The 69,656-nt window shown below is 41.3% G+C and overlaps 7 protein-coding genes across 9 annotated transcripts; 1 reads left to right on the forward strand and 6 right to left on the reverse strand.

Moving 5' to 3' along the window:
• Nucleotides 1-571: 571 nt before the first annotated feature.
• Nucleotides 572-2,600, reverse strand: LOC134082937 (trypsin-2-like). The gene is made up of 6 exons (XM_062538993.1): nt 2,549-2,600; nt 2,255-2,402; nt 1,749-1,999; nt 1,275-1,408; nt 1,004-1,105; nt 572-698 (listed from the first exon to the last, which is right to left on the reverse strand). The coding sequence occupies exons 1-6, from the start codon at nt 2,586-2,588 to the stop codon at nt 651-653; spliced, it is 723 nt and encodes a 240-aa protein (XP_062394977.1). The 5' UTR covers nt 2,589-2,600; the 3' UTR covers nt 572-650.
• A 3,268-nt stretch (nt 2,601-5,868) lies between these two features.
• On the reverse strand, nt 5,869-7,622 carry LOC134082936 (trypsin-1-like). The gene is made up of 6 exons (XM_062538992.1): nt 7,573-7,622; nt 7,290-7,437; nt 6,934-7,184; nt 6,511-6,644; nt 6,258-6,359; nt 5,869-5,971 (listed from the first exon to the last, which is right to left on the reverse strand). Exons 1-6 carry the CDS (start codon nt 7,610-7,612, stop codon nt 5,924-5,926), a joined length of 723 nt encoding a protein of 240 aa, XP_062394976.1. The 5' UTR covers nt 7,613-7,622; the 3' UTR covers nt 5,869-5,923.
• Nucleotides 7,623-19,702: 12,080 nt separating this feature from the next.
• LOC134082938 (trypsin-1-like) lies at nt 19,703-21,515 on the reverse strand. Its single transcript, XM_062538994.1, has 6 exons — nt 21,466-21,515; nt 21,183-21,330; nt 20,827-21,077; nt 20,460-20,593; nt 20,191-20,292; nt 19,703-19,820 (listed from the first exon to the last, which is right to left on the reverse strand). The coding sequence occupies exons 1-6, from the start codon at nt 21,503-21,505 to the stop codon at nt 19,773-19,775; spliced, it is 723 nt and encodes a 240-aa protein (XP_062394978.1). The 5' UTR covers nt 21,506-21,515; the 3' UTR covers nt 19,703-19,772.
• A 2,224-nt stretch (nt 21,516-23,739) lies between these two features.
• On the reverse strand, nt 23,740-25,660 carry LOC134082939 (trypsin-1-like). Its single transcript, XM_062538996.1, has 6 exons — nt 25,604-25,660; nt 25,225-25,372; nt 24,869-25,119; nt 24,502-24,635; nt 24,231-24,332; nt 23,740-23,857 (listed from the first exon to the last, which is right to left on the reverse strand). The coding sequence occupies exons 1-6, from the start codon at nt 25,641-25,643 to the stop codon at nt 23,810-23,812; spliced, it is 723 nt and encodes a 240-aa protein (XP_062394980.1). The 5' UTR covers nt 25,644-25,660; the 3' UTR covers nt 23,740-23,809.
• Nucleotides 25,661-43,533: 17,873 nt separating this feature from the next.
• Nucleotides 43,534-45,381, reverse strand: LOC134082941 (trypsin-1-like). 2 transcript variants are annotated; one of them, XM_062538999.1, is made up of 6 exons: nt 45,342-45,381; nt 45,058-45,208; nt 44,379-44,629; nt 44,101-44,237; nt 43,712-43,813; nt 43,534-43,581 (listed from the first exon to the last, which is right to left on the reverse strand). In XM_062538999.1, exons 1-6 carry the CDS (start codon nt 45,379-45,381, stop codon nt 43,534-43,536), a joined length of 729 nt encoding a protein of 242 aa, XP_062394983.1. The 2 variants fall into 2 exon arrangements, with proteins under 2 accessions (XP_062394983.1, XP_062394984.1); XM_062539000.1 differs by having other exon boundaries at nt 44,101-44,227; nt 44,375-44,629.
• An 8,535-nt stretch (nt 45,382-53,916) lies between these two features.
• LOC134082943 (trypsin-2-like) lies at nt 53,917-57,875 on the reverse strand. Its single transcript, XM_062539002.1, has 6 exons — nt 57,743-57,875; nt 55,282-55,432; nt 54,817-55,067; nt 54,539-54,675; nt 54,150-54,251; nt 53,917-54,019 (listed from the first exon to the last, which is right to left on the reverse strand). Exons 1-6 carry the CDS (start codon nt 57,852-57,854, stop codon nt 53,972-53,974), a joined length of 801 nt encoding a protein of 266 aa, XP_062394986.1. The 5' UTR covers nt 57,855-57,875; the 3' UTR covers nt 53,917-53,971.
• Nucleotides 57,876-62,552: 4,677 nt separating this feature from the next.
• On the forward strand, nt 62,553-64,099 carry LOC134082940 (trypsin-1). 2 transcript variants are annotated; one of them, XM_062538998.1, is made up of 6 exons: nt 62,553-62,592; nt 62,725-62,875; nt 63,073-63,327; nt 63,475-63,601; nt 63,745-63,846; nt 63,963-64,099. In XM_062538998.1, the coding sequence occupies exons 1-6, from the start codon at nt 62,553-62,555 to the stop codon at nt 64,008-64,010; spliced, it is 723 nt and encodes a 240-aa protein (XP_062394982.1). In that variant the 3' UTR covers nt 64,011-64,099. The 2 variants fall into 2 exon arrangements, with proteins under 2 accessions (XP_062394982.1, XP_062394981.1); XM_062538997.1 differs by having other exon boundaries at nt 63,073-63,323; nt 63,465-63,601.
• The last annotated feature ends 5,557 nt before the right edge of the window (nt 64,100-69,656 follow it).

Below are 69,656 nucleotides of genomic sequence, written 5' to 3' on the forward strand. Positions count from 1 at the left end.
TGGAAGCTATGTCCCAGAGTGCCGGCTAGCTAGATCGTTTTTGACTATTTTTGTAGAGCCACAGCGTATTCTATGTTATAGTTATGGACATATACTATGGCTCATTTGAAAGGTAAGACTCTGAGCTCTCAGTGAGTGAAAACCGTTTATCTCTACGTGTCTCCATTCCTGAGAAATCTCAAGCTAAACAGTGGCTAGTTTTCATCAAAATCCCTGTTGTTCCTCTAGAAACGGAGATATTAAGCCACTTAATACAGACGTACATTTCCGGATTGTAGGATTTCATGAGTTTTTAATCGTCATCTACTTCAGTTCTCTTCATGATAGACTTCCAAAAATCACACATAAGGTGAGTTAGAGTGTCTAGTTTCGTAATTAAAAAAAAAAGCGAAAAACGCAATATTGCGTTGTTGGCACTGTATGCATGGGAGCTAAAAACGCAATATTACGTTGTTGGCACTCAATGAGTTAAAGACTTCCCTTACTGTAACACAGACTTTAACAGTTAATATATGTACTGTATCTTGAACAAAACAAATACTAGCCTACATAAAACACAACAGAAAGAAGGTGTTTTTGAATTAATTTTATTCAGTTAACACGATCTTTTCCATCAGAGCTGAACTCAGATTGAGATACAGAAGTCTGATTTAGTAGCTAGCCATGGTCTGGGTGAGCCAGTCGTTGAAGAGGCAGACCTGTAAAAAGAAGCTCTAGTTAGCAATAGTGATCACAAGATGGACTCATCAGCTAAATTAAGTTCATTTGATATGTGTGAGTGATAATTGATCGTCGATACAAGAGAGCAGAGGAGAGTAAAATGGGAATTCTGAGACTGATATCAGCTATGATATGGTTCTGTGTCAGTAGGAGGTGCCATAAAATATAAGACAAACACTACTGTGTACACAAAATATGTACTACAGTAGCAATATGTAGTATATGTAGTGTATGTATCTGTAGGTCTGTATTTCTTTTGTAAATTATATGCACTCAATCTCACCTTGGCGTAGACACCAGGGTGGTCGCGCTCAGCACAGCCGTAGCCCCAGGACACAACACCCTGCAGCTCACCGTTGCACACCACGGGGCCACCAGAGTCACCCTGAGACGGACACAGAGGGAGAGGATGGTCACTCTTTTATACACACTATTTAAAACACATGTTGTTTAAAACACGTGCCTGACAGAAAGCAACTCTATTACTGAAGGTGTGCAACAGGTATATCCACATTTGCAATGTGCTTAAAATGTTGTGAACAAATGTGTCTCACCTGGCAAGAGTCCTTGCCTCCCTCCAGGTATCCAGCGCAGAACATGGCGTCGGTGATCATGCCGGGGTAGGAGTTGTTGCAGTCGCGGTCAGAGAGGATGGGGATCTCCAGGCACTGGAGCCTGTCACCGCTCACTGCATGAAGTAAAGAAGGGGGTGCATGTTAGGAAGCCATGGGAATCAAGAAGTGAGGAATCATGAACACAGATGATGGCTAGGCTGAAGCTGGTTCCTGTCAGTGGCTTAACAGGTGAAATGGGAGAGTGTTGTCTTAAAGGGGATCAAAGGCAAATTGCCCTTAGCAAAAGGAAGTTTATGGAAGTGTGCTGTTGGTCTATTTTTTTAACTAAATATACATATTGTTTAATGTTGGTGTACAGAAATGCACTGCATTGACTTATAGTGGGCTTGTTGTATTAACATAATTGATGATGACTAGGCCTAAATTAGGTCAGCTGCAGGGTGGCATACTAACCGGAGCTCATGGTGTTGCCCCATCCGGACACGGTGCACATGGTGCCAGCAGGGGCACAGCTGGTGGGCAGAGCCACGGCCTGCACGTGCTGGTTCAGTTTGGCGGGTGTGCTCAGCTTGATCAGCATGATGTCGTTGTCGATGTTGTAAGAGCTGTAGTTGGGGTGGCGGATGACGCGGGAGGAGGAGATGAACTGCTCAGGTCCCTCGCTGTAAGTAATGTCATGCTCGCCCATGCGAACCTGCACACGACTGGAGAGGGAGAGAGAGAGAGACAGAGTGACAGACAGACAGAATCAGATCACTATAACTCAATATTTCACTCATCAGTTGACGTGAACCCCTTCAACCTTTCTTTTCACTCTTTAAAACAGGCATAACTTCTCCAGGACATTATATGTCTCAACTCATCAGAAAAATATGTAGTGGTCTTTTCATTTTTTCCAGAAGTGTCTGTTTGTTTATATATAAAAACATAGATAGACAGATTGATTGATTCAGTCTCACGATTTGTAGCAGTGAGCAGCAGACACAACCCAGTTCTCGTTGACCAGGGAACCACCGCAGAAGTGGTAGCCGGAGTTCAGAGACACCGTCCAGGGCTTGGAGTAGGCCTGGCACTCATACCCTCCAACAATCTTATCATCCTCTGCGACTGCACACAAGAAATCATGTACCACAATAAAACACTATACATGTAGCACATAGGATGCCCCACAAGTATAGGTGAAACCAATTATTGTAGTATTGAGTTGAGCTAAAAACACAGCAGACAAGAACTGGTTTAGCAGTTGTACTCACAAACAGCTCCGAGGAGCACAAGGAAGACCAGAGACCTCATTATTGCTGATTGATCCTGTCGATGTAAGTCTGACTAAAACACCCCTGTATTTATACAGGCCGAACAAGGCTCAGGTCACCACCCCAGACCATAACTGACCAATTAGATCCCAGCCTGAAGAGCTGACAAATGTTACATGTTACAAGTTATCAATGTTGTTGAGATTTCTGTCCTATTAATTATTCACTGTCCTCAAGGTCACAAAGACGAAGTTGAAGTTAAAAATGGAAATGGAAAAGGGTGTGAGAATGTCCAAAAACCAAGTCAACTGGAACAGTATAATACGAATTAGAATTTGAGGCCTGAGATTGTGTCATGGCTTGTGGAGACTGCACAATTTCAGCCTGATTTTTCCACAATTGTGTCATGGCAGACACATTTTCAGTGTTGTGTCTGAACATGAAAAGTCTGACTTAAAAAAAAAAAAAATGCCGGATTTCTCCTTTAAGTTTGATGAAAATACACTAGGTGTATTTTTACACCTTACACCTGTTACATGCTCAATAAAATATATTTTTAACAATATATAGTATGTTCATTTTTGTTTCATTGAATGGTCAATATAAAAAAATTGACCAATAAGTATATCTAAAATATGCATGTTGTTTTAAAATATATTATGCAATAATATAATATATATTGCATTCTGCATGTTGTTATTTGCAAGATGCAAGAATCTATATCTCATGATGCCTGCGGTGACCTCAAATAGCCGATTACCTTGAGGTGAAGGTGTTTTGCTTCCAAAACTTTTCCAGCAGTTGGTGTTTTCTCACCACACTTCTATTTTAAGGCTCTTCTCTGCCAGTATTCAACATGGTTCCAAGAAAAATGCTATGGATCTTTTGAATACTGCCAATATTTTAGGGTTTACAAAGGCATGGTTAAGTGGTAAATGCTATGCATCTTAATTTGCAGAGACACATATTTGGCACTGGAGCCAAACACTGTAAGCCTAATGAGTCTCTGCGCGATCTTTACTTTTTTTGTTGATCATGTCCATTGAACAAACAGGAAGGGACCGGATCAGTGCCAGCCTCTTGTGATTTGGGAGCTCCTTCTTCAGGTTGTTAATCAGGATGACACCAGCAACACTTTGGGGATCCTACTTTTTCAGATTCATTGTGCAGTCATCTGTCATTTTGTCGAGAACCTCTTTGTTGATCAGGTGTCTCTCTGAATGTGTGTCGATCTTTGAGCGCACAAAATAGAACAGCTCCTGCTGCTCCTGAGCTCTTTGGTCAGCATGATGCCGTTTCTCCTTAAATTGCTCAAAGGTGATGATTGAGAAGTGGAGGTGTAGAAATCTGCCTTCAGAAAATAAAAGTCCTATCATGTATTGGTTCTACCTAGGCACTTCACTAATTTAGCTCATATACCTGACTGAGGAGTTGGGCCAATAAGAATCAGCTTTTTAAAATTAAGCAAATATATGTGACAGGACTTTTACATGTTGAAGCCATACACATCTGTAAAGAAGTCATAGATTTTGAATTTGACATCCCTGAGATACTTTGGGTGTTAGTGTTGATATTGGTGATGCTTGATGATGAGGAAAACTGTGAGGAAGATGATTATTTTTGGTTGAAGTTGGTTTTGCCAGTTCACAGAGGGACACACCCATGGCTTACCTATGTGATTTTATTAGCCTAATTCAATGTCAATTCAGTCTCATAAGATGGGAGGGGGTGACAAGGATACAAGGATGTTTACTTGTCATATGCATAGGATTGCTAATGAAAAGAATGCAGTGACATTGTCAGAGCCTACTGTAGGTTCTGAGAGAGTGAGATATCGATTTGAATTTGAATTTGAAAAAATAAAAACAATAGCATTATTATTAATTTTATGACAATAGTAGGGTTGTTATCAGTAATATCTACTTGGTACTTTCTTCCATAATGTGAGTTCAGATGTGAGATAATGTCCATGTGAATTGATGAAATTGGTGATGACATATCAACGGCACTAGTATGCTACAGAAAAAGGAAGGAGATCCAGGACATAATTCCCTAAAATCCTGAGAGATCAACATGACTAGAGTCACATACTGTAACTGTATGCCCCTCTTTCAAAAATTCAAATAAACAAAGTAGAATAAGAAGATTTTGTTTTTTTAATACTGATCAAATCAATAATGACATGACATTTATGTGATTTATCATTTATCATTTACTGTTCTTCAAGAAGCTATGTCATCTTACATCAGTGATGAATACGAAGACCAATTGTGCTCTACAATTTCTGTATAGCCAGGAACAACGAGTTTAGCAGTTTGTAAATAAACACGGTCATTTGTTTCTTTCAACATCAACACTGACTATGAATATAAATATCTTGGCATCTGGCCAGATGAGAAACTTGCATTTAATGCCAATAGTAACCTCGTACTTTTGTTTGGATTTGTTTCGTCTACAGAAACAAATCCAGCCTCCCTATGTATAGTAAGAAAGGAAATAAAATGTTAGAACTGTTTTCATGTATAATGTATGTAAGTGTATAGAGTCGTGCAAAACATGTTTTAAGCTACTGTAGGAATTCACAAATCTACTGGATATGGATTTGTTCTGATTCTTCCTCATTAACGTTCATTCTGGAGCAAAACCCAGAAGACCCATCTTACAAAATCAGCCTTGTTTTCAGATGTATTCACCTTTTAACACAGACCTTATTAGATGGTTAAGGTAGATAGATAGATAGATAGATAGATAGATAGATACTTTATTGATCCCCAAGGGGAAATTCAAGGTCCCAGCAGCTTAAGACACCACACACAACATACAGTAGAATGTAAACAATGTAAACAGGAAAATTAAAAAGCAAATCAACAATCAACATGACTAAAGGAGCAGTAGAATACTATAGGTAAGGTATGCATGAATGTACTGAGGATTGGTACTGTGATCCAGTCTGAGGTGTGTGTCAAGTTGGTAGTGCAAATAAGTCCAACAGTGCAACAGTGCAAGATTAAATTCTAGTGACCAGTAATAAATATGTACAGTACAAAATGTAAGCATAGTAATAATAATAACAGTACTAATATAAATATATGGACAATTAAAATAAACTTAACATAGTAATAATATAAGAGTTAGACATGAGGGTAGACATGTAAGCCATGCCATGTAAGTGTATAAGAGGGTGGAGGTGCAGATATACTATGCATAGAAGTCCAACTCTCCTTTTCCCTTCAGTGAAGCATTGTACAGTTGTATGGCTGTATGGCCCTTTCTTGAACAAAACTTAATATTAATGCCACATAAAAGCACAGCAGACCAAGTGTGTTTTGATTGATTTTATTCAGCTTAACTCAGATTGAGATACAGAGGTCTTATTTAGTAGCTGGCCATGGTCTGGGTGAGCCAGTCGTTGAAGAGGCAGACCTGTAAAAAAAAAGTTCTGGTTAGCAATAGTGATCACAAGATGGACTCATCAGAGTTCATTTGATGTGTGGAAGTGACCAAAGGTAATGATATACTGTAAAACAGAGGAGAGGAGAGTAGAATGGGAATTCTGAGTCTGATATCAGCTATGATGTGGTTTTGTGTCAGTAAGAGTGGGGCCTCAAAATATAAGACAAGCACTACTGTGTACACAAAAATGTAGTACTACAGTAGCAATCTTTAGAGGACAGTAGTTCTTTTGTAAATTATATGCACTGAATCTCACCTTGGCGTAGACACCAGGGTGGTCGCGCTCAGCACAGCCGTAGCCCCAGGACACAACACCCTGCAGCTCACCGTTGCACACCACGGGGCCACCAGAGTCACCCTGAGATGGACACAGAGAGAGGATGGTTACTCTTTTATACACACTATTTAAAACACGTGCCTGACAGAAAGCAGCTCTATTACTGAAGTTGTGCAACAGTTATATCCACATTTGCAATGTGCTTGAAATGGTGTGAATGAATGTGTCTCACCTGGCAAGAGTCCTTGCCTCCCTCCAGGTATCCAGCGCAGAACATGGCGTCGGTGATCATGCCGGGGTAGGAGTTGTTGCAGTCGCGGTCAGAGAGGATGGGGATCTCCAGGCACTGGAGCCTGTCACCGCTCACTGCATGAAGTAAAGAAGGGGGTGCATGTTAGGAAGCCATGGGAATCAAGAAGTGAGGAATCATGAACACAGATGATGACTAGACTGCAGCTGGTTCCTGTCAGTGGCTTAACAGGTGAAATGGGAGAGCGCTTGTCTTAAAGGGGATCAAAGGCAAATTGCGTTTAGCAAAAGGATTTTGGTGTACTGATCAGAAATGCACTGCATTGACTTATAGTGGGCTTGTTCATTTAACATAATTGATGATGACTAGGCCTAGTTGAGGTCAGCTGCGGGGTGGCATACTAACCGGAGCTCATGGTGTTGCCCCAGCCGGACACGGTGCACATGGTGCCAGCGGCGGCACAGCTGGTGGGCAGAGCCACGGCCTGCACGTACTGGTTCAGTTTGGCGGGTGTGCTCAGCTTGATCAGCATGATGTCGTTGTTGATGTTGTAGGAGCTGTAGTTGGGGTGGCGGATGACGCGGGAGGAGGAGATGAACTGCTCATTTCCCTCGCTGTAAGTAATGTCATGCTCGCCCATGCGAACCTGCACACGACTGGAGAGGGAGAGAGAAAGACACAGTGACAGAATCAGATAAATTCTAGAAACACGCATAACTTTTCCAGGACATATTATATTGCAAAAAGTAATGATGTCTCACGATTTGTAGCAGTGAGCAGCAGACACAACCCAGTTCTCGTTGACCAGGGAACCACCGCAGAAGTGGTAGCCGGAGTTCAGAGACACCGTCCAGGGCTTGGAGTAGGCCTGGCACTCATACCCTCCAACAATCTTATCATCCTCTGCGACTGCAAACAAGAAATCATGTACCACAATAAAACACTATATAACACATAAGATACCTCACAGGTATAGGTGAGACCAATTATCGTGGTGTGGAGTTGAGTTAAAACATAGCAGACTGGTTTAGCAGTTGTACTCACAAACAGCTCCGAGGAGCACAAGGAAGACCAGAGACCTCATTGTTGCTGATTGATCTTGTCGATGTAGGTCTGACCAAAACCCTTCTGTATTTATACAGGCCGAACAAGGCTCAGGTCCCCACCCCAGACCTTAACTGACCAATTAGATAACAGCCTGAAGAGCTAGGAAATGTTACATGGCACAATTTATCAATGCTGTGATCGTTCTTGAGATATACTATTAATTATTCACTGGACTCAAGGTCACAAAAAAGAAGTTTAAAAAGTTATAAATTAAAATGGAAAAAAGGGAGGGGGGGGGGGGGGGGGGGTTGAAGCTGCAGTGCCAGTGGTATTGCATCATGAAAATAGGGCATTCAAGTAAACGCATACAATTGTGATTTCCTCATCTTAAGTAATTTATTGAAACAAAGGCCAACAAATGTCAGCCGAAAGCCAAATATCTCAGATTTTTTTAGAAGTGTATGTTAATTGCTCAAAAAATATATTTTAACAATATGTTTTTTTTGTGTAATGAAGTGTTGCCAATTTAATTTTGTTTAGACCCATTGTTTTTACATCCTCATGATTATATTACATATCAGCAGAGTTGAAGAACAGGAATCCAGGACTTTTGTCTTAGAAAAATCATGCAGCAGTCACAGATCAAATTATTTCTATAAATGACACACAATTTTGTATATGCAGATATGCTGAATGCATGTGTACAAATATGTTATATTTTAGAAAAATCATGTTGTTGAGTGTAATCATTTATGTGGGTGCTTAAAGTAGTGTTTCAATAATGACATACTGTAGGCCTATTCTGTATTCTAGGGCTGTCCGCAAATAATCGATCAATCGATGGTCGACCAAAAAAAAATTTATTCGACCGAATTCCGTTGGTCGATTGGTCGTAGGAAAAAAAATGCGTCAACTTTTAATTTGAAGGGCGTGAGTCGTTGTGACAAGGAAGACGTGACACGACAAGAACAGAAGGCATCCACTTATTTGACCATGTCTGGAAGACTATCTAAAATATGGGAACATTTCCAAAAGGACAAAGATGACCCAAAGAGGATTATTTGCAAACTTTGCAGTAAATCATTTGCCTATCACTCGTCCACGACGAACATGCATTACCACCTCAATACTGTAAGTAGCGTTGCCTGCTAGCCTAGCTATGTTGCATTGCATCATCATGAACAGGAGGCGTGTGGCACGTAGGCCTACTTTAAATAAATATTCAGAATGTTCAAAGTTCGTCTGTCTTTTCTGATTATTTTTGTGACACATTCAGAATTTCAAAATCTGAAATCATTTGCCCGTGTAAAGGGGACAGGTTTAGGATTATGGTCCTGCTGTGCGCTTGTCTGCTGTGCGCTTGTCATAATGTCACTGACGTCGGGTTTTTTCACTCTCCGTCTGAGAGAAGAACTAAGCTGTCAATTGACCTTTCGCCAGGAGCGTTCTAATTACGCCCCCCTGTATTGTGGGAGAATTCTGCTGTCAAGTCCGACATTCTGTCCGACATCAGCTGATTTTTGTCGATAGTCTTACTAGCGGATAGCTAACTCTTAACGGCCTAGCAGCATATTTGTTTACATTGTCAGATAATGTATTTCTATTGAAATATAAAAAATCTAAAGTGTCAGAATAAATGTGTGTATCATGATTGAAGCAGAACCTTTCTGACAATGTATGTGGGCACAACATTAACGTTACATGCACAATCAGCGTTAGGGGAGAAGTTTATCCCAGCCAAAGAAAATCTGACGCTCGTCTAGTTAGCGGATTTGCACTAAAAGTGTCAACAAGGGTAGTAGCCTACATACATACGTTGATATTAGCTTAAACTAACTGTAGGCGTCTGCTGACTATCCTGTCATAAGTATCGCAGGCGTCACGCATAGCCTAATGACCGTCAATGCATAACGATTTTGCTATATCAGATATGTATGCTAGATCAGAATCAGAAAACATTTTATCAGTCAGTCACGAGGTTAGTGGTAAATGCGCATAGATAGGCTACTGGCAGCCGGGCATTAAAAATAATAATAATACAAAAAAAAAAAAAAAAAAAAAGCTGGGCATTAAAAAAAAAAAAATTTTTTTTTTTTTTTTTTTTGGGGGGGGGGGCGATTAATCGATTAGTCGGAGTAAATGACAGCCTCTGGTCGACCAACGAAATCCTTGGTCGTGGACAGCCCTACTGTATTCATTCTTGTTGTCAACAATTTTCTCTCATTATTAAGAAAAATGATATTGTAATTAGGGCCCGAGCACCGAGGTGCGGCCACTGAAAGTGGCTGCACCGTAGGTGCAAGGCCCTATTGTTTTTGCTCAGATTATTAGGGCCCGAGCACCGAGGTGCGGCCACTGAAAGTGGCTGCACCGTAGGTGCAAGGCCCTATTGTTTTTGCTCAGATTATTATTATTATTATTATTATTATTATACTTCTATTCCTCTTACCCTTAACTTTTTTGCCCTTTTTCACCAACTTGGCATGCTCTAAAACTCTTGAAATTTTGCAGCTACCTGTAGAATTGATGCCTCTACTGAGAGACAGACCTCTGGCCTAGGGTGTGGCTCAGGGACTCTATAGCGCCACCTAGCGCGCCGTCTACTGTGGTTGACACATACATTCACGGAAATGAACCAAATTTGGTGGACATGTGTGTTGTATTATTCTGAACAAGTTTCACATTCAAACTATATAGTGAATCTTAGAAGAATTTGAATTATGTGAGATTTTCTGATTTTTGCACATCATGTATTTTGAAATACTTCTCCTAGACGGTTTATCGAAATTATGTCATTTAAGCACTAAAATGATCTTGAGGGGTTGCCTGAGAGGAATTGCGACCAGATTTTTGAATTTCAAAAGTATATTGAAATGGCGAAGGTTTGAATCTAGGTGTCTTATAAAAGAAACAAAAAGTTGGTGTTATAGGCAGAAAACAGTGACTAATGTGGATGAAATTTGATGGAGTATTAGTTAGTGTGTTTGTAGTGACAGTCATATACAAAGTTTTGAATTTGGTGTAGTTTGTGTTTTTTAAAAGCGTATTAATGATTGTGGTGGACACAGTTTTAGCTAAAATATTTTGAAGCGAGTTGATGAATAATTATAATCATATCAACCTATGCTGCCATTTTGATTTCAACCATGTTAACAGAAAGTGAGATATTTAGGTTTATTAGGTTTTTATAGGTCTGTGTGCCTAGCCGCGCACGGTCTGGCTCCCTCACTGTTTCCCTCCCCCCACAGTTCTTTCCACCCCTCCCCTCTCTCCCAGCTGGATGTCTCTCTAACCTCCCCCGCTTTCCACATAGAGACTCAGACACAGACACAGACACACACACACACACACACACACACACACACACACACACACACACACACACACACACACACACAGGTTTGAACCTAGGTGTCTTATAAAAGGAACAATAAGTTGGTGTTATAGGCAGAAAGCAGTGACTAATTTGGATGAAATTTAATGGAGTATTAGATAGTGTGGTTGTAGTGACAGTCACATTCAAGTTTTGATGTTGTTTGGTGTGGTTGTGATTTTGTCACTTATAATAGCATATTAATGATTGTGGTTGACACATAGTTTTACCTAAAGTATGAGATGAGTTTACAAATACTAATAGTCATATTAACCTATGCTGCAATTTTGACTTTAAACACATTAACAGAAAGTGAGTTATTTAGGGTTATTTGTTTGATGCCCTAGGGAATGAAACTCAATTGTCTGTAAAAGTCTCTCACTCATTTGACTTTCTGTGGTCGAGAGCACTGTCCCCGCCCACTACACCATGTGATTTGTTAGTCAGTGCAGATCCAGGCGACCCCATAGAAGTCTCAGTCAATGTAGCTCTATACTGAGTGTTTTCGTGGATTTATATCGTGGAAACAGTGCAATCATTTTGACTTTTTGTCTACGGAGTTATTCTTGAAAGTAAGGTAACAGTTTTGTTGAAACGCAACTTTGCAAGCTATTTGATGCGGTTCAATAAGTTGGCTAAAGCGCTCGTTTCCTCCATCTAGCTAACTCCAAGTGATGTACGTTAGTGATATGGTGTTTACTAGCTAGTTTATCTCAGCTTACAAATAGAGCCTTGATAGCCTAGGTGACAGCCTAACTGGGCCTACTGAAACATAATCCAAACTTTTGACAGTTGTAAAATGTAACGTAAAGTTCAAATGTGTCACTGTTTGGGAGTAGCCTGCCGTTTGGGAGCTAACGTTATAGCAAGGCAGGTTTTTGTCACGTTCGGTAATTAACAAGTCCCAGTGCGATAACGAACGTCAAATAGCCTACTGTAGTTGGTCTTGTTTGAAAAGGTCTAGCGGAAAACACAACAGGCACCTAGGGCCAGCCGTAGTAAATTCGACCTGGTTTTAAATCTTGGCCTAAGCTAGCTAGCTAACTCCAATTGATGCACGTTAGCGATATGGTGTTTACTAGTTTATTTTAGCTTACAAATAGAGCATTGATAGCCTAGGTCTCAGTTTAACTCCTGAAACATAATCCAAACTTTCCACAGATGTAAAACGTAATGAGAAGTTCAAATGTGTCACATTTTGGGAGTAGCCTACCGTTTGTGAGTGGAAGCTAGCTAATGTCTTAATTAGTGGAGGACGTAAGTTTGAAACCACAACGAACTTACTCTGCCTAACTGAAGGAGGACGTTTCTCCATGGACATCTAGAAAGCAGGAGAGAAGATGACAGAACTAGAACTGGCCGTCTGCTTAGCTTTCAATCAAGGTAAGAACATTTCCCTGCAGTGCAAGGCAGGTTAATGTTATTCAGTTGTGGTGATTAATTGCCTTTAAATTGAGTGAACCATCTATCTATTCAAAATAATCTAAACGTTTCCCCTATCTGGAAATACGTTAGTTTGGTGCCACCGATTCATATGAGCAGTCGTGCAATGTGTGTGTGATCCAAGTGAAACCATACGAGGCTAGAAACAACCATATTTTTCAAACGATTGATTCCTGCAACTAATACATGCAAACAGCATAGGCAGACTGCCTAATCCTAGTTTTTGAAACGATTGAAGATGGTATGAACATAGTTTATCCCTTTGCATGCGTTTGCAAACATGCTCTGGGTAGACTTCAAAACGTTTTTTTATTATTTGATCTGCCATCACTAAGCCTAGTTAAATTAGGCTATAGGCCTATGCATTAATAACCTTGCCTATGATGGACTGAGAAATTTGCTGTCGACGTTAGGCATGAAACGGTAGGCTCAAATTATTTATTTAAAATACGTAATTTATGAAGTTGTTGTTGGCTTTGCCACGCGTTCGCATCCAGTTCGACGTGTCCGGATTTTCCGATAATGACGGCAATCTCGTGATGGCAATATTGACTTTTAATTTCTGCGCGTGTAAACTAGTCTAGGCTACAGTGCCTGAAGTTAGCTGTGACAGACTAGCCTACTGGTTTTCATAGTTTTAGCCACAAAGCCTGTCTAACCTAGGTCAACTGAATTGTTTAGTTATCACCTTGTCATTTCGCGTTTTTCCAGCCTTATCTCCGTGCGCCCCATTCAAGACGTCATTCAAAACATATTTCGGGATAGCCATCTCACTATGAGAAAACGTATGACGACAGTGCTAAGAAATTAACACATTGGCATGCTTGGTAAACTTGTCTTGCACATAATATTGAGCTGATTTTTTTTAGTGAAAATGGCCTGTAGCATTGTGCTGATAGATGAAAAAAAGTCGCCTATTTAAAGGCACAGTTTGAATTTTAATCCTAGCTCTCCATTTAGTGTGTGCACTTGAACAAATGATGTAGCTTATAACAGTAGGGCCAGACATTTGTTTTTAGGAGGAAAGGTGATGGACATATTACTTTGGAAGGATAGGGAGTGGTGCAATTTGATTTTCTTTGGAACTTAAATATCATCAAGCAACCTCTTCAAACAGCATCAATATATCAATAGGCCTATTCACTATTATATTGTACAGGACTAGAGCTAGAGGACTAAGGGGGTAGGCTATGTTATCAAGTAGGTCTATATTAAAACATGTAGTCAACATTATAACTTTATGTTGGTTTAAGTGAAAACAAAGCATGTCATGAACTAGGAAAATCCATGGTTCTACATCATTGTTGGCAAAATGATCATGATAGCTGCCCTACATATTTCAGCCATATCTGGTTTAGTCTTGAGTAGGCCTAGGCTACTTTGCTATAAATTAGTCGTAGACTTATTACAATATAGTCTATGTATATATATCGAGGGCTGAGAACCACAGGGGCGTAAGTGACATTTCACCAACTTTACAATAGAGCCAAAACAAATCTAACTGCTTATGTTCACAGTTAAAGACCTTTGGTTTTTGTTTTTGTCAATCATTTAATATTTATAAATATTTTACTTCTATAATTGTGTCAGCTAAAAAGAGCTCATCAAGAGCTTTCAGGTGATATATATAACTCAATTTTGACCAAAATGTCACTTACGCAACTGCCCCTTTGGTTCTCAGCCCTCGATATATGTTATAATGTTTATATGTATCACAGTTTATAAACAGTTCTCATAAAAGTCATCTGATGTTATCATTTAAGGGGTCATTTTTGAAAACTTTCTCCTGAGGGTGCTGGGTATATTTTCCTCTTTTTTGTCCTTTGCCAATCACACCCCTGAAATATGGTGTGAATCAATCTCATCGAGTGCTGTCATTAAGAAAAAGAACAAGGAAACTTGATATGACAGAGCAGGAAAGACTCATTTTCTATGCCCCATTCAGTTAACCTAATGATAGTTGCTGGTTCAGTATTCGGCTAAGGTTGTATCAAATTTCCTGGTTCTTTATCCTACAGTGACCTCAAACAACAGGGCTTTGAATTTGTTCACACACAATTTCAATACTGGAAAACTGGTCTTGAAAGTCCTTAAAAAGTGCTTGAATTTGGCCATGACAATGGTGTACAAAACCTGTGCATGTAAATTTAACGGTCTATCGTAGCAATAACAGCAACATTTTCTTTTATTTGGACTTCGAAAATACTTTTTATGAGGAACATTTAAAACCCTTGAACTAATAAAGTAAATTAAGTGAGAGGAAGTGTGCGGACCTTTTACTCTTTTTTTGAACATTTAAAACCCTACAATTTATCTTCGTGGCAGAAGGCGTACTTTAGAAATTTCACAGACAAAATTGTTTTTGCTACCCCTAGTCAGAGACAGAGCTCTGGTCTAGGGTGTGGCTTAGGGACTCTATAGTGCCACCTAGCAGATTGTGTTGTGGTTGACGTGTACATTCACGAAAATGAAGCAAATTTGGTGGTTTTACGTGTTATTGGTGTCGCTACTGAAAGATAGAGCTCTGGCCTAGGGTGTGGCTTAAGGACTAAGCGCCACCTAGTTTGTTGTCTGTTGTGGTTGACGTGTACATTCATGAAAATGAACCAAATTTATTGGACTTCTTTCGTATTGCTATCGCTAGTCAGAAAAGGAGCTCAGGCCTAGGGTGTGGCTTAGGGACTCTATACCACCACCTAGCGTGTTGTCTGTTGTGGTTGACACATATATTCACGAAAATTAGTCACATTTGGTGGGCATGTGTGTTATTGCTACAGCTAGTCAGGGACAGAGCTCTGGCCTAGGGTTTGGCATAGGGACTCTATAGTGCCACTTAGCACGTTGTCTTTTATGGTTGACACATACATTGACACAATTAGGTAGGCTTGTGTGTTATTGCTACCGCTAGTCAGGGACAGAGCTCTGGCCTAGGGTGTCGCTTAGGTACTCTATAGTGCCACCTAGCATGTTGTCTTTTGTGGTTGACACATATATTCACAAAAATGAACCAAATTTAGTGGGCATGTATGTTGCTCATGCACAGGCACACCAACCCACACATGTTGCTTTGTTAGATTCCGAAATGTCACAGGTCTCCGCACCGCAGGTGCTCGGGCCCGCCATCGCCGCTTGCGGCTATATTTATTATTATTATTATACTTCTATTCCTCTTACTCTTAACTTTTTCGCCCTTTTTCACCAACTTGACATGCACTAAAACTCTTGTAATTTGGCATCTAGATGTGGAATTGTTAACTGTACTTAGAGACAAAGGTTTGGCCTAGGGTGTGGCTCAGGGACTGTATAGCGCCACCTAGCGTGCCGTCTACTGTGGTTGACGCATACATTCACGGAAATGAACCAAATTTGGTGGACATGTGTGTTGTATTATTCTGAATAAGTTTTACATTTAAACTATATAGTGAATATTAAAAGAATTTGAATTATGTGAGATTTTCTGATTTTTGCACATCATGTATTTTGAAATACTTCTCCTAGACGGTTTATCGAAACTATGTCATTTCAGCAGTAAAATGATCTTGAGGGGTTGCCCAAGAGAAATTGCGACCAGATTTTTGAATTTCAAAAGTATATTGAAATGGCGAAGGTTTGAATCCAGGCGTCTTGTAAAAGAAACAGGAAGTTGGCGTTATAGGCAGAAAACAGTGACTAATTTGGATCAAATTAAGTGGAGTATTAGTTAGTGTGTTTGTAGTCACAGTCATATACAAGTTTTGATGTGGCATTAATTCTGTCACTCAATAGTGTATTAATGATCGTGGTTGACACATAGTTTTACCTAAAATATTATGAAGTGAGTTTACAAATATTAATACTCATATGAACCTATGCTGAAATTTTGGCGTTAGCCACATTAACAGAAAGTGAGTTATTCAGGTTTTCATATGACTATGGTCTCTCCTATCCGCTCCTTTCTGCCCGCGCGTGTTACACACAGAACTACTGTCTTAGCCCCATGACCCCCCTCTCTCCCAGCTGGATGTCTCTCTAACCTCCCCCGCTTGCTACACAGAGACTCAGACACAGACACAGACACAGACACAGACACACACACACACACACACACACACACACAGAGTCAAGAATGACAGTGTGATGCAAAGTAAAAGGTAAAGAAAAGATCATGTGTATGAAGATTTTACTCAGGTTAAGTCATTTTTGTGATTGAATTGGGGAGTGACTAAGTCAGACCCAAGTTCTAATCCTCGTAAAAATGCTTGGTTGGAATGGCATGTAATAACCAGAATACAGTAAAGTCATGTATTTTGAAACACTTAGACGGTTTATCGAATCAAACCAAGGGTTTATCGAATCATATCATATCAGCAGTAAAATGATCTTGAGGGGTTGCCCAAGAGGAATTGTGAAGTATATTGAAATGGTGAATGTTTGAATTGGGGTGTCTTTTAAGACACAAAAAGGCCGCAAGGGGCATTGATGGGCCCAAGCACCTGCGGTCCGTGACCCAAATGGGACTCCTGGTCACTCAATCACTCACTCACACACACACACACTCTCACTCACACACACACACTCTCCTCACTCATTCACTCACACACACACACACACACAAACACACACACACACACACACACACACACACACACACACACACACACACACACACACACACACACAACCTCTCACTGCTCTCCCAGCACCGCTGGTCAGTGTGTGATTCACCTCACTGTGTGTTCACTGTGTGCTGTGTGTGTTCACTAATTCGGTTAAATTGGGTTACATGCAGAGAAATTAATTTCTCTCACGGGATCAAAAAAGTGTATATTCTATTGATCCATTTGTCTCTACCCCCTCTGTCTCTCTCTCTCTCTCTCTCTCTCTCTCTCTCTCTCTCTCTCTCTCTCTCTCTCTCTCTCTCTCTCTCTCTCTCTCTCTCTCTCTCTCTCTCTCAGCTGCATTGTTCCCCCTCCCCCGTTCTTTCCACACAGACACACACACACACACACACACATATACACACACACTCTCTCTCCCTTCCTTGATCCACATGAAAATGAATGGCCAGATTTGCCATGAGTCGGTCAAGAATGACAGTGTGATGTAAAGTAAAAGGTAAAGAAAAAGTCATGTGTATGATGATTTTATTCAGGTTAAGTCATTTTTAGTGATTGAATTGGGGACTGACTAAGCCAGACCCAAGTTCTTATCCTCACAAAAATGCTTGGTTGGAATAGCATGTAATAGCCAGAATACAGAAAAGTCAAACAATCATGACTTAGTTATGTTTTGTTTACATCAAGACACACACACACATTAAATACAGCAACAGGTTTTATGAATTCAATGATCTGAAGCAAAGATATTGATGTAAGCCTTACAGATGCATGATTTACAGTACACCAATCAACACACTGGTTATCTGGTGTTAGTGCTACCACTAGTCAGAGACAGAGCTCTGGCTTAGAGTGTGGCTTAGGGACTCTAGAGCCCATCTAGCGCATTGTCTGTTGTGGTTGACACATACATTCACGAAAATGAACCAAATTTGGTGGGCATGTGTGTTATTGCTATAGCTATTCAGAGACAGCGATCTGGCCAAGGGTGTCTTAGGGACTGTATAACGCCACCTAGCGCATTGTCTGTTGTGTTTGACACACATTCACGAAAATGAACCAAATTTGGTGGGCTTGTGCGTAATTGCTATCGATAGTCAGAGATAGAGCTCTGGCCTGGGGTGTGGCTTAGGGACTCTATAGCGCCACCTAGCGTGTTGTCTGTTGTGGTTGACACATACATTCAGGAAAATTGACCAAATTTGGTGGGCATGTGTGTTGCTCATGCACATGCCCACCAACACGCACATGTTGCTTTGTTAGATTCCGAAATGTCACATGTCTCCGCACCGCAGGTGCTCGGGCCCGCCATCGCCGCTTGCGGCTATATTTCATATATATATTCACTGTATTGACAAAAATAATGGAATGGGATACTTTGCACCAACATGACAACCCATTCTTAAATCCATAGGGATAACAATTTCTGGAACAAATCTTCCAGAAATGCATCTATAAAGCAGGGCACTGATGTGGGACCAGAAAACCCTGTTCCATATTTCATCTCGATCATCCCAAAGGTGTTTGATGGAGTTGAAAACCCTGTGTAGAGAGCTACTCAGGTTCCTCAGTGCCAAAATCATTTGAACATGGCTTGATGGATCCTTCTTTGTGCTTGTGGAGAGTCCTGCTCGGTGAGGGTTAGTGGTTTAATAATTGGGCTTTCCCACAAGTTGAACTTGGGTATGTGAAGGGAAATGACAATGTGAAGACATTTTGGGCAATTCCAAGTCAACAACTTTTCAGGAACTTTTTCTACAGGAAGCTCTTCTGGATCAATGTATCCCATATTAATAGCTATATTTAGAACAGGATGTCATTAGAGTGCATGCAGGTGTGCTGGCAAGTGTCCCAATTAATTTGTCTATGATACAGTATATATCATAATGTATGGATACAGTATATGAATGTAGATACACTTTAAATACATACATATTGTTTCCTTAACTCTTATTGGATAGAGATCTTGAGAATCTACATATTTCATTTTTCTTTAATAATCTATAATTCATTTTAAATGATATCTGTAAAGCGGAACATTGAGCTTTATAGTTTGTATAGCTACTTTCAATTCTTCCAACATTGACAGAGTCTCTGAATATAAAAATCTAGGTGTTTGGCTGGATCAGAAACTTGCATTTAATGTCCATGGTTTAACCTTGTAAACAATCTGCTACAAAAAATGTTTTTTCTTATACAGAAACAAAACCAGCCTCCCTACTGTATGTGTAAGGAAAAATGTTGAAGCAGTTTTTATATCAGTTTTAGATAATGGCGATGTGATCAATAGAAATGCTGCTGCCTTTTCACTCAAGGCGCTGAACACTCTCTCTCACTCAGGATCCTTTTGGATGTATTATGGCTGGAGGACAACAGTGCGGTGGCCTGGCTGTAGTGCCTAAAATAGTTGGCACAACGACACCATCTAGGTGTCACGAATTGTCATTTACATGGTATAATGTAAGTGTGTGTAGTCTTGATACGGTAGGCATGTTTGAAGTTGCAGGTTTTCTGAAAGCTACCGGATCCCTTTTGTTCTGATTCTCTCTCATTGTTATTTTTCCGCAGCAAAACCCATTCTGGGCCATCAGACCATCTTTCAAAATCAGCCTCATTTCAAGACTTTTTCACTTATTACAATAACACAGACTTTATTTGATGGTTAGGACACCTTCCTTGAAAAAACAAATACCACATAAAAGCACAGCAGACTGAATGTGTTTTTGATTGTTTTTTATTCAGTTGACAAGATCTTTTTCATCAGAACAGAACTACAGAGGTCTGATTTAGTAGCTAGCCATGGTCTGGGTGAGCCAGTCGTTGAAGAGGCAGACCTGTAAAAAAGAGCGCTCATTAGCAATAGTGATCACAAGATGGACTCATCAGCCTAAATTAAGTTCATTTGATATGTGGAAATGGCCAAAGCTGATTGATCAAAACAGAGTAGAATGGGAATTCTGAGTCTGATATCAACTATGACATGGTTTTGTGTCAGTAGGAGTGGTGCCACAAAATATAAAATATTATTGGAGAGGAGTGTAGAAATGTGTGTCATGGTTGATATCCCAAAATATAGACAGACAATTTAACTACAAGAAATCCTTTGTGCTATTCCACAAACAGTACTGTGTACAAACTATATACTACAGTAGCAATCTTTAGAGGACAGTATTTCTTTTGTAAATTATATGCACTGAATCTCACCTTGGCGTAGACACCAGGGTGGTCGCGCTCAGCACAGCCGTAGCCCCAGGACACAACACCCTGCAGCTCACCGTTGCACACCACGGGGCCACCAGAGTCACCCTGAGATGGACACAGAGAGAGGATGGTCACTCTTTTATACACACTATTTAAAACACATGTTGTTTAAAACACGTGCCTGACAGAAAGCAGCTCTATTACTGAAGTTGTGCAACAGGTATATCCACATTTGCAATGTGCTTGAAATGGTGTGAATGAATGTGTCTCACCTGGCAAGAGTCCTTGCCTCCCTCCAGGTATCCAGCGCAGAACATGGCGTCGGTGATCATGCCGGGGTAGGAGTTGTTGCAGTCGCGGTCAGAGAGGATGGGGATCTCCAGGCACTGGAGCCTGTCACCACTCACTGCATGAAGTAAAGAAGGGGGTGCATGTTAGGAAGACATGGGAATCAAGAAGTGAGGAATCATGAACACAGATGATGACTAGACTGCAGCTGGTTCCTGTCAGTGGCTTAACAGGTGAAATAGGAGAATGCTTGTATTGAAAGGGATCAGAGGCAAGTGATAATTTGTCACTTTGGACACAACTGCTGATGACTAGGCCTAGTTGAGGTCAGCTGCGGGGTGGCATACTAACCGGAGCTCATGGTGTTGCCCCAGCCGGACACGGTGCACATGGTGCCAGCGGCGGCACAGCTGGTGGGCAGAGCCACGGCCTGCACGTACTGGTTCAGTTTGGCGGGTGTGCTCAGCTTGATCAGCATGATGTCGTTGTTGATGTTGTAGGAGCTGTAGTTGGGGTGGCGGATGACGCGGGAGGAGGAGATGAACTGCTCATTTCCCTCGCTGTAAGTAATGTCATGCTCGCCCATGCGAACCTGCACACGACTGGAGAGGGAGAGAGAAAGACACAGTGACAGAATCAGATAAATTCTAGAAACACGCATAACTTTTCCAGGACATATTATATTGCAAAAAGTAATGATGTCTCACGATTTGTAGCAGTGAGCAGCAGACACAACCCAGTTCTCGTTGACCAGGGAACCACCGCAGAAGTGGTAGCCGGAGTTCAGAGACACCGTCCAGGGCTTGGAGTAGGCCTGGCACTCATACCCTCCAACAATCTTATCATCCTCTGCGACTGCAAACAAGAAATCATGTACCACAATAAAACACTATACAACACATAAGATACCTCACAGGTATAGGTGAGACCAATTATCGTGGTGTGGAGTTGAGTTAAAACATAGCAGACTGGTTTAGCAGTTGTACTCACAAACAGCTCCGAGGAGCACAAGGAAGACCAGAGACCTCATTGTTGCTGATTGATCTTGTCGATGTAGGTCTGACCAAAACCCTTCTGTATTTATACAGGCCAGAGAAGGCTCAGGTCCCCACCCCAGACCTTAACTGACCAATTAGATCCCAGCCTGAAGAGCTAGGAAATGTTACGTGGTACAAGTTATCAATGCTGTGATCGTTCATGAGATATCTATACTATTAATTATTCACTGGACTCAAGGTCACAAAAAACAAGTTAAAAAAGTTATAAATTAAAATGGAAAAAGGGGGGGGGGGGGGGGGAGTTGAAGCTGAAGTTTCAGTGGTATTACATCATGAAAATAGGGCATTAAAGTAAACCCATACAATTGTGATTTCCTCATCTTAAGCAATTTATTGAAACAAAGGCCAACAATTGTCAGCCGAAAGCCAAATATCCCTGATTTTTTTAGAAGTGTATGTTAATTGCTCAAAAAATATATTTTAACAATATGTTATTTTTGTGTAGTGAAGTGTTGCCAATTTCATTTTGTTTAGACCCATTGTTTTTACATCCTCATGATTAAATTACATATCAGCAGAGTTGAAGAACAGGAATCCAGGACTTTTGTCTTAGAAAAATCATGCAGCAGTCACAGATCAAATTATTTCTATAAATTATACACAATTTTGTATATGCTGATAGCTGAATGCATGTGTACAAATATTTTATATTTTAGAAAAATCATGTTGTTGAGTATAATCGTTTATGTGGGTGCTTAAAGTAGTGTTTAAATAATGACATACTGTAGGCCTATTCTGTATTCATTCTTGTGGTCAACAATTGTCTCTCATTATTAAGAAAAATGATATTGTAATTCATATATATATTCACTGTATTGACAAAAATAATGGAATGGGATACTTTGCATCAATATGACAACCCATTCTTAATCCATAGGGATTACAATTGAATTGGTCCCCCTTTGCTTTTTCTGCCCATTCTTCCAGAAATGCATCTATAAAGCAGGGCACTGATGTGGGACCAGAAGACCCTGTTCCATATTTCATCTCGATCATCCCAAAGGTGTTTGATGGAGTTGAAAACCATGTGTAGAGAGCTACTCAGGTTCCTCAGTGCCAAAATCATTTAAACATGGCTTGATGAATCCTTCTTTGTGCTTGTGGAGAGTCCTGCTCGGTGAGGGTTAGTGGTTTAATAATTGGGCTAACGAGTTGAACTTGGGTAGGTGAAGATAAATGACAATGTGTCTGTATGCAAAGACATTTTGGGCAATTCCAAGTCAACAACTTTTCAGGAACTTTTTTTACAGGAAGCTCTTCTGGATCGATGTATCCCATATGAATAGCTATATTTAGAACAGGATGTCATTAGAGTGCGTGCAGGTGTGCTGGCAAGTGTCCCAATTAATTTATCTATGATACAGTATATATCATAATGTATGGATACAGTATATGAATGTAGATACACTTTAAATATATACATATTGTTTCCTTAACTCTTATTGGATAGAGATCTTGAGAATCTACACATTTCATTGTTCTTTAATAATCTATAATTCATTTTAAATGATATCTGTAAAGCGGAACATTGAGCTTTATAGTTTGCAAATAACTACTTTTAATTCTTCCCACATTGACAGAGTCTCTGAATATAAAAATCTAGGTGTTTGGCTGGATCAGAAACTTGCATTTAATGTCCATGGTTTAACCTTGTAAACAAACTGCTACAAAACATGTTTTTCTTATACAGAAACAAAACCAGCCTCCCTACTGTATGTGTAAGGAAAAATGTTGAAGCAGTTATTATATCAGTTTTAGATAATGGCGATGTGATCAATAGAAATGCTGCTGCCTTTTCACTCAAGGCGCTGAACACTCTCTCTCACTCAGGATCCTTTTGGATGTATTATGGCTGGAGGACAACAGTGCGGTGGCCTGGCTGTAGTGCCTAAAATAGTTGCCACAACGACACCATCTAGGTGTCATGAATTGTCATTTACATGGTATAATGTAAGTGTGTGTAGTCTTGATACGGTAGGCATGTTTGAAGCTACAGGTTTTCTGAAAGCTACCGGATCCCTTTTGTTCTGATTCTCTCTCATTGTTATTTTTCCGCAGCAAAACCCATTCTGGGCCATCAGACCATCTTTCAAAATCAGCCTCATTTCAAGACTTTTTCACTTATTACAGTAACACAGACTTTATTTGATGGTTAGGACACCTTTCTTGAAAAAACAAATACCACATGAAAGCACAGAAGACTGAATGTGTTTTTGATTGTTTTTTATTCAGTTGACAAGATCTTTTTCATCAGAACAGAACTACAGAGGTCTGATTTAGTAGCTAGCCATGGTCTGGGTGAGCCAGTCGTTGAAGAGGCAGACCTGTAAAAAAGAGCGCTCATTAGCTATAGTGATCACAAGATGGACTCATCAGCCTAAATTAAGTTCATTTGATATGATATGTGGAAATGGCCAAAGCTGATTGATCAAAACAGAGTAGAATGGGAATTCTGAGTCTGATATCAACTATGACATGGTTTTGTGTCAGTAGGAGTGGTGCCACAAAATATAAAATATTATTGGAGAGGAGTGTAGAAATGTGTGTCATGGTTGATATCCCAAAATATAGACAGACAATTTAATTACAAGAAATCCAATGTGCTATTCCACAAACAGTACTGTGTACAAACTATATACTACACTAGCAATCTTTAGAGGACAGTAGTTCTTTTGTAAATTATGCACTGAATCTCACCTTGGCGTAGACACCAGGGTGGTCGCGCTCAGCACAGCCGTAGCCCCAGGACACAACACCCTGCAGCTCACCGTTGCACACCACGGGGCCACCAGAGTCACCCTGAGATGGACACAGAGGGAGAGGATGGTCACTCTTTTATACACACTATTTAAAACACATGTTGTTTAAAACACGTGCCTGACAGAAAGCAGCTCTATTACTGAAGTTGTGCAACAGGTATATCCACATTTGCAATGTGCTTGAAATGGTGTGAATGAATGTGTCTCACCTGGCAAGAGTCCTTGCCTCCCTCCAGGTATCCAGCGCAGAACATGGCGTCGGTGATCATGCCGGGGTAGGAGTTGTTGCAGTCGCGGTCAGAGAGGATGGGGATCTCCAGGCACTGGAGCCTGTCACCACTCACTGCATGAAGTAAAGAAGGGGGTGCATGTTAGGAAGACATGGGAATCAGGAAGTGAGGAATCATGAACACAGATGATGACTAGACTGAAGCTGGTTCCTGTCAGTGGCTTAACAGGTGAAATAGGAGAATGCTTGTATTGAAAGGGATCAGAGGCAAGTGATAATTTGTCACTTTGGACACAACTGCTGATGACTAGGCCTAGTTGAGGTCAGCTGCGGGGTGGCATACTAACCGGAGCTCATGGTGTTGCCCCAGCCGGACACGGTGCACATGGTGCCAGCGGCGGCACAGCTGGTAGGCAGAGCCACGGCCTGCACGTACTGGTTCAGTTTGGCGGGTGTGCTCAGCTTGATCAGCATGATGTCGTTGTTGATGTTGTAGGAGCTGTAGTTGGGGTGGCGGATGACGCGGGAGGAGGAGATGAACTGCTCATTTCCCTCGCTGTAAGTAATGTCATGCTCGCCCATGCGAACCTGCACACGACTGGAGAGGGAGAGAGAAAGACACAGTGACAGAATCAGATAAATTCTAGAAACACGCATAACTTTTCCAGGACATATTATATTGCAAAAAGTAATGATGTCTCACGATTTGTAGCAGTGAGCAGCAGACACAACCCAGTTCTCGTTGACCAGGGAACCACCGCAGAAGTGGTAGCCGGAGTTCAGAGACACCGTCCAGGGCTTGGAGTAGGCCTGACACTCATACCCTCCAACAATCTTATCATCCTCTGCAACTGCACACAACCAAATCAAATACCACAGTCAAACACTGCATGGCATATATCGATGCCTCACAGGTATAGTTGAGACCAATTATTGTGGTAGCAACTGCACACAAGGCCAAAACAGCATGTTGCAGAGAAGCAACAATGTTTTAGAAATAATTGAATGAATATCTAGTGGCGTCCTTTAAGAGTTGAGCTAAAAACACAGCAGGCAAGAACTGGTTTAGCGGTTGTACTCACAAACAGCTCCGAGGAGCACAAGGAAGACCAGAGACCTCATTATTGCTGATTGATCTTGTCGATGCAAGTCTGACCAAAACCCTCCTGTATTTATACAGGCCATAGAAGGCTCAGGTCCCCACCCCAGACCTTAACTGACCAATTAGATCCCAGTCCTGAAGATTTTAATGTTACAAAGTTATCAATGTTGTGATGGTTGTTGAAATATCTGTCCTATTAATTATTCACCAGACTCAAGGTCACAAAGACGATGTTAAAGAAGTTAAAAATGGAAATGTAAAAGGGTATATTTTCTTATCCTTTGTGAGAATGTCCCCATACCAAATGAAATGCACAGGTACAGTATATGTAATACAAATTAGAATTTGAGGCTGCCTTTTCACTCAAGGCCCTGAACACACTATGACTCACTCAGGATCTGAATCTTGTTGGATGTATTATGGCTGGAGGACTACAGTGCGGTGGCCTGACTGCCCAGAATAATTGGGTTCAACAACATCATCGAGGTGTCATAATTAGTCACTTACACAGTATAACGTATATATACTTAGAGCCAAGTTATCATTGGTGAGATGGTTGTTGAGATCAAAAGTATTCCCCAGATAGTGAAACCTAACACTCATGTAGCAAAACATCGGCACAGGTTTGCACAGCGGCAAGTACATTGACAACCCTCACACTTGACTTTTTGCAAAACACTCAACACATTTATTTACAAAACACTAAATACATGTCTGTACACAGAAATCTCAGATAATGTCTCCTCTTTCCAAAATAGTCACCCATGAACCAATAGATCAAACTATTGGGTTTAAAGACACAAATTCTGTAAATTCAACAATCAGTCATTACAGTTTCTCAAAATTGCTAAAACACCTTTTTTGAAACTCTCTACCTTTTTCTCAAAACTGTAAGCACAAAACTAATTTACACAAAACTACAGTCTCTAAACCAGGGGTCTCCAACGTGGTGCCCGCGGGCACCAGGTAGCCCGCGAGACACATATGAGGTGCCCGCAGCACACCTTCTAAAAATAGCCCACAAATCGTCTGCAGATCACGCTCTAAAAACATCCTCCGTTGTGACGTGTTTAATCATTTAAAGAAGAACCATTTTAAGAATGTATGTAGACAACAATCTGTAGCCTTAGCTACATTAACTTTAACTTGATATTGGTGGTGATACCTTAAGTTGTAGGCCTAGCTGGTTAACTTTTAGCCTTTGGCTCCGAATACCTTTCCCATTCAATCGACAACGGAAGTGGAGCGCATATAGTAGCCTACATGCTGCTCGCACACATGCAGAAAAAACAAGCTCGTCTGGTGTAGCAAATGGAAGCATGTCTTCGCGAAAGTTCTGTGCCCATTCCGTGTTTGTCCCATACGGTTCGTGCATGATTGTTCAAGGACTGAAAAACGTTTGCTTTACTGTAGCGCACGGGCCTTTTCTCCTCCGTGTAGCGCTGGAAATCGTGTGGCATGATCCAATTAACCTACCGGGCGCAACATGTTGTCAGATCATTGGGACGTGCAATAACTATAAAATGCGTCTTCATAAGTTAGGGAAGGTGGTGTTGGTGATTGCTATTGAAATGTAAAAAAAAAAAAAAAAAAAACAGTTGTCCACTGAAATCAGAACTTAAACAGCCTCAAAATTCTTAATGGTGAGTAATGCCTTAAAAATGTAGCTAACCTAAATTATTAGTTGCACAAAACATTTTTTTTGTTAAAAAATAAATATTAGGTTCCCCATGCAAACTTTGAAATTAACAAACTGAACAAGATGTTGGTAGTGTTGCATATTGATATTAAAATATTGAAGAATCAGATGAAAATACAGTTGTTTAAAATATATATAGGCGTATGGGCCTACAGCACATAATATTGATAATTTGACATTGTAAATCACCCACTATTTAGGAGGGTTACCCTCGCATAAAAGGTTGTGAGGGGCTGTTTGTTTCAAATGAGTAGCCCTCCATATGATTTCGAGTTCTTCCGGTAGCCCTCATCCCCAAAAAGGTTGGAGACCCCTGCTCTAAACCCTTGAATCTTGTTCTCCTGTAGAGCAGTGACAGTTTTATCCAATCGTTTACACACTAAAATTAAGATTATCAGACAGTTAACAAAACTTAAGAAGCAAAACACCTGCGCAGAGTAGCACAACAGTAAGCACAAACTCAGCTTCACACTTTTTGCAAAACATTACACACAGTGAATGTCAAAACGTAAAACACATTTTCACACCTTAGATTGTAAGGTACTTCCTTCTCATTACAAAGCCCTGACTTGCCAAATTGAATAATCACATCCACCAGGTGTGTAAGCACACATGTGCAAAATTGAAAACGCAGCTCTCAGGTGTGCAGTCTTGCCTTGCCAACGAAGACATAAGGTGCTTCACAACATGCCTCCTTTAACAGATTTGGTATAGGGTTATGGTGTTTGAGTGCCTTGTTTCGAACATAATGTGATGTGCAAAGATGTTGTCCGTATAGTGTACACAATGTGAAGAGAAGTCCTACTGGTCTGGTGTTAGAGTGTGTGTCGTGTTTTGTCAGTATATTCTTGTACTTTAAAATTATACTTTAATCCTACTTGAACAATATTTCTAGAAACAAATAACAAGCATACACCAAATCCTGGGAAAACCTGCTTTGTCAAATGTGGTTTGCTTTGAGTGCATTAGTGTTTAACATATTAAACATCATCAGATCATGATGGATATATTTTTTTGTTTTTAAAAAAAAAAAAAAAAAATACATACAACTGTTTATATCTCATTCTGTATGCCGTGACCTCACATAGTTACTGACCTCGAGGTGAAAGTTTTCCTTCCAAAACGTTCCCAGCAGTTGGTGTTTTCACATCAAATTTCTATTTTTAGTGAAGTCAAGTCAAGTTTATTTATATAGCACATTTTAAACACAGAGGTCATTCAATGTGATTCAGGGCAGTATAGGAGACCTTTTGAGCACTGCCAATATTTTAATTGTTTACATGGGCACAATTAATGGGTAGATGCTAATAAAATGACAATGCAGTGTTGGCTGGAGATACAGTACACGTATATTTTTGGTATTTGTGTTTTTCATTTTACATATGAAAATTAATGTCTGTCTAGTGTAGATTTTTTTGTGAACTACAGCATTGTTAAAAATTGTTGTGGTATTTTCAGTTTGTTTTTAATCACTTGTCTGCTAACTAAAGGACATGCAGATTCTAACAGTTGCATGTGAAAGACATCAGATACACAGATGAAAGCCCTAAAGTTAAAACTCACAGTGGACACTGTCATTCTGAGGTCCTAAAAATACTGTTGGGAAATGCTGATGTATACCATGCCCATTGGAGAGCTCTTTTCCAAAACACTATGAATCCATTTTTGAAAACATTAAAACGTCATTTAATATTTAATTGTGTATTTCAGGTAATATCAATAAAAATGCAGTTGTTTTGGTTTCATTGAGTAAAGACAAATCAACTGAACATAACCCAATTCAGTTCCACTGAAAATACTTGGAAAAAATATATATATATTTATGAAAATCCATCAAAATGGTGGATATAGCGTTTTGGAAAAGAACTCTTCTGATGCTGTTTTCCATTCACTGATATTTGGCATTGCCCATCCAATAGACCTCTGAAGTTCGCCTACAAAAAGGATCCAAAGCTGCCATCTTTGCCCATATAAGGAGATCCGGGAGTTAATTGAAGCTAACTGCCTATGGCAAGTTGCATTGTAAGTTAGCTCTGGGGTAGCAAAGATCAAACTGTGCCGTCTTCACCTACCGAAGATCAGAGTATCCACTAGATGTCAGTGGACAAAACTGTGTAGCGAAAAACAGGTGCGATAATTGAAAAAACCCATGTTATTTTCCCATAGAAAAAATCTCAAGATACCGGATCTCCTTATTTGGGCAAAGATGGTGGCTTTTTTGTAGGCGAACTTCAGAGGTCTATGAAAAGGGGATCAAACACTCCTCCAGCATTAAGTCTGTGTTTCATGAATATTCTTCTTTATGTAGCCAGGGGACACTGTTTTCATGCGTCTCCCTGTTTTCACCCATACTGGTCTGCTCCCGCTAATTAGGGGGCGGGGTAATTAGTTATACACCTGAGTTAAATCACACTGATTACGGTTTGCACAGTATAAAAAGACCAACCCAAGTATGTGGAAGCATTGTAAGCTCTGCCGCAACCCTCTAGCGTAGCCTACCAGTTTCGGCCATCAGGTATGCACTTATGCTTTTCTTAAATCTCCCTTAGTGTGGTTTTCTGTTTGGAGTCGTAACATTTTATCTTGTGTGCCTGTAGCTGAACATGGGCGTGTGCGGTCCAACTGTTGCCTTGTGAGTTACTTGGTTACGAACATGGGGTATGTACTGTAGAGGCTTGCTTTAATGCGTAACTTGCTAGGCTACAATAGCCTGTTTATGTTCAATGTCTTTCGTTCTGTCCAGGTAGCGCAGCCCGCTTCCTCTAAGCTGGGTGCCTATGGGTCATGCTGCTGTCTTGTCTTGTCTTTAGTTAGTTAGTCTACTCTGGTGTAATTGTGTGACGTCTAAGTACGGTCTGCGTCTTTTTGGTTTCTTTTCTGCCTGTGTTATTAGTTTGCCGTCGTGGCTTTTGTTTGTCCGCCTGCATGTTGCTGGCTGCATTGGTAATGTTGAACAGGGCATAAGTGGCATATGCTTCTCTTCTGTAACAGCTACATTCTGTGTTGATCCCTTGTGGTGCTGTTATTTTGTTTATTTGGCAGATGAGGGCCCCTTTGAGGGAGGCTAGTCACCTGGTGGTGGGACCCTGTAGCTACACATTTGGGGTGTCAAGAGTGTTGCTTGTGGTGGGCTGCTGTGCTGTCACTGGTAAGTCACTTTCTTGCAGTGTGTGTGTGCACGCGTGATGACTAGAACTTAGGCTAACTGGAGGTGTGCTCTGTCTCGCTCAGGTAAGCCCCTGTCTTGCATAGTGTCTTTTTAGCTCCAGTGGAGCCTTGGCCCCACTTTAGTATATCCACACGGTACTGTTACAAGAATAAATATGATACAAGACAATAATAAATATTTTTGTACTTTCATAACTTCTGACTCGTTTCAGGTCTTATTGCAGGACTCCCAGCCCCCTTTCCCTTTGGTTATTCAATAAACTTTGCTTTGATTGGAATTCACATTGTCTGCTTGGTGCTTTCGAACCTGTGCAACTTTAATATAAATCTCTTAGTCCCCGGGTATTAGCCTGGGGTGGCGTAGTCTGGCTACTGTGTTTGGCTTACAGCCTCTTTCTCTATGGTATCCGCCGTTCATTCCGACATACCAGCACTCCGACATTGACGTCCAATTGTCGTAGTGGAGGCATGTCTCCTTATGGGAAAAAGTCCCACCATTCCGACATATTTTTTTTTTCATGGTCGCAGTGGCGGTATTTAACTTTTTTTTTCAAACAACGTGCCATTCCGACATGAGGTAATTAATAGGCTATTAATGTTACAGTTATTATTTTCCTGTCACTTCGTCTGTTTTATGACCTAGAAGGTTGTATTTGGCATCTGTGGATAGCTCTAGCTCTCCTCTTATCTGACATGCAAGCCATATATTTTTTACCATGGTTTCACGAGTAGCCTAAATCAAACGAAAGTAGCGGTAGCCGAAGCTATATGACATTCTTATTTGTTTGTCACTTCGTCTGTTTTTATAACACAAAAGGATCGATGTGTTTGGTATCAATGGAAAGCTCTGTTTCTCCTCTTTCATTTGATATGCGTGTCTGTTGCCTGCGATGCCTGGTCCCGGAGTAATCCAAGCGAGAGCAGTGGCTGCGTGGAGCAATATAGACTGTAAATATGATAGGCCTATACTTTGATTTAAATTCATGATTTTATTTTATTTTCATACTTGATCGTACAGACGGTGAACCTGATTTCTTCAAGTAGCCGTTGTTCCAGGGACAACTGCCTAAAGTTGTTCCAGGTCCAACAACTCTGTTAACCAATCGCTGTTATGTGATGTCATCAATGTGCGACTTCACCCCCTGTTCAAAATTTCCCTCCCGAAATCAACATCTTTTCAGCTCTGTGTAGGTAAGTCATTGCACTGTTTCTTCTCAACAGTTTCCCATGTAAAATAAGTGACTCAATGTGCATTTTCAAAATTATTTATTAGTAAGGAGTTTTTGAGTTCAATTCACCTGTTCGTTATAGCTAGCCCATAAGATATCCGTTAGCTGCTAATGGTAAGCATAGTGTTCAGTCAAATTCAGGCAATATTGTAATGACATATGTTTACTCCTCAATAGCTGTTAGAAATTTTAGCATGAGCTTGTTAATAGCAATTTGTAAAACTACCACAAGCTTTTATTTCAACCTTTCAATATGTTTGAATTTGCAATGTCATGTAGATTTAGTCAGTTAGGCTACTTGGCTAGAAGCACAGATTTTGGACTACTATTCTCCGATTAGTCTCTTATTAGTGGGCTAAAATCTTTATTTAGTGTACATTAAGAGTTGATACTTCTTTTGATCTGCGGAGGGTGCTATTGAGGCAATGTTAGTACAGGTTCATCATTGATCAACCTGGACCAACATCACTACATTGATCCTGGGCCGTCATTACCATGTTGACCCAGGAGCAACATTTTCTCATTGACCCTGGGCTAACGTTACCATGTTGACCCAGGAGCAACATTTTCTTGTTGAGCCTGGGCTAACGTTACCATGTTGACCCAGGAGCAACATTTTATTGTTGAGCCTGGGCTAACGTTACCATGTTGACCCAGGAGCAACATTTTCCTAACATTGCACAATTACTGTTCTTTTCAGGGACGCAAAAAAAAGAATGTGCCTGCTATCGTAAAAGCTTTACCCAAAAAGAAAAAAACAAGGACAACAATATTCAGCGCCCTGTCAGAGCAGGAAGCAAAGGAGCTGGCCAATGGTTTTGCCACTAGACTGGCATTGGATGTTACTGCTGACACCAGTGTGCGAGTTATACCAGGGTCTCCGGGGGAGCCGGGGGGCGGGGCGGGGTTTTTTTTTTTTTGGGGGGGGGGGGCAAAGTTTAAATGCCGATCCTGCAACAGCATAGGCATAGGCCTATTATAAAGAGAAAATTCGTTGCACACGGGTGCGATAGGTCTAACAGCTATATAGCCATATTTAGACGAAACACCCTGATGGATCACGTCAACAGATTTCCCGAATGGGCTACGCAAACTTCAGTGAACTTGATAGTAAATAATCCACGGACCACCAATAATGTGTCTTCTGACTGTTTAATTGAATCAACTTAATTAGGCTACTCAACAACTTACATTGTTTCACAACCACATGGGATATCCTGTACACAGAGCCAAACACACGAAATAAGAGCAGCCAGCGGCTGCAACCATGAACAAATTATGGCAAAGCCTTTACAATACAGGACACAACACAACCCTCTCCCTGCCTGGAGAGACGCAACGCCATACACAACACAACGATGCACAGAGCCATTATCATAAGTAGGCCTATCACATCACAGCAATCCATAGGCCTACAACACAGCAAAATGTAAGTAAAAACAGGTATTACCTAATACAGAAGCGACTTTTAGACATTCGACTACAGTGCTAGTAGTGTGAACGAGCTTGTGTGAGTGGGTAGTGGGTGGAGCTGCGGGCAGCGTCCCCACGTTTCAAGCGCGAAAGCAGGCACTTTTTTCATGAATCATAAACTCAAAATACATTTATTTATCTGATTTTACACCTTTGAGGGAAAAACATGGTCAAAATATAATTTATTTGGCAATCATTAATATTTTAGAGCTCCCCCAAAATTTCACAAAACATGTTTCCAGGGGAGCTCAGGTGGCCACTAGGGGAGCCATGGCTCCCCCTGCTCCCCCCTAACTCGCACCCTGGCTGACACAGTCTGTGACGGAGTGGATGCTGCATGTGCTGATGTACTGTAACTAAGTGTTCTTCCATCCTAGATTAACACTACACTTTCCATTTTCCAGTTACACTGACCCACACTACTGTTTTATACTTATGCCTTATTCTTTATTGCATGAAAATGCAATGCGCTGTTCTCTGAAGTCTCCCTGTTAGAGTTCATGAAAACTACTGTTACTGTCTAGTGTTATCCAAAGTTGTCTTTTGTAATGAGACAAAATGCACTCTTGTTCTTCAAAGTCTTATTTTTCATATTCTTACGTAACATTTGCGTATCCTCATTACAGGAAGACACTTCAGAAATTACAAAGCAACCTTAAAGCAGCCTTGACGGAATCATCAGAGTTTAGTCTGATGACTTTTCAATTTGGATCTCCAGCTTTGGATGCTACTATGTCTTTTCTTATTGACAAGCTGGACAGGGTTGGCAAATGAAAGGCACTAGTTGTCCTTTTAGTCGTGTTTTTTTGTTGTAAAGCCACATTGTTTTTTGTCTTAAAACCCCCAGTTGTGTTTCAGTCTAATTAAATTTCATATAATTAGATGTAATTGGGCTTTTTGTCTTTGTTCATACAGGACATCTGAATCTATGAAAGACAATTTTTCATGAACATTTTCATAACATTTGGGGTATTTCATTTGACTTTGTGACACCTATGGTCTTCTGTTAAAAACAACTTAAACATACGTAACTAAATTTGATTCCAGGCACATATAGTTTTACCTACAGATCAGCTGATCAGATGTGCAGTGTAAGTGCACTTACACAGACATAAAAACACATCCCACTTTCTCTCTTTGCTTCCCGTGGCAAACTTCAAATAGGCTTCGTTCAGTGAGGCCTGTATAGGCCAAAATCACTACACTACAACTTTAACATTTGTATTATTCATGAGAGCATTTTTTTATACAGAGGTCTATCACAAAGTGATTGATAACATTCAATATCTTTAATTGTGCTGGAACACCAAAGTAACCCTGAAATGAACATTACCTTATTACATACCTTACCATACCTTAATGGGTAAAGCTGAGGTAAAAGTCGAGGTCTAGGGAATTTTAGGTTTGAAGAATCATGGGCCAACGGGCTGTAAGAAGAAAGAGTAGGCCTGTTCCTCATCTCTCAATTAGACTACATGTCTATCTGGTGCCGTGGAGAAGGTTCTTTTTAAAGCAACACTAAAGAGTTTTTTGTACCTTAACCCGAGTCTAAATCCCCCCTTGGGGATTTGAAAAACTGTTCCAAACTTACATCTCAATCTCTGCTAGTTTTTGTCCTAGAAACATATAAGTGACACCATTAGAAACTTTAAATCAACTAGTTTCCACTTTACTCTCATATAATTATTTAGCTGACTGCCTCAAAGTGCGTGAAAAGGCCCCGGATCTCCCAAATGTTAAAATAATGTTTCCAAAATCATTTCAGTAGTTCATCAACTCGTAACGGGGTGAACGGCACTTCTGCTTTCACTCTGCGTCCCTCTATTGGCTTTAACCGCACTATGTAACTTTACCAGATCGGGTAGCGTATTTGTAGTTTGATGAAATGAGACATAAGAAACTACAAATTTGACTTGCTTCGATGTCGCAATACATCATACTTAAAAAAGTATGTACAGTATATATAAAATATAAAATCATGCAACATACTCCACCTTGTCTGTGGACATCGCTATTTGCTGGATAAACAAATAGCTAGCGTGTGACAGATATGCCCCAATTATAAACAATTTGACTCAACTAAGTGTAGAAAGGTATCAGTGTAAGATACGGTTACAGCACAATCATTCAACAATTACCAATTATTTGATTACTGATTTGAGCACAGCTTTTGCCCTGGATCTCATCACAGTCAAGGCAATTTCCAGTGTGGCATTAACAGGGTGGGATGCATATGGTGTAGATAAAAAGATCACAATCGGGTGAAAGAAAAAAAAAGCTAGTTTCAACAACAGATACATTCTCCTTAAAAGCATGGATTCCAGGGTATTAAATACATTTTATTTTTTTATGAAATAAAAAAAATCCCCCAAAAAGGAGGCATGACAACATCTCCATATAGGTTTTCCCTTGCTTTCGTGACCATTCATTGGCTTGGAGGAGTATGATGTCTGGTTTAAGTCCAAGAGTGAACCACTTTTCAATCTTCAGAATAAGGTCTGGATGAATAGGATGACAGTGGCCATCCTCTTTTAAAAGTGGGTTGTGCCCACTGTGATCGTTGCACGTTCTCTGCACAACCACTTTCAAACCTTTATAATCGTTTCTGACTTTGAATGAAACGTACGCTTTGCATCCAGTGACTCTTTGGCTTTTTACAGACACAGGACCAGACCTTGCACAGTGAAACAAATACTTTAGCATCACCTTTTTTGGTCACTGAAACTGAAATAGCATGTTTTCCTGAAAGATGCTGTGTTTTCTTCATTAATAATCTTTCTAATATGTGCCTGTTCATCAACTTCTTTCAGAAAATGGATATGAAGCTTGGTGTTTTTCCTTCTTTCCCTCTTTTTCTTCTTTAAAAACTGCTTCCTTGATTATATCCTCCATCTCTGAAATGCACACAACACACAAATACCACTGTCAGTTACTGAGTACGCTAACTTAAAGGAAGGGCAAGAGATGTTTTCTTGGAGCACTTTACTATATTGATACTGTATAAGATCCCATTCATACCGGGATTGCGGCCAATTAATTGAATACTCTGACAGGGTATACATATTGAAGTCTAGTCCAAGCAAAGGGTCAACAAGAAAACATTGTTCTGTTAAAGGCTAACTCTCTACTATCAATGTTTAGTCCAACGCATATAAGCAAATAAACTGGCACAAATAGTCAATGATAAAATGTTGCTCCTGGGTCAACATTGTTATGTTAGCCCAGGCTCAACGAGAAAATGTTGCTCCTGGGTCAACATGGTAACGTTAGCCCAGGGTCAATGAGAAAATGTTGCTCCTGGGTCAACATGGTAACGTTAGCCCAGGCTTAACAAGAAAATGTTGCTCCTGGGTCCACATGGTAACGTTAGCCCAGGGTCAATGAGAAAATGTTGCTCCTGGGTCAACATGGTAATGACGGCCCAGGATCAATGTAGTGATGTTGGTCCAGGTTGATCAATGATGAACCTGTACTAACATTGCCTCAATAGCACCCTCCGCAGATCAAAAAAAGTATAAACTCTTAATGTACACTAAATAAAGATATTAGCCCACTAATAAGAGACTAATCGGAGAATAGTAGTCCAAAATCTGTGCTTCTAGCCAAGTAGCATAACTGACTAAATCTACATGCCATTGCAAATTCAAACATACTGAAAGGTTAAAATAAGAGGTTGTGGTAGTTTACAAATTGCTATTAACAAGCTCATGCTAAAATTTCTAACCACTATTGAGGAGTAAATATACATATCATTACAATATTGCCTGAATTTGACTGAACACTACGCTTACCATTAGCAGCTAACTGATATCTTTAGATATGGGCAATAACGAAAAGGTGAATTGAACTCAAAAACTCCTTAGCCTACTAAACTGGCACCAAAACATAGTTCTTACAATAAATAATTTTGAAAATGCACATTGAGTCTCTTATTTTACATGGGAAACTGTTGAGAAGAAACAGTGCAATGACTTACCTACACAGAGCTGAAAAGATGTTGATTTCGGGAGGGAAATTTTGAACGGGGGTGAAGTCGCACATTGATGACATCACATAGCAGTGATTGGTTAACAGAGTTGTTGGACCTGAAACAACTTTAGGGGTGTTGTCCCTGGAACAACGGCTACTTGAAGAAATCAGGTTCACCTCGTACAGACACTGTCTAGTCTCGTTAAAGCCCCGGTTCTGCTCTTTCATGCAATATAGGTCTCATCTCGCTATGACTAATAATCGCGGAGCAATGTACAAAGAAAAATGGGTGTGTTTTTTTGACGCACTTTGCGTCCGTCGGGCTCATAGGGTCCGTTAAATTGTCTTGGAAAAAAATAGGATTTGTAAATTGTCGGAATGGGGTACTAAAATGTGTCGGATTGGCAGCATGTCTAAATAGCAGCATGTCGAAATAGAGGCATGTCTAAATGGAAGCATGTCGTAGTGGTGGCATGTCTGAGTGGCAGCATGTACCCCCTTACTGCTCTGGTTACAATCTGGCGTAGTATTCGGCAGGACTGCACCATAAAGTATAAACGTGAATTCCATGATATGTTTTGTACCATTTTGGTTGTGAATCTTGTTTCTGCGTGTTATATTTTTTTGTCACTGTCGGGTGTTTGTATGGTACTGTAGGTAGGTTAGATAAAGACAAGACAGCAGCTGGCCAGAAGACGGCGGACTGGGAACCTTCTGCAGTCTGGACTTCTTTGGTGGTAGCTCCCTCCTTTTGCTCCTGACTTTTGTTCTGCAGAAACTTACTGTCACGAATATGGCCGAGGCCGAACTGCAAGAACTCGGACATGGTCGCTCCGCTTAAGGCCGACAACGGACAACTGTGCCACCCCCCTGATGCACCAGCCCGGCTAGTGGCTCCACCTGTGATGACGGGTCCATCAGTGGAAAGACTTGTGTTCATTCCCCGTGAGGGGGATGCAAAGGAGGAGATTAAATATCGCCCCACCATTGAACAGGAAGACCCTGAGAAGGTACTGTCTATATTGCATGACCTGTATGATTGTTCCCAATCTCATGTATCCCTACAGGAAGCATTTTCTTTGGAGAAAGCAGCAGGATGGAGAGGGTCTGCTGGAGTTTTCCCTGGCGCTGATGAACCTCATGTGGGAAATTAGACTCCGTCCCATCAAGGGTCTAGGTTATTGGGTTCACTACCCACACATCTGCTGCTGGCAATGGATGTGGAGCTGTGTGGAGGTGATCTTCCGTCAAGGGACCCTCTACTTGTGTCATCTCTCCCTTGGTACATGGGGACGAGGTTATGGTTTGAGGATGGATGTTAGATCCAGGTTGCCTAAGGTAACCAAGAGTGTCTCCTTACAGCCAAAACCTTTGGGTCATGGGTCACGGGCAGTCCCATTAAGGGCCACAGCTGACTGGCTGTAACCTCTTGTCTGTTCTGTTTGGAACAGAAGGGGAAGCTGTGAGGTAGGGTGATGACCATTAGCAGGGTTTTGTGTGGAGACCCTCTTGGTGTCCAGTCTGCTCTCCCTGACAACATGGGGAGAAGCGTAAGTTTTATGATACTACTGTTGAACACTGGTCCATGGTGTTCACCATTAAGTTGGGGCTGTTTAGAAGTGCTTGGCCCTTTTTCTGTGGCTTGCCTCTGTTGCAGGTTCTAGGCAGCAGAGTCTAGCCTACTGACCACTCTGCTCGTAGCCATTCGTCTGATCTGTCTGTCTGCCCTCCCAGTGTTTCTTGTTTTGGTAGCAGCGTTGGTGTAGAGACCAAACTGCAAGCCCTCCCTGTGTTTCTTGTTTTGGTAGCAGCGTTGGTGTAGCGACCAAACTGTAAGCCCTGTCTGTGTTTCTTGTTTTGGTAGTAGCGTTGGTGTAGCGACCAAACTGCAAGCCCTCCCTGTGTTTCTTGTTTTGGTAGCAGCATTGGTGTAGCGACCAAAACTGCAAGCACTCCCTGTGTTTCTTGTCTTGGTAGCAGCTTTGGGTTCTAGACCAAACTCAAGCCCTCCCTGTGTTTGATCCTGAGCATTTGCCCATCTGCCCGGTTTTGTTGCTTATCGTCGGGGCGACGATAAAGAACGAGGGGGTAGATTGTAGCCAGGGGACACTGTTTTCATGCGTCTCCCTGTTTTCACCCATACTGGTCTGCTCCCGCTAATTAGGGGGCGGGGTAATTAGTTATACACCTGAGTTAAATCACACTGATTACGGTTTGCACAGTATAAAAAGACCAACCCAAGTATGTGGAAGCATTGTAAGCTCTGCCGCAACCCTCTAGCGTAGCCTACCAGTTTCGGCCATCAGGTATGCACTTATGCTTTTCTTAAATCTCCCTTAGTGTGGTTTTCTGTTTGGAGTCGTAACATTTTATCTTGTGTGCCTATAGCTGAACATGGGCGTGTGCGGTCCAACTGTTGCCTTGTGAGTTACTTGATTACGAACATGGGGTATGTACTGTAGAGGCTTGCTTTAATGCGTAACTTGCTAGGCTACAATAGCCTGTTTATGTTCAATGTCTTTCGTTCTGTCCAGGTAGCGCAGCCCGCTTCCTCTAAGCTGGGTGCCTATGGGTCATGCTGCTGTCTTGTCTTGTCTTTAGTTAGTTAGTTAGTCTACTCTGGTGTAATTGTGTGACGTCTAAGTACGGTCTGCGTCTTTATGGTTTCTTTTCTGCCTGTGTTATTAGTTTGCCGTCGTGGCTTTTGTTTGTCCGCCTGCATGTTGCTGGCTGCATTGGTAATGTTGAACAGGGCATAAGTGGCATATGCTTCTCTTCTGTAACAGCTACATTCTGTGTTGCTCCCTTGTGGTGCTGTTATTTTGTTTATTTGGCAGATGAGGGCCCCTTTGAGGGAGGCTAGTCACCTGGTGGTGGGACCCTGTAGCTACACATTTGGGGTGTCAAGAGTGTTGCTTGTGGTGGGCTGCTGTGCTGTCACTGGTAAGTCACTTTCTTGCAGTGTGTGTGTGCACGCGTGATGACTAGAACTTAGAGTCGACTAGAACTTGACTCGTTTCAGGTCTTATTGCAGGACTCCCAGCCCCCTTTCCCTTTGGTTATTCAATAAACTTTGCTTTGATTGGAATTCACGTTGTCTGCTTGGTGCTTTCGAACCTGTGCAACTTTAATATAAATCTTAGTCCCCGGGTATTAGCCTGGGGTGGCGTAGTCTGGCTACTGTGTTTGGCTTACAGCCTCTTTCTCTATATACCCCCTTACTGCTCTGGTTACATTTAGAAACTAGGCCTGTCTAGAAAGCATTGTGAAGTCTCCTCTTCTGTTGATGTTGACACTGGTGTTTTGTATTGTAAACAAATTATTACAAAGCTGCCATCAGTTTAGGATCCGTGAAGTGCTTGTTTCTAAAATAATCACTAGTGTTGTTGTCCTCCTGCACGGTTTTGCGCTGGGGCCGTCCTCTTCTCTCTGTTCTGGTTGAAGGCAGTTTGTGCTCCTCTGTGAATGGAGAGGCACACAGCAAGCAGCATGAGACCTTCAGTTTCTGAGCCAATTCTCACATAACAGCTTTGATTTTTTAAGAACTAGAATAGGTCACATTTCAGAAGAAAGTTTATTGTTTCTTGCCATTTTTCTGTCTTTGATTGCATCCATGATAGAGTTTCAGGTACTCAGCTCATCTACAGGAGGACATCTCAAGGAAGTGCTATGTTATACAGGTTTAATGCACTTGCTAGCCTAGCAGGGTTTATGTCCATTTGAACAATGATAGTTTGGATAGCAAGTGCTAAGTTCATGCCATGAAGCTAACATGAGCTGTCGCCAAGCTGTCCTGCTATGGAGAAAACTGACTAGTTGCTAGCCAACCAGAGTCAAGCAGCTTAGCTCATTGAATATTAATGAGAACTGGCACAAATCGAGCTGAACCCTTTGCTCAACACCATCTGCAGGCCTATTTGTGTACAGTCACTAAATGGAATAACACAAACCTCAGCATGCTTTCAGAAGGTATCATTTGTGCAGTTCTGAATTAGCCTGGCCCCCACCTGACTACGTACTTCTACTCATTTACTTTTCTCTTCATACTCCGTCTGGTATAGCTTGATTCAGCTTTGTTTACTCCTGCAAGTGCATCTCCACCCAATCAGCGAACAGAGGGCGTTCCAAGAGCGATTATATTTAAGTTTCAAGCCTATCGTTATCGTTGTGTCCCCCGTGGTTATCATACGTCAATACCGAACGTTAGTGATTGAACTCCAATTAAAGGAGTCCTAGAATTCAAAACCACATTCACCTTGTTCCTGTTGAATTTAGGCTGCGAGCAGTGTCCAAAGGACAAAACCAAAGACTTTACCGCGTCCCCCGCCTGCTTTCGTATGCAAATTGGGAAATAGAAACAGCCGTGTTGAAATGCTCCAATCTGAACAGAGCTCAGATAACACGTAATAGGCGCCCATCCCCCTTTAGATACACCCCCTCTCATTTGCATACCTTCGATTAATAATTCTTGTTAAACTGCTCTTACGATGCTAGTATCTAGATATGTGGTCTATGGCAGAGACGTTGTAATGCTAGCGTTATTACAGCTAACTTTGGAGAGTTACTATACTAAGAAATGTACTGATAAAACTTACCAATCTAACACATTAATTCTGTTGGGGAATCTGCTGCACTTCATCTTCGTCAGAACCTTCTTCTGACTCGGTTTATACATGTACGGCTGTATTCCTTATTTAAATCCATTGTTGATAGCTTTATCAAAGACTTTGGCTTTATTTACCAGCAGTAAACGTAGTTTCACTTTGCTCTAGCTTCAGACCGGTGGATTGAGCCAATCAACTTTCAGGACATATCGGCCAATAGACCAATCAGCGCGCATCTCATTTGAATATTCATGAACTTGCTGAGTGGGCGGGAAAAACAAACTGTTTCATTGCAAGGCTTATTTATGACCTTGTATTAGGCGATCTAGCAGTGCTCCTGGGGCGTTTTCAGCCCCACAAATTTACATATGACATTATTTAGGCTCAAAGATCAATTTGTAATGGTCAAAAAATGCGTTCTATGACTCCTTTAATTAAAACTTCAGACGAGCGTCCACAAACCAGGAAATAAACATTTGCCAATGGATCTAGGCCAGGCCAGACTCTCTGCGAAGAAGGCTAGTTCTGAACATGACTTCAGCCGATTTGTAACCTATATTTTCCTAGCTGCTATCAGAGGCTACATCTACCACTCCTTTGCTACATGATCAAACATTATCAGAAGCACTGGACATCTGACCAGCAGGCCCTTATTAGAAGCGCTCTGGTAGCCTGCTGTAGATGATGTGAAAGAAGTAAAAGTCACCGAAAAGTGCGCTGTTTGCATCCCTGAATTTGTCTTCGTCCTGTCACGTCCGGCTTTGCCGTGCTGGGTCACTCCACCTTTGACCTTGAGTGTAAGTTTGGGCGGTCTCTCTCCCCCGAGTCTGAAGGGGGAGCTGTCTGTTTTCTAGTTCATCTGGGCTAGAGTGTGTGTGTGTGTGTGTGTGTGTGTGTGTCTCCATTTGACTGCTTGAGGTTCTGGGGAGTTTGATTGGGTGGAGCTGGTGATGGTAAATCAAGGAAGTTGGGGTTGGATGTTGGTTCAGAGTCTCCATTTGTTTGATGTGGAGTTTGGTGCAGACGCTTCACTTTCAGCAGTCATTCCAGCAGTGTCCATGTAGACGTGTCTTTGCAGTGACAGAAACGGAGCGGGTGGGGTGGGGTAGATCAGGCACTGCTGTTTCAGAATGACCCCTCTTTTCTGATTGCCTCTCAGCAGCCTTGGTATGTGATATACTGTAGATTCCTGCAGCACTCCAACATTGTCTCCTCATGCACAATATATTGTATCTATTTGTTTGCTTAAAGTGCAACACAATGTAGTGGTTAAGGAGCCAGGATAGCATGCAGTTGCCAGTGACGTTGTGGGTTCAATTCCTGGCTGCAACCGTTGTGCCCTTGAGCAAGGCACTTTACCCTGAGTTACTCTGGGGGGACTGGCCCTCATAATTATTGACTTAAGTAAGTTGCTGTGTATAAAAGCGTCAGCCAAATAAACACGTGAATGAATTAATATACCATATTTACTGTACTAAGGTTGAGTTTTCCCACACACCCAGTAAATTTAAGTCAGTTTACACTGTTTCATAAAGAAGATGTTTATTGTGGAGACAGTGAACCAATGTTCAACAATGTACAATTGAAATGAGGTCAACGGCTTTTCACATATATAGTTTAAACATCAAAGTTGACAATCATTCTATATAAGCGCTAGATGAAAAAAAACTAAATACAAACACTACCCCAAATTCACACCCTCCTTATACTGCAGCGAGTTGTTGTAAGACTGCTCAAAATGATGTTACTAAAATGTAAATGTACATGTTTAATAACTGGCCATGGTCTGCTCCAGCCAGTCGTTGAAGAGGCAAACCTGGAGAAGCAGGGAAAAAAAACATATTAGTTTTGTACATATTATATACTAGGAATTACTCTTCACTGTCTTTAGGACTGCATGGAGTTGTTTGGATCTTTGCGGTGTCTAAGTTCTGTAGGAATCTCACCTTGGCGTAGACACCAGGGTGGTCGCGCTCAGCACAGCCATAGCCCCAGGACACAACACCCTGCAGCTCACCGTTGCACACCACGGGGCCACCAGAGTCACCCTGAGATGGACACAGAGAAATGCTGGTCAGAATCCATGGAGTGGACAACTAGTCTCCTCAATTCTTTAAATAGTGATTTTCAGCTGAGGTCATGAACTGGATATCCTTATACTTTATAGGCAAGACCACACATGACTGCAAAAATAACCTGATGGTGGAATTGTGATATTTTGTTTTACTAGTTACATAATTCATTATTTGCTTTGATTTGCATGTTCTAAATATATCAAGAAACTATTAATGACATTCCTAGGCTAAGAATTCATCTCTTTGTTGCAGAAGTGTACCTGGCAAGAGTCCTTGCCTCCCTCCAGGTATCCAGCGCAGAACATGGCGTCGGTGATCATGCCGGGGTAGGAGTTGTCACAGTCGCTGTCAGAGAGGATGGGGATCTCCAGGCACTGAAGCTTGTTACTGTCATCAGCTGAAAGGTTGAAATGAAAGAATGAGTGTGTTGAGGGGGATGAAATCTGACCAATAATTATTTGTCAGTAGATACACAGTTAGAAACAACAGTATTGGAGACTAGGCCTAGTTGAGGCCAGCTGCAGGGTGGCATACTAACCGGAGCTCATGGTGTTGCCCCAGCCGGACACGGTGCACACGGTGCCAGCGGCGGCACAGCTGGTGGGCAGAGCCACGGCCTGCACGTACTGGTTCAGCTTGGCGGGTGTGCTCAGCTTGATCAGCATGATGTCGTTGTTGATGTTGTAGGAGCTGTAGTTGGGGTGGCGGATGACGCGGGAGGACCTGATGAACTGCTCATTTCCCTCAGTGACCCTGATGTTGTGCTCGCCCATACGCACCTCCACACGGCTGAGAGGAAGCAGAGGGACAGACAGACAGAGTGAGTAACAGGCAATACAATCTAAAAGGTAGAGAGATGTAGTCCACTGGGCGGATTCGCACAAAACTAACATAACTTTTAAAGTCGAGTGAATAACTTTGAAGTGAAGTACTTTATTGACATGAAAAGTTATCTTTTAAATTCACATACATCATATGTGAAATGCACAGTACAACGTGACCAAACGGGACCAAAAAATAATTATTATCTCTCCACTTAGGTTCCCTATAACAGGCAATACAGGTTGTTAAAAGTAGCAAAGATAGCAAATTGCATTTTGAAATGCATTGCATTCTGAAGTATATTTCACAGTATTTGTTGCACTTTGCTCAACATGCCATTCCACTTGTTCTGTGCTGTTTCTAATAAGTATATAAAGTCAAGTGCAGAAACATACGACTTGTAGCAGTGAGCAGCAGACACAACCCAGTTCTCGTTGACCAGGGAACCACCGCAGAAGTGGTAGCCGGAGTTCAGAGACACCGTCCAGGGTTTGGAGTATGCCTGGCACTCATACCCTCCAACAATCTTATCCTCCTCCGTAGCAACTGCACATAAGGCCCAAACATCATGTTATAGAATAACCTCATGAAATATAACTGAGAGAAAAATTTAGAGATACATTTTAGAGTTTAGCTAAAACACAGCAGGCAAGAGCAGTTGTTTAGCAGTTGTACTCACAAGCAGCTCCGAGGAGCACAAGGAAGACCAGAGACCTCATGATTGCTGATTGATCCTGTTGATGGAGGTCTGACCGAAACCCTCTGGTATTTATACAGAGTTTGCCCTGCAGTCATGTTGCAAAACCTTCTCTATCGGTCAGTAAGTGACCAATCTATTTCTATATATAGGCAGAGTCATGGCTGTAGGATGAGACAGCTGTCCCTTTTCTCACACTACTGGACCTTCATGGAACATGATGTATAGTGACTATATTTCCTCAAAGGTTATTTGAAAAGCACATAGTAATCTTTGCCATCTGATACTGTATAATTTCCTCAAATTAAACATTGATGAAATCAATCAACGCGGGCGGGGCACAGGGCTCTGGGGCGGGGTTTTGAGGGAGCGTTGGCCTATAGGCACAGACACGGTTTGAAAGACAACGGGTTGTGCTCATCAACAATGTTCCGTTGTATCCATTGATCGAGGCCAGACTAAATTAGACATCCAATCCATTTAGGCTGGTTTATCAGGCTACAATGCACATATACTACAATAAAAAAAAAACCCACATAAAACCCACAAAAAACCTCCCTGACACAACGTGGAGCCTGCTGGTCCGCAAGGCATGGAGTGAGGTCCGGTGCTTCACCTGATAATTAGCTGCGCAATTGATCTGGATCAAGCAACCGCGGCCCGACAGAAAAGAAAACAAAGTTTCTGCAATTAGGAAGAAATGCTGGCTAGTTTGATGTGATTAAACAGAGTCATACAAATAAGTGGTGGTATGAGCGTTCATTGAATGCATGCGGTTGTGCGTTTGCGCGACAGAAACTGAAACTACACAATAACATTGTTGGCAAAGCTCCGCTTCAACCTGGAAGACTATTTAATTAGGCTACGTAACGACATTTAACAACGTGGATTCTTGCAACTTCCATGGAAACAGAGCAGAGACTGTACAATACATTGTTTAGCATTGAGTATTGTTTAGTCAGATTTGAATATAACATGGTCAAAAGATTGAAGCTTTAGTCTTTCATTTCAAGATCTCCAGATAAGTGATTTACGCCTATATGCTCGGCCGTTTACCATAGACAAAAGTTGGTATTATGTTTCCTGGATCTTTACATTCAGGCATTCAAATGAAATGTCATTATAAAGCATATAATTTTTTTCTCCATTTGCCTACCAGAGTAGGCCTATGATGCTTGCATGAGGGAAACATCCCAAAACAATAGCACCCATATAATTGCTGTTGTTTTCACAAGTATTTCTCATGCAACCATGCAAAAGCAATGAACTATTGTAAATATATCTTACATTATTAAAGCAGGCCTCTGATGTGCATAGGACATGTACACACATGCATAGCACTTTAAGCACTTTTAGCACTTCAAATATTGACTGCTTTGAAGTGAAGTGCATGTCTAACAATATAGCATAATAATAATTGTGATAATGATAATCATAATGATAATTTGATGTGGGGTGGAGGTACGTGTAGGTGGGCCCCAATGACCCCCCCCCCCCCCCCCCCCCCCGGTATTTTTGTTCCGTATTTTATTTTCTCAGAGTTGGCAACCCTACTGACAGGATGCTTTCATTGAAAAGCACAGGCAAGTGTCACTCGTCATACTCGCAGGCACGCAGTAATGGCGATATTCAAGATGGCAGCGCCCATAAAGTTCGCGTTGGATTAGTGTATAATTGTGGACTCACACTCTAAGTGGTTAGAGGTTGCCATGGTGAGTTCAATGTCATCCTCTGCGGTGATCACATTGAGATTCCTCTTCGCAACTCTTGGGTAGCCAGATGTTATTGTCTCTGACAATGGCGCTGCCATCACGTCTGAAGGATTCAAAGAGTTTGCCCGGCGGAATGGCACCAGACCAGCGACTACGGCCCCTTACCATCCACGTTCAAATGGCTAAGCAGAGCGTATGGTCCAGACAACCAAAGAGGCCCTGTCTACTGTAGGGGACTGGCAGACACGTCTGGCTAGGTTTCTGCTGTCACAGCATGTCACTCCCAATTCAGCGACAAGGAAGAGCCCTGCCGAACTACTTATGAACCGGAGTCTCACCACGGCTCTTGATCGCCTTCATCCTGATTATGAGAATGAGATGCACCACAAGCAGGAGGTGAGTGCAGGAAAACTTCAAGGCCCAAACAGATGCTTTAGACCACAGGACTCAGTGTACATGAGGAGCTACACTGGGGGACACAAGTGGGTCCCTGGCGTGATAGCAGAACCTACTGGCCCAGTTTCATACAGAGTGCAGACTCCGGATGGACAAATGCACAGACGCCACGTCGATCAACTGCGAGGTAGAGTGATTCTAGGCGCGGATGTCATGACTGGAGAATCCATTCTTCCTGGTCAGCGGTCACCCGAGGACGGACTGCTTGAGTCTACCTCTGCTGAAACGCCACAACCCGAGACCAGGGGCCTCATTTATAAAACTCTGCGTAGGATGTACGCCAGAAGATGGCGTGCGCTCAAAACTCAGAAAGTGCGTGCGCACAGAAAAATTCTGATTTATAAAACCGTGCGCACGCACGTTCCACGCCAATTTCCCTTTATAAATCAAGCTCTACTCTACATTTGCGGTACCTGTGCGTACCTCAAGACACACCCATAATTGCCTATACATATTCAGCGAAACGCCCTTAATGAATATTGATGTCTGTGGACAACATGCCGAAAACAGCGGGAAAGACAAAAAACGCAACTTCATTGACTGTTTGTGGGTTCATAAATGACGTGAGAGGCCACCGTTTCAGCGGATATCCACTGTCACCTACAACATAACTTCAATGAGTAAAGGGTTGAATGTTTAGAAATGGTCGAAAAATTGTTCCAAATTATTTTACGATTACAGGATTTAAACACAATTCACTATGTCTCAATATGAATCAGGCCACCGGGCGACAACATTTGTGAGCAACATGTCCGTGGCACATATATAACATGGATATTGAGGGAATGAATATGCTTCCTGTTAACAAAGGCACATTTATTATTCTGTCCCTGGTGTAATGTGGCTTCACAACTCGACAGATAGCTTAATTTATACTATTATTGCAGTCAATAGCACGGATCACATTTGGGAAATTAGACTTTGCTGCGTTTTTATTTGCCTGTTCACCGTGTAAGGAAAGCTGATGTAGTTTGGTGATAAAACAATTACACCTCCTAACACGTCTGGCAAAATTCGGCTGAAGGTTGGCTATCCGACTCGGGTCAGCCAGTTCTCGATTCAGCCAGTGGCAAGAAAGCCGATGCAAGTCAGCACTTGCAGCGAGACTGCATGGCATGATTCGGGCGGGTACCTCTCGGCAAATCCCTCTTACTGTTGCTAACAAGCTAACAAGCAACATGTTTGAGCCTTGATGTATTAGGCCTATTGACAAATATCACAACATGCACGAAAGCCATAAGTGGATAATTAACAAAACATACAATGTGTATAGCCTATCAACATGTCTTTCTTGCCTCAAATAAGATGGATTTTTTGACGGGCGCACGAAACAACAATCAACTACGTTTTAGATTTTAAACAGGATTAGGTTAAGGCAGTTATGTCTTTGATGCGCGTCATTGCGCGATGTTATGTAAGGGATAATCAATGACGCGCCGTGCGTTTATGTAAGGGATAACGGCCGACGAGGTGACCGGTTCGATGGAAATAATGGCTAGGTGGAGGTCTAGAACTCCGGCGACGTGCGAAGCACGGAGACGGAGTTACCTCCGCCGTGCCATTATTTCCATCGAACCGGTCGACCTCGAAGGCCGTTATCCCGCTTATCTCCCGTTTGTATTCATAACCTGTATATTTAGAACACAGTTTTATTCCACCGTTGCGTCCGTTAACATCGCTAAAACTGTCTTGACTGTGGGACTACTTTCCGCCACATATCAACTTTCTACTTGCAGGACAAAACTGCCGTTACTAGTTCTAAAATGGATGGTTGCTATGGCCAAAGGCCAGTCGTTAGTTCTAAATGGCTGGTTGCTACGGCCAAAAGCCAGTCGTTAGTTCTATCTCTCCCGTTGTCAAGCGGCCATATCCCAGGATTCTGATTAACTTTAACTTGGAAAGATCGCTACTTTTATAGCTTATATGGCATCCAACTAGCTACAATCCACCTCCGTCATATGCTACAATGTTACTATGGTTCTGCACGTCTGTATTTCAGCTTGGATGCAACGTGACAGTTCATTTAAACTTCGCAACGAGTTTGGCGAATTAATATTCAAGTGTGCTACGGGAACTACTTCAAAGGTAGCAGGTTATACGAAGTTAATGGCCACCCCATCAGCCAATCAGAGAAGAGAATTCCATTGTTGAGGGAGATAAAGGAAAATAATGCACGTTCGAAGTGGTAATAAGGACCCGACGCCGCAGGCGGAGGGGACTTTACACTTCGATAAGTGCATTATTTTCCTATAAACGCACGGCGCGGAGTTGATTATCCCGCTTATAGCCTACCACTGCTACCATCACTTTCGTTTATATTGCCGCCGTCTTAGATACAACGTTGTTGTTTTTACCGTTACATTGACATTGGCGAATTAATATTCAAGTGTAATAAGCCCAAAAGTAGGGAACTACTTCATAGCCGTGCGTATATAGAAAAATAATGCACGTTCCAAACAGCGCATCACAATAGGAAATTTGACCAAGCAGTGGTTTAAGTTTGTGTTAAACTTCGATTATTGAACCAATTTCGGGTCGTTGTACCCGTTTCCTCCTGAGGTCGCACTTTCTGCTTTTCCTTTTTTTGTGCGTACGCATGGGTCAGAGCTTGCGTGGAGGTGCGCACATTTTACCGTCAAGTTCACCTTTTATAAATACCAAAGCTTGCGTAGAACGAGGCGTACGCATTCTTTTGTGCGTACGCATCGTTTATAAATGAGGCCCCAGGTCTGTTGAAGATTCCTCTGGTATGGTGGTGATTCCTAGCCTGGCACGCCCTCCCAGTGACGCAACGCCTTCAGGCTTTTGCTGCTGGTCTGGTCAACTGCTCATTGAGAAGGATTTCTGAGTTCCCGAAATCTGCGGAACTGCCCCCTTTGGTCGAGAACCAATCAACTTTGAGCAGCTCCAACGGCTCTGGGTAGAGGCGTGTTCAAGGCAGCGGAAAGAGTGTTGTTATTGGTTTAAACTCGGCAATCCGCTTTCTGACATCTACCAGTAGCAAACCGAGGCACTTAACCCTTTAGGCGCCAGAGGTTTTTTCCAAAAACATTCAATTTTGACATATTAATTTCAAAAGGCTTTAACTTAAAAGTGATAAGAGATAGAGACTTTCTGTAAATCAGAGAAATATTAAGGATGACCCAAAGTTTATGTAGGGATTAAATGTATCCAACTAATTTGCATATTATGACGTCATAATGACGTCATATGGTGGCGGCCATCTTGATTTTTGAATTTTTATAAATTTTTTTTATATTATTATAAAAAACATTATTATTATTATTAATATTTTTTGCTGAGAGACATACACATCACCAGGACATGAAAACACAAAAAGAACAAACATTGCACCATACTGTATGGTCAGGGAAATAGTAAATCATCATAGGCTACTAATAGCAAGATGATGGGAATGATGATGATGCTGCGAATTTATGTAGCAGGCCTTTTGCCATAGAGATAATGAATCCCTGTTCATACAGGTGACACTTCTTGTAGTGTTTCATGGTGTGGTACCTCTAATTGCAGGGCACAACACAAAGGCCCATCACACACTGCCTACACCTGTATTTTGTCTGACTATGGCCTTTAGATCTGCCACTTTGAGTTTTTTTTTTTTTTAATTATTATTTTTAGTTGACAGACATTCACATCACAAGGACATGTACACACAAAAAGAAAACACATTGTGCCATACTAAATGGTCAGGGAAATAGTAAATCAATAGTGTAATAAATAATAAATGGAAAGATGATGGGAATGCACATTTCTGTAGCAGGCTTTTTATTGTAAATATAATGAATCCCTATTCATCCAGGGGCCCGTTGCACAAAAGCAGAATTAAGACATCCGGGATAAGTACTGAGCCGCGATCACTGAATCCTAAACAAGAGCATACCGGCTGAATTGGTTGCACAAAGACCAATCCAGGATGAGCAGACACGGATTCATCAAGCCAGGTGTAAGTTATCCGGTGTATGTGCGCGTTCTCGTTTCTCCCCCAATAACTCGCGGTTGGAATAAAAAAGACGCGAAAAATAGCGTCTTGCACACAAAGTAAACAACCGCTTTTGATATAGACTAACAACGAGGTAAAGTTTTACTTTTTTGGATGGGGGATCATGATTATTTCTGTTACATAGCGGGAGTAGGTGTGGCAGATCAACTGAATGCAAATGTACGTATGCACCCACGTGTGTGAGAGCTTCCTTGTCTCGGCACGCAACGTCATTAGGAAGCGCTTTGCCACCGCAAAGATGCACAAAGTAGCTTAATTTGTCTTAAAAGCCGAATTAGTTCAAAACACCTTCGAAAAATGTCCCCTCCACTTCCAATCAACTACTACAGCAGCCTATTCATCAAACATCAGTCAAAAAAGAAGCAAACAACGAGTAGGCTATGTTATTAATTATAAGGCCACCATAATTTAAATGACATCCATATGGTATTAGGCAGACATTGATGCAGTATATACATGCTGAGGGCAGAATTGTCAACATTTCGAACGAAATCTAAGTTGAGGCATAACCTAGTTTGCTATGGAGAACGCACATGTTAACAGAATGAACGGAAGTTGAAAACAGTATCGTAACCATCGCAACGATACATATTTCCGGGTTAAGGAAAGAGGTGGATTGCCGTCTAACTTTTCTGCCGCCACTGACGTCACGCCACTCCGAATGTTTATCCGTTGTGAAGGGGTCTATTCATGGATTTCATCAGGTCCCTTTGCACAGGTGTATTAATCAAGCACCATGCAGTCTGTATTGATAATCAAAGTCCTTTCATTTTCTTAATCAGTTATTTTATCTCAAATTAATTAATCTAAATTAATCAGTTATTTTGACAGCCCTATAAACGACCAATCACTTTTCGTGGCTGCCTCCACTTTCCCTGTCCTCACGGCTGCAACTTGTGCTTTTTAGCAGCATGTTCATCAGGTCCCAATGAGCAGCCAACCACCTTCAATGTTTTTAATGTATCAGACAATAACTAAGCTACTCCAGACTATGCTATAGTAGGCTATAATTTTCGGGACAATTAGGTCAGGATACGAGATTCAGGACATAATTTGAGATAAAATAACTGATTAAAAAAATTAACGCAGATTAATCGATGACCTTTGACCCGGAGCCATTCTAGTCAGTAACCATTAGACCGTAAAATGGGGAGACGAGAATGTGCTGCCTGGATCATTGATTGGAACATTTACTTAAAAAAAAACGGCCTGACGGTGTTAAAAAGAAAGTATCGATTAAAACAAAGTCCTCTGCAATGTCTGCAGCACAGAATTTTCATATCACCGGAGTTTGTCAACTCTTTTGTACCACATTACTGCAAAGAAATAGTGTTGACATCGCGATTTTGCGATTACATTTTATATGCGATTAATTTAGATTAATTAATCACAGAGTATGAAATTAATTAGATTAAAAATGTTAATCGATTGACAGCCCTAGTCGTTTACAATGAAAGTTGCTGATGTCTCGGTTACACAAAGTTACAACAACACATGCATTATGTTTTCTTAATGACCCACAGTTTAGTTTAGGCTATAGGCTTAAATGATAATAATAAAGTAGCCTATGCCTATAGTGTTACAACAACTGTTACGGAAAGATCTGACTACACGCACTGTTAAAGCTCTGGCTGGTTGCGTGTCCAATGTATCCATGCGTCTGTCTTCATAGAAAATGACACGTGTCTTGGTGCGCTTACATATTTTTAAATGAGATATAATCCATTATTTTCTTGGGGGTGCTGTTTCAGAATGACCCCTCTTTTCTGATTGCCTCTCAGCAGCCTTGGTAGGTGATATACTGTAGATTCCTGCAGCACTCCAACATTGGCTATCTCCTCATGCTCAATATATCCAATTGTTTGCTTAGATGAAGAGCTTTCCAGAGTGCAACACAATGTAGGCCTAGTGGTTGAGGAGCCAGAATAGCATGCAGTTGCCAGTGAAGTTGTGGGTTCAATTCCTGGCTGCAACTGTTGTGCCCTTGAGCAAGACACTTTACCCTGAGTTACTCTGGGGGGACTGGCCCTCATAATGATTGACTTAAGTAAGTTGCTGTGTATAAAAGCGTCAGCCAAATAAACACGTGAATGAATTAATATACCATGTATACTGTACTAATGTTGAGTTCTCCAACTCACTCCCACACACCCAGTAAATTTAAGTCAGTTTACACTGTTTCATAATGAAGATGTTTATTGTGGAGACAGTGAACCAATGTTCAACAATGTACAATTGAAATGAGGTCGGCTTTTCACATACTGTATATAGTTTAAACATCAAAGTTGACAATCATTCTATATAAGCGCTAGATGGAAAAAAACTAAATACAAACACTACCCCAAATTTACACCCTCTTTATACTGCAGCGAGTTGTTGTAAGACTGCTCAAAATGATGTTACTAAAATGTAAATGTACATGTTTAATAACTGGCCATGGTCTGCTCCAGCCAGTCGTTGAAGAGGCAAACCTGGAGAAGCAGGAAAAAAACGTATTAGTTTGGTACATATTATATACTAGGAATTACTCTTCACTGTCTTTAGGACTGCATGGAGTTGTTTGGATCTTTGCGGTGTCTGTAAGTTCTGTCGGAATCTCACCTTGGCGTAGACACCAGGGTGGTCGCGCTCAGCACAGCCGTAGCCCCAGGACACAACACCCTGCAGCTCACCGTTGCACACCACGGGGCCACCAGAGTCACCCTGAGACGGACACAGAGAAATGCTGGTCAGAATCCATGGAGTGGACAACTAGTCTCCTCAATTCTTTAAATAGTGATTTTCAGCTGAGGTCATGAACTGGATATCCTCATACTTTATAGGCAAGACCACACATGACTGCAAAAATAACCTGATGGTGGAATTGTGATATTTTGTTTTACTAGTTACATAATTCATTATTTGCTTTGATTTGCATGTTCTAAATTTATCAAAAAACAATTAATGACATTCCTAGGCTAAGATTTCATCTCTTTGTTGCAGAAGTGTACCTGGCAAGAGTCCTTGCCTCCCTCCAGGTATCCAGCGCAGAACATGGCGTCGGTGATCATGCCGGGGTAGGAGTTGTCACAGTCGCTGTCAGAGAGGATGGGGATCTCCAGGCACTGAAGCTTGTTACTGTCATCAGCTGAAAGGTTGAAATGAAAGAATGAGTGTGTTGAGGGCGATAAAATCTGACTAGTAATTATTTGTCAATAGATACACAGTTAGAGACAACAGTATTGAAGACTAGGCCAAGTTGAGGTCAGCTGCGGGGTGGCATACTAACCGGAGCTCATGGTGTTGCCCCAGCCGGACACGGTGCACATGGTGCCAGCGGCGGCACAGCTGGTGGGCAGAGCCACGGCCTGCACGTACTGGTTCAGTTTGGCGGGTGTGCTCAGCTTGATCAGCATGATGTCGTTGTTGATGTTGTAGGAGCTGTAGTTGGGGTGGCGGATGACGCGGGAGGACCTGATGAACTGCTCATTTCCCTCAGTGACCCTGATGTTGTGCTCGCCCATACGCACCTCCACACGGCTGAGAGGAAGCAGAGGGACAGACAGACAGAGTGAGTAACAGGCAATACAATCTAAAAGGTGGTTCAAAGTAAATGTAGTAGTGCATTTTGAAATGCATTGCATTCTGAATTATATTTCACAGTATTTGTTGCACTTTGCTGAACATGCCATTCCACTTATTATTGTTCTGTGCTGTTTCTAGTAAGTATATAAAGTCAAGTGCAGAAACATACGATTTGTAGCAGTGAGCAGCAGACACAACCCAGTTCTCGTTGACCAGGGAACCACCGCAGAAGTGGTAGCCGGAGTTCAGAGACACCGTCCAGGGCTTGGAGTAGGCCTTGCACTCATACCCTCCAACAATCTTATCCTCCTCCGTAGCAACTGCACATAAGGCCCAAACATCATGTTATAGAATAACCTCATGAAATATAACTGAATGAATATTTAGTGATACATTTTAGAGTTTAGCGAAAGCACTGCAGGCAAGAGCAGTTGTTTAGCAGTTGTACTCACAAGCAGCTCCGAGGAGCACAAGGAAGACCAGAGACCTCATGATTGCTGATTGATCCTGTTGATGGAGGTCTGACCGAAACCCTCTGGTATTTATACAGAGTTTGCCCTGCAGTCTTGTTGCAAAACCTTCTCTATCGGTCAGTAAGTGACCAATCTATTTCTATATATAGGCAGAGTCATGGCTGTAGGATGAGACAGCTGTCCCTTTTCTCACACTACTGGACCTTCATGGAACATGATGTATAGTGACTACATTTCCTCAAAGGTTATCTGAAAAGCACATAGTAATCTTTGTCTTCTGCTGTCTGATACTGTATCATTTCCCCAAATTAAACATTGTGTACACAGTACAGTATACTGTAGATGTGTTCATTTTGAGTCTATATCAAATATCCATCAAATAACCATGACAACAAAATTGTCAAAGTAAATAGAAAGTAGACTGAAAGAGTTTGCATTCATTCTACTGGCACATTCTAAGTGCCAGATAGCTGAGATACCTTGAAATGAGGAGCTATCTAACTAAATCACGGCCAATCTGTTATGGGGTCATATTCCAACATCAGCAAAGTGCAAGAATTGCAAAGAATAGACTGCATGGATCATATTCATGAAATCACATTTGGCGTGGCAAGATTGGTATATATTTTTAAAAACAATAAAAAAAAGAAGAACACAGTATAACAACGTTAGGCTACTGAATGCTTCCTCAGAGACACATGACATGTTTTTGACTTTGTGTACTAAACAAATATTTCATTTAAGATTTAGAAATATTATTTCATTTCAATATGCTATATTATTCAAAGTCATCTTTTGCTAAGTCTTCACCAGACATGGTTTTATGCAGTTCATTTTACCAATAGTATGCCAAGCTGTTGTAAAGGCAAACAGTGAAAAATGTAAACTATACCGTATGAAATCTACTGTATATATACCTATATTTAAGATTTGTTTCAGATGTAAAGTTTAAGATGATTGTGTTACTACTAATGCGTCACTGTTAGTAGAATAATTCATTTTTCAGCTGTTATTGTGGTTTAGTATTCTGCCGAGTATCTGGAATTTTGACCACCAGCAGGTAATAGACGAATGGAGCCATGATCAGACTGTTTTGCTATAGTCACCTTGTGTATTACTAACAATAACACTATTAGTAAAAATATTGTCATTAATTGCATTACAGTAATTATATGATTCTAACTGTTCTCTTGGACTCTTTCATGAAAATTAAACTACAATGTAAGGAGCTAAAGATTAACTGATTGAACAGGAGGAACATTGACTTCAACTTAAATGAGGTGACGCTTCAAATGACAGAGGATGCCATACAGTGTGAAGCAAAGATTCTAGAGCGGAGCGTAGCGCTCTATGATCTTTGGTGTGAAGTGAATATGTCAATGTCACCTGCTGCCACAAGCGTTGTGGGTTTTTTGCATATCTCTGAGTTTGAAGGTTGCCATGTGAAACGCATCATATGTTTACATACCTGACCATTCTCACATATATGCCAATACACATTTCACATAACAGCACCGCTGGTGGACAGAGCTATATTCTGATTGGTCGGCTCCTTTCCGATGGGGCGTGGTGAGTGTGGCAGGTCTGTTTAAAGGCCAGGGGTCCAGGTTAGACCTCCATCAACAGGATCAATCAGCAACCATGAGATCTCTTGTCTTCCTTGTGCTCCTCGGAGCTGCTTGTGAGTACAAGTCCCGCAGAACTGCTGCAATTGCCTGCGGTGTTCCGGTTAAACTCTGAAGAGATACTTCTAGATATTCATTGAGGTATTTCCATGATGTTTCTCTTTAACATGATGTTTTGGTCTTTGCAGTTGCTACGGAGGAGGATAAGATTGTTGGAGGGTATGAGTGCCAGGCCTACTCCAAGCCCTGGACCGTGTCTCTGAACTCCGGCTACCACTTCTGCGGTGGTTCCCTGGTCAACGAGAACTGGGTTGTGTCTGCTGCTCACTGCTACAAATCGTATGTTTATGCACTTGACTTCATATACTTACTAGAAACAGTATAGAACAATACAAAGTAGAGTGGCATGTTGGGCAAAGTGCAACAAATACTGTGAAATATAATTCAAAATGCAATACACTTCAAAATGCACTACTACATGCACTATTTTTCTTTACTAACAACCTTGTAGATTGTATTGCCTGTTACTCACTCTGTCTGTCTGTCCCTCTGCTTCCTTTCAGCCGCGTGGAGGTGCGTATGGGCGAGCACAACATCAGGGTCACTGAGGGAAATGAGCAGTTCATCAGGTCCTCCCGCGTCATCCGCCACCCCAACTACAGCTCCTACAACATCAACAACGACATCATGCTGATCAAGCTGAGCACACCCGCCAAACTGAACCAGTACGTGCAGGCCGTGGCTCTGCCCACCAGCTGTGCCGCCGCTGGCACCGTGTGCACCGTGTCCGGCTGGGGCAACACCATGAGCTCCGGTTAGTATGCCACCCTGCAGCTGACCTCAACTAGGCCTAGTCTTCAATACTGTTGTTTCAAACGGTCTATCTACTGACAAATAATTATTAGTCAGATTTTATCCGCCTCAACACACTCATTCTTTCATTTCAACCATTTAGCTGATGACAGTAACAAGCTTCAGTGCCTGGAGATCCCCATCCTCTCTGACAGCGACTGTGACAACTCCTACCCCGGCATGATCACTGACGCCATGTTCTGCGCTGGATACCTGGAGGGAGGCAAGGACTCTTGCCAGGTACACTTCTGCACCAAAGAGATGAATTCTTAGCCTAGGAATGTCATTGTTTCTTGACATATTTAAATAATACAAATCAAAGTAAATAATGAATTATGTAAGAAGTGGAACAAAATATCACAATTCCACCATCAGGTTATATTTACAGACATGTGTGGTCTGACATATAAAGTATAAGGAGACTGTAGTTGTCCACTCCATGGATTCTGACCAGCATTTCTCTGTTTTTGCTCATCTCAGGGTGACTCTGGTGGCCCCGTGGTGTGCAACGGTGAGCTGCAGGGTGTTGTGTCCTGGGGCTACGGCTGTGCTGAGCGCGACCACCCTGGTGTCTACGCCAAGGTGAGATTCCGACAGAACTTACAAGCACCACAAAGATCCAAACAACTCTATGCAGTCCTAAAGACACTGAAAAGTAATTCACAGTATATAATATGTACAAAACTAATACTTTTTGTTTCTGCTTCTTCAGGTTTGCCTCTTCAACGACTGGCTGGAGCAGACCATGGCCAGTTATTAAGATTTTTGCCTTGATGGACAACCAGCACACTGATGAAGTCATGACTCACTGGAGGGACTCACAAAAAAACTGCCGCCTTTCAGTGTCTCTATATGAGCAGTCATACCACCGCTGTGACAGATGATGTGTGAAAATAAATGGATGTGAACTAATGTACAGTATCTGCAGTTCAGCTGTGTTTTTGCATCATTTGTGGTATAGAATACAGTATATCCACATCACCCCCTCTTTTAGTTTATCTTGATTTTTGTAAGGCATTAACTTTTCATCATAAGTTTTTGAAGACAAACAGAACAAAAACACACAAACCTTGACCGTCACCTAAACCATCACTAAAAACAAAAGTCAAAAACAGGAAAAACAGTTGTACACCACTTTGAATAAAAGATAAAAAAGCAGGTAGATCCATTAAAATAGATAACGCAAACTAGAATGCAAACAATGTTTTACAGAGACATTATTGATCTTTCTGAGGTTTCTGTTGATGTATTCCAATAATGGAATGTCATATGGGGACTACTACTACTACTACTACTATTACTTACTACTACTACTAATAATAATATATTTTATTTCAAAGCGCCTTTCACGACACCCAAGCTTTTACATAAACTTTTACATGTACATTGTTTTTAACGTTCATGGTAGATTCACAATTCCGAGATAACACACCTGTTTTTCTAAAAAAATGTTTTTTTTTTATTTTATTTAACATGTTTATTATCTCAAAATAATGAGATATTATCTCGTAATTACGAGATATTATCCCGAAAGTACGGTGGCGTATTGCTGTCACACTATAAATTAAAAAAAGGCTCAGTATCAAGTAATTACGTGAAAGTTTCTTGTTATAACAAGATCTTTTTCACGTTTTAACAAGATAAGTTTCATGTTATTACATAAAATGATCACGTTATTTCATGATAATGATATTTTCACGTTATAACGTGAACATATCATGTTATTTCAAGATATGATATTTATCACGTTATTACTTGAAATGATCATGTTATTTCATGATAATGAAACTAAACAGAGGGAGGGGCAAGAAAGGCTGGTTACTATGGCTCACGACTCGAGTCAATCAAATTCTATGTTAAGCTCGGTTTATGGCGATTTTCCAGTTATTAAACTTGTGGATGATATTGTTATAAATGCAAACACCCGAGCATTGTCCAGAATATTCTGCAACTGTATGCAGTGGAGTGGCAATCGGGAGAGTCAGGAAGAATCCCGGTGTGGCGTTTCTGTGATGAAGTGATCTCAAAAAGCTTGTTGTTTAAACATTTCCTTTGCCTTAGCCTACTCCCCAGCAGCCGGCACTGTGTGACTGCAGTCTGCAGCGCTTCACTTTTCTCCCCGCAGCCCTAAAAATTGCCACGATTAGCCTACCTGACATGCAAGCTAGCCAAAGCGCCCAAATTGCGTAAACATTCGCAAATGTATCAAGGCCCTTTCTCCCTCTTGCGATAATTAAGTTGCGTTAAGTGGATGGGAAGAAGAAGCAGAACTATCTGGCTGTGTGAGCAGGCTACTCCTGCACCTCTCTGTCTGCCAACTTAGCGGCTCTCTGCCGATACACAGACTGTGTGAGCAGGCTACTCCTGCTCACCTCTCTATCCGCCTATGCAGCGGCTCTCTGCCGATATACAGCCCTGCTCCTGCTACTTGGTCAGATGGCGACTATGTAGGCTACTGTAGCCTACACACATGCACAAAAGCGAACACTCATCAAGCAGCACTGCAATAACAGCCAGGGTGCATGTTCATAGCCTGTTCTCATTCAGCCTGTGCCAGCCATATGCTCTAGCCTGGTCTCGTTAAGTTTCGTTATCATGAAATAACGTGATAATATCAAGTAATAACGTGATAAATATCTTGTAAAAACTTGAAAATATAATATCTTGAAATAACATGATATTTTCACGTTATAACGTGAAAATATCATTATCACGAAATAACGTGATAATTTCATGTAATAACATGAAACTTATCTTATTAAAACGTGAAAAAGTTCTTGTTATAACAAGAAACTTTCACGTAATTACTTGAAACTTTCACGTAATAACTTGATACTGAGCCTTTTTTTATTTCTAGTGTGACAGCAATACGCCACCGTACGAAATGATGAGATAATATCTGAAGAAAAAAAATTGGACGATTTTTATTATTATTATTATTATTTTTACATATGTGTATTATCTCGAAATAATGAAATATTATCTTGAAATAAAAAGATATAATCTCGAAATAACAAGACAACATCTCAAAAAAAAAATCTTCTCTTGCGGTTCAGGGCTTCCGTAATTCTCAGCTCCTCCCTCTATTTGTTGATTGGACCTGCACATTGTTGGCTGAAGAAAACCCGCTAATATGTCGTAAACCCAGACAACATACTGAGGGAAAATGAAAATTTAGCGGAAGTACGTAGGAGGGCGGAGCCAGGCTACTTCAAAGATGCCATCAGCTTTGCTGAACAGTGGAAGGCTATGTACGGTGCTTAGCAACCAGTATATTTCTAGCCAGTGATGGTACTGATGCATAACAATGGTTCTCTCTCTCTCTCTCTCTCTCTCTCACACACTCTCAAATGAAAGATCAACCATAAATATAACTGCAAGCAGCAATGGCTCTTGGCCAGGACTCCCTTGGAAAAGAGGTTCTTAATCTCAACGGGACTTTTCCTGGTTAAATAAAGGTTAAAAAAAAAAAAAAAAAAAAAATGGCTGACCAGAGCATCTGCGTTCCGCAACCCATGACATCTCGGAATCCAACACTGACATGGTGCATTAGTCAAATGTACATACTGTATCTGATGTGTGTGCTATACGTTTTTGAAAGTTTTATACATTGGAAACACTTCCTCACTTCCTGTTGGGTGTGACGTTTTACACTGTGACAGCAATGATGCTCACTAGGTGACACTTCACCAAGTATGTAGGTGGCAATGATATGGTGGTGCTATACCACACACAATAAGGCATGTGAATATCATCATAATAACATGTTTGAAAGTTTCCAACCAATTAATCAAGGTGATGTCAATGTATGGCACACTGCTGGAGGTGCTAGACCTGGTTGGCAGTTTGGGCAATATCATTAGATTTATACTAACTAATATTTTGTTAATATACACATTCCATGAAAATGTGTTGCTATAGCTGTTAGTAGAATCATTCATTTTTCAGTTGTTGTTTTGTTTTAGTATTCTGCCGAGCATCTGGAATATGACCAACAGCAGGTAATAGACGACAGGAGCCATGACCAGCCCCTTCTGCTATCAAGTCACCTGCTGTGCATTACTAATAATAACACTATCAGTAAAAAATACTGTAATTAATGTAAATGAGGAGTTGAAGATGAAATGATTGAACAGGAGGAACATTAACTACAACTGAAATGAGGTGACGCTTCAAATGGACAGAGGACGCCATACAGTGTGAAGTGGACATGTCACTGTCACCTGCTGCCACAAGCGTTGTGGGCTCTTTTCATATCTCTGAGTTTGAAGGTTGCCATGTGAAACGCATCATATGTTACATACCTGACCATTCTCACATGTGTGCCACATACACATTTCTCCTTGTATTTCACATAACAGCACCGCTGGTGGATAGAGCTATATTCTGATTGGTCGGCTCCTTTCCGATGGGGCGTGGTGAGTGTGGCAGGTCTGTTTAAAGGCCAGGGGTCCAGGTTAGACCTCCATCAACAGGATCAATCAGCAACCATGAGATCTCTTGTCTTCCTTGTGCTCCTCGGAGCTGCTTGTGAGTACAAGTCCTGCAGAACTGCTGCAATTGCCTGCGGTGTTCCGGTTAAACTCTAAAGAGATACTGCTAGATATTCATTCAGGTATTTCCATGATGTTTCTCTTTAACATGATGTTTTGGTCTTTGCAGTTGCTACGGAGGAGGATAAGATTGTTGGAGGGTATGAGTGCAAGGCCTACTCCAAGCCCTGGACAGTGTCTCTGAACTCCGGCTACCACTTCTGCGGTGGTTCCCTGGTCAACGAGAACTGGGTTGTGTCTGCTGCTCACTGCTACAAATCGTATGTTTCTGCATTTGACTTCATATACTTACTAGAAACAGCACAGAACAATAAAAAGTAGAATGTGAAATATAATTCAAAATGCAATACATTTCCAAATGCACTACTACATTTACAATCTTTGCTACTTTTAACAACCTTTTAGATTGTATTGCCTGTTACTCACTCTGTCTGTCCGTCCCTCTGCTTCCTCTCAGCCGTGTGGAGGTGCGTATGGGCGAGCACAACATCAGGGTCACTGAGGGAAATGAGCAGTTCATCAGGTCCTCCCGCGTCATCCGCCACCCCAACTACAGCTCCTACAACATCAACAACGACATCATGCTGATCAAGCTGAGCACACCCGCCAAACTGAACCAGTACGTGCAGGCCGTGGCTCTGCCCACCAGCTGTGCCGCCGCTGGCACCGTGTGCACCGTGTCCGGCTGGGGCAACACCATGAGCTCCGGTTAGTATGCCACCCTGCAGCTGACCTCAACTAGGCCTAGTCTTCAATACTGTTCTTTCTAACTGTCCATCTATTGCCAGATAATTATTAGTCAGATTTCATCCCCCTCAACACACTCATTCTTTCATTTCAACCTTTCAGCTGATGACAGTAACAAGCTTCAGTGCCTGGAGATCCCCATCCTCTCTGACAGCGACTGTGACAACTCCTACCCCGGCATGATCACCGACGCCATGTTCTGCGCTGGATACCTGGAGGGAGGCAAGGACTCTTGCCAGGTAAGACACATTCATTCACATTCTTACCATTTCAAGCGCATTGCAATTGTGAACATATACCTGTTGCACACCTTCAGTAATAGAGCTGCTTTCTGTCAGGCTCTTTAACAATGGTGTTCTCTCTCTCTCTGTGTCCATCTCAGGGTGACTCTGGTGGCCCCGTGGTGTGCAACGGTGAGCTGCAGGGTGTTGTGTCCTGGGGCTACGGATGTGCTGAGCGCGACCACCCTGGTGTCTACGCCAAGGTGAGATTCCGACAGAACTAGCGCCACAAAGATCCAAACAACTCTATGCAGTCCTTAAGACACTGAAAAGTAATTCACATATAACATGTCAAAAACTAATTTATCTGCTTCTCCAGGTTTGCCTCTTCAACGACTGGCTGGAGCAGACCATGGCCAGTTATTAAGCTTTTTGCCTTGACCTGGACAACCAGCACACTGACAAAGTCATGACTCACTGGAGGGACTCACAAAATAACTGCTGCCATTCAGTGTCTCTATACGAGCAGTCCCACCACCACCGTGACAGAAACGATGTGCGGAAATAAATGAATGTGAACTAATGTATCTGCTGTTCAGCTGTGATTTTGTATCATGTGTGATATAGGAAATATTACCTCCTCTGGTAGTTTATCTTTCATTACTTTTTAAAAGACAAACAGAACAAAAACACACACTTGACCATCATCTAAATGTCACTAGAGCAAAAGTCAAAAACAAGAAAAAGAGTTGTTCACCAGAATCACCACTTTGAATAAATGATAATAAAAGAAGATATATCCATAAATAGGACAACTAACACACAAACAACATTCTCAGCTCAGGCTGAAAACCTGCACATCTATCTCTCTTGCTCCCTGTCCGCATCTTCTGGGTCCAATCACAAACTAGCTTATCCAAAAGGCACACCCGGACCATTGGTCTGATTGGTTGAAAGACTATCTAAAAGCTTAGAGTCATTGACTATGCCCAGTGATCACGCCTCTTGTGCAGTACAAATAAAACGCAGACTCTCCAAACTAATGTTCAATCTTGACAGAGAAGATAGCCAGACTGAAAATGAGCCATGACATGAGCCAAAATGACATACAGTGTGAAGTGAACATGTCACTGTTAAGTCTGTTGTGGGAACTATTTATTTGGTACGCCATTTGCTGTAAGGTGACAACATTCTGTCTGTTTGCAATTAAGTTAACATGACCTCATGACATTAAACCAAATGTGCAACATATACTAATATCTCACAGATGCAACATGGCTAGGTTCCTGTACAGTTGGTTTAAGAATGTTAAATGAACTTCACCGCAGTGTGCAGTATACAGCAACCACATTCAGTTCACACAGTACACACACCATTTCTAGTCCATCTAAAATGTTTCAAGTGACATTAATGAAACATACCAGAAGTCATTTGTAATTAAAGCCCCCCAGCTCCACCGTCTTACATACTGTGCTCTTTTCACAACACTGCCGACACTCTGTTTGTTAGCACATGGGGGTCATGGGCAGCAATGTCAGCAGCAGAGAGGCTCACAAGTTTTACGGTCCAGACACAAGTCCTTCCGCCTGCATGTGGGAACATGAAAGAGGAAGGGAGTGTGTATGACGAATACCTGACTCATGGTCTTGATACTGTAAAAGCAAAACAAATTGCTGCATTTCAACAGATTTCAAAAATCTCTTTTCACTTCAATGCCATGCTAAGGATCTGGATGGTTGTAGAATGGACTTATCTAATGCAAACAAGAATATCAGACACATCTTTTATCTTCAAAGATGGTACTTTTCCAACCGTCTTGCGTGTTGGTATTGCTGCAGCTAAAACAACTACTTTGAAGTAAAAGAAAATGTTAATACGTTTATCGCTTTGGACAAAGGCGTCTGCTAAATAACCATAACCATAACCATAATCATAACCATAATTTATGATGTTTGTCATTCTGTTCAGTACATGCCAAAGCTCTTCAACTGGATTGCTGCAAGGAGTCTGCTAAATATGACCTAATTTTTTTCTCTTCCAAAGATAAAATAATGTCAATAATGATTATATTAATGGCTTAACATTGAATATATCAATACAGAGTTCATTATTATGCTTGACTTATCACCTATCTTTTTAAAGGTCCTGAAAAATGCTGAGGACGTGTGGTACATGCATAAAATACTTGTTGCGGAGATGTAGTGAGAACCAAAAGCTTGTCTGGTGATGTCACGATCTCATTCTCAGAGTCTCTTGTCATGTCTGGGTGTGTCTTCCTGTACTTTCTTCCTGGACTCTCGTTTTTGTATTGAGCTAAGTACACTTCAGTCTGGCTTCCTTGCGTCAGTGCTCACACCCCTGGAGGTTCTTCCTGGTTTGACATGCCTAGATCATGACAGTTGATGCTGTCAGTAAATGAAACACATGCTTGAGGTTTACAACCAACTTACTCATCGTGGGAAAGCCAGAATTGGGGGAATAGGGGCGGAGACTTGGAGACTTGGAAAATTACTAACACGTCTGTTTCAGTGCGCAAATGCACTGCTGCACATTTTGGATGGCACTCGTGTGTCAGTGAGTTAGAAAAATGCACAGCCTGCTGACTTATGTTGTTCCTTGCACCATGATTTCCAGTGTTGCGATATGTTATATGATCTTGTGATCCCACCATGTGATCTTTGTCAGTCAGAGTTATTGTACCTTTGGGTGATGAGGACTATAAGAGGGTTATAGTAAAAGGTTTGGAATGACTTTAGAAAACAGTTGGAGGTCTGCAATTGCAAAGAATTATATTGTTATATTGTATTCATGTATGAATACATATGTAATATACCATAGATAGACCCTTTTCCAAAGGCTAATTTCTTTGGAGAAGTACAGTTATTAAAGTATCTTTAAATCACTGTCAATGGTGCCTCATAACATCTTCAATGTTGTTTGTTTGTGGTGCTAAAGTATATTTAGATAGATAGATAGATAGATAGATAGATACTTTATTGATCCCTAAGGGGAAATTCAAGATTTAGCAGATGCCTTTATCTGCAATTTTATCTGTAAATGCTAGACATTCGAAATACATGCAGCTGTTATGTTTTCTGTAAACAGTTTTGTAAAAGTATTTCATTCATTGACATAGGCCCAAAGTTTAAATCTAGTGTAAAGAAGATTATTGGAAAATAACCAAAATCGGCCACAAAATATGAAATACTGTCAAAATGAATGTGCATTGTGGCACCCCTAGATTATTATCAATCTTCACCAAACTTCATATCTAGTGTTTATTCATCAAATGGCATAATATTATCCACCATAGAAGAGTTTTTGAGAGAAAGAGGGAAAATTATATGATATACAATTGCATAGGTCACACTGCTACTTATGTTCATGTAATGAGCATGTCTTGGTTATTTTTAATGGGTGCTTTTGATCCGTAGATCCAAATCCACTTCTTAATTTGAGTTCTAAAATAAATCAGGAATGTTTCAGTCAGCTCTTATGTCAGGAATGTTTTCATATTTGTCACTAGGTGGCAGTATATTTCCAAAAACATAAACACTGCCATGGAATACTTGGCATGAATACAAAATAAAAAATTATGGTATGACCAGTTAACAGACAACCACATTCTATAAACCTCAATCAATTCACATACCCTGGCTGAACCCATTTCCGAATCAAGGTTTGAGGGAACAGGCTCCAAGGGACAACCAGACTCCATGTTTTAGGCGGGGAATTGGAAGTGCCATCATGGTTGGGCATGCACTCTGACTGCCATGCCCTTGAACCTGCTTCTTGTGGTTTGCATTCACAGTGTGGTACCCCACAGACTGGGGCCGAGGGCAGCAGAATGACTACTCTCTCCTTTCACTACACTGTATTTGGTGTCTAAAAGTGGGATCGCTTGCAGAGAGTGTGTGTGTGTGTGTGAGAGAGAGAGAGAGAGAGAGAGAGAGAGAGAGAGAGAGAGAGAGAGAGAGTGTGTGTGTGTGTGTGTGTGTGTGTGTGTGTGTGTGTGTGTGTGAAATGTGGGCACACTTCGCAGTGCACAGGCAGTGTGTCGCAATGGCGTAACTGCAGTGTGCTCTGTTAGCCACAATAGTGAGCATGGCTTTCTGGCTCTGTGGCCAGGGAACTGATCTGGTAGCATGCACAAATGGTTTACTTAGGTAGCTGCTTTTGTATCTTGCTACAGGAATCCTCAACACACCCAATTAATTTCAATGAAACCTTTTTTCATAAATTGTGCATTGCTTATTTATCATTCATGACTCATTTATATCGTTCACCTTACACCATGCAGAGGATACGCATTTCTGTTTCATTATGAATGCATTGTAAATCTTGCCATGCATTTGACATGCCATTAACTTATATGATCAAATACAAATTGATCTCAAAAGTCAAGGAGATTTTATGTTCATCCAAGAAGGATCAAACTCCAAACTCAATGCCAAGACAGGCAGGTGTTTCTGTTTCACTTTGACTTGTTGAATGTTTTAAAAAACATTGTAAAACATGGCCTTGGAGAGCAAAGCTTGTTTAGAGTCAAAGTCAACTTCATCATTATTCAGATCATGTAACAAGGAGTGCACAGCAGGAAGTGAAGGCACTGCTGTGCCAGCTTGACAATGGAGGTGGTGTTCATAGTCACAAGCATGTACTGTCACAATTTATGGAAATATGAATTGTCTCTCATTATCATGCTTAAAGTTGAATATAAAATCATCTTTTGGAAATTGATCTTAATGCCTTAAATGAAAAAAATGAGGAAATATTCAACCTTTAAGGACATCAATTTTCTTTGTGAATGAATAATGTATTGTAAATAAATAAATATTTCTTTAGGGGTCATTGGAACGCCCATGTTAAATTCCCATAGAGGATTTTTATTTTTATTTTTAAAGGCCAGTTATTTCATGGATCCAATATTTTTGGAGGGCACTGCATATGCTTGTATCTCCAAAAACTGCCAAGCTACAGTACCTGGGGGGTATTCCATCATTCTCGCTAATAAAGGCGGCGCTTAACAGAAATAACCTGGCTTGAACTAGCGCCAACTTTTTCTTGGGGCTGAAGCCGTTCCATTAACTCAAGTTAGCTGCATCTTGCCCTCGTCAGAGCCCCTTTAGGGAGAGCCGGTCCACTTCCTATTAACTCAATTGTACCGGATTGTTCCTGCAATCTGTTGAAATTCCGCTAGGGGCGCTGCCGAGCAAGTGATAAATGAATTGTGGTCTATGGAGCTAAGCGGCTAAAACTCGTTTTTTTCACAGTTGACAACTTCATTTTTTAATGTACATTGTCGCAGTAGCTACTTGAGTATAGGTTTTCCACTGGAAATGAAATAAAAAGTCACTCATGTCCTTTCTGCTTTTCATAGGATGGGCCGCTTTCCGTGTAACATGCTAGCATTTAGCTCATGGATGCTGATTGGTCAGCGAGAAATCGCGACCGATTACGACGACCGTCGTGAAGCTGAACCTTCTTTTAGGTCTATGGCCGTAAAGTGGTTCGTTTTTGTGTCACGTGACATGAAAACTTTGAAAGGGTTTTTAGGAATAACAACACATATTGAAAATTGCATTGGTCAGCTAATTGTCAAGTCAAGTTATCCTGCATCGCATGCATTAATGCAATTTCAGGAGAAAAAATTATATAAAGACAAATGTGGTATTGGGGGGTTCAGCTCCATTGCTACCCATTCATTCATCACTTGCTCGCGATCGCCCTCTAGTTGCAGTACCATGCGGAAGTATTTAGCAAGTGGTCCTTCTCCCCTTATTAGACATTCTCTGCCCTGGTTTATTCAAACAAGGCTAAAATCAGCTTCATGTGTGCTCGTGCACGAGGTAGAAGAGGAGACCAAAACCATAGATTGACGAAAAGAGGATACATGTCGTAAAATTAAGGCAAACTAGAAGATTTCAGTTCGATTTACAAGCGCCATCTACAGGATTTTCATCGGAAGTAATCAAATTGAACACGATATTTTTCAAATTGAAAAAAATAGATAGTAGAAATCGTACTGTAAATCGCTAAATAATTGGGACTTTGATGTCTTCACTCTGAACAA

This window comes from Sardina pilchardus, chromosome 6, assembly GCF_963854185.1.
Source record: "Sardina pilchardus chromosome 6, fSarPil1.1, whole genome shotgun sequence".
Classification (NCBI taxonomy): domain Eukaryota; kingdom Metazoa; phylum Chordata; class Actinopteri; order Clupeiformes; family Clupeidae; genus Sardina; species Sardina pilchardus.

What these genes read in the sequence shown, in the direction of transcription:
- LOC134082937 (XM_062538993.1), bottom strand. Translation starts at nt 2,588, where the DNA reads ATGAGGTCTCTGGTCTTCCTTGTGCTCCTCGGAGCTGTTT. An exon ending in GCTGCTCACTGCTACAAATC is followed by an intron (nt 2,000 to 2,254) that starts GTGAGACTGAAT and finishes CTCCCTCTCCAG; the next exon opens with TCGTGTGCAGGTTCGCATGG. An exon ending in GGGCAACACCATGAGCTCCG is followed by an intron (nt 1,409 to 1,748) that starts GTTAGTATGCCA and finishes TACTTCATGCAG; the next exon opens with TGAGCGGTGACAGGCTCCAG.
- LOC134082936 (XM_062538992.1), bottom strand. Translation starts at nt 7,612, where the DNA reads ATGAGGTCTCTGGTCTTCCTTGTGCTCCTCGGAGCTGTTT. An exon ending in TGTGCTCCTCGGAGCTGTTT is followed by an intron (nt 7,438 to 7,572) that starts GTGAGTACAACT and finishes TCTTGTTTGCAG; the next exon opens with TCGCAGAGGATGATAAGATT. An exon ending in ACCCTGGTGTCTACGCCAAG is followed by an intron (nt 5,972 to 6,257) that starts GTGAGATTCAGT and finishes TTTTTTTTACAG; the next exon opens with GTCTGCCTCTTCAACGACTG.
- LOC134082938 (XM_062538994.1), bottom strand. Translation starts at nt 21,505, where the DNA reads ATGAGGTCTCTGGTCTTCCTTGTGCTCCTCGGAGCTGTTT. An exon ending in GCTGCTCACTGCTACAAATC is followed by an intron (nt 21,078 to 21,182) that starts GTGAGACATCAT and finishes CTCCCTCTCCAG; the next exon opens with TCGTGTGCAGGTTCGCATGG. An exon ending in GAGGCAAGGACTCTTGCCAG is followed by an intron (nt 20,293 to 20,459) that starts GTGAGACACATT and finishes TGTCCATCTCAG; the next exon opens with GGTGACTCTGGTGGCCCCGT.
- LOC134082939 (XM_062538996.1), bottom strand. Translation starts at nt 25,643, where the DNA reads ATGAGGTCTCTGGTCTTCCTTGTGCTCCTCGGAGCTGTTT. An exon ending in GCTGCTCACTGCTACAAATC is followed by an intron (nt 25,120 to 25,224) that starts GTGAGACATCAT and finishes CTCCCTCTCCAG; the next exon opens with TCGTGTGCAGGTTCGCATGG. An exon ending in GGGCAACACCATGAGCTCCG is followed by an intron (nt 24,636 to 24,868) that starts GTTAGTATGCCA and finishes TACTTCATGCAG; the next exon opens with TGAGTGGTGACAGGCTCCAG.
- LOC134082941 (XM_062538999.1), bottom strand. Translation starts at nt 45,381, where the DNA reads ATGAGGTCTCTGGTCTTCCTTGTGCTCCTCGGAGCTGCTT. An exon ending in GCTGCTCACTGCTACAAGTC is followed by an intron (nt 44,630 to 45,057) that starts GTATGTTTCTGC and finishes GCTTCCTCTCAG; the next exon opens with CCGTGTGGAGGTGCGTATGG. An exon ending in GGGCAACACCATGAGCTCCG is followed by an intron (nt 44,238 to 44,378) that starts GTTAGTATGCCA and finishes TCAACCTTTCAG; the next exon opens with CTGATGACAGTAACAAGCTT.
- LOC134082943 (XM_062539002.1), bottom strand. Translation starts at nt 57,854, where the DNA reads ATGACGCGGGAGGACCTGATGAACTGCTCATTTCCCTCAGTGACCCTG. An exon ending in GGGCAACACCATGAGCTCCG is followed by an intron (nt 54,676 to 54,816) that starts GTTAGTATGCCA and finishes TCAACCTTTCAG; the next exon opens with CTGATGACAGTAACAAGCTT. An exon ending in GAGGCAAGGACTCTTGCCAG is followed by an intron (nt 54,252 to 54,538) that starts GTACACTTCTGC and finishes TGTCCGTCTCAG; the next exon opens with GGTGACTCTGGTGGCCCCGT.
- LOC134082940 (XM_062538997.1), top strand. Translation starts at nt 62,553, where the DNA reads ATGAGATCTCTTGTCTTCCTTGTGCTCCTCGGAGCTGCTT. An exon ending in GGGCAACACCATGAGCTCCG is followed by an intron (nt 63,324 to 63,464) that starts GTTAGTATGCCA and finishes TCAACCTTTCAG; the next exon opens with CTGATGACAGTAACAAGCTT. An exon ending in ACCCTGGTGTCTACGCCAAG is followed by an intron (nt 63,847 to 63,962) that starts GTGAGATTCCGA and finishes CTGCTTCTCCAG; the next exon opens with GTTTGCCTCTTCAACGACTG.